The sequence below is a fragment of the Anomaloglossus baeobatrachus genome, chromosome 5 (assembly GCF_048569485.1).
Source record: "Anomaloglossus baeobatrachus isolate aAnoBae1 chromosome 5, aAnoBae1.hap1, whole genome shotgun sequence".
NCBI lineage: Eukaryota > Metazoa > Chordata > Amphibia > Anura > Aromobatidae > Anomaloglossus > Anomaloglossus baeobatrachus.
The window spans coordinates 142,825,833-142,897,921 of NC_134357.1; the positions used below are offsets into that span (position 1 = coordinate 142,825,833).

Sequence of the window (72,089 nt, forward strand, 5' to 3'; positions counted from 1 at the left end):
CCAAGCGACGGGAAAAAACTCTCCCCATCGGCAAAATCCTACACGCAAAATTCAACTTTCCCAACAGGGACTGCAAATCCCGTAAACGAATCTTCTTGGCCTCAATGGCCCCTTGAACGCAACGCCTCAAATCCGCCAGCTTGTCCTCCGGCAAGCGGCACTCCATGGCAACTGTATCCAGCTCGATACCCAGGAATTTCAAAACAGTAACCGGACCCTCCGTTTTTTCCGGCGCCAACGGGACGCCAAAGCGGCGAGCAACCTGCTCCACTGTCCGAAGCAAAAGGGAACACTGCGAGGATCCAGCAGGTCCCATGCACAAAAAGTCGTCCAAGTAATGCAACACTGAATCTAGGCCCGCCTCCTCCTTAATTACCCACTCCAAAAAACAACTAAACTTCTCAAAATAGGAACATGAAATTGAACAGCCCATAGGCAAACAACAATCTACATAAAACTTGTCCTCCCACCAACACCCCAACAGGTGAAAACTGTCCGGATGCACCGGCAACAGGCGGAAGGCAGCTTCTATATCCGTTTTCGCCAAAAGCGAACCACAACCCAACTTCCTTAACCATTCCACCGCCTTATCAAAACGAACATACGATACTGAAACCAGCTCAGGATCAATACCGTCATTCACCGACCTGCCAGTAGGATAGGACAAATGGTGGATGAGCCGAAACCTGTTAGGTTCCTTCTTTGGGACAAAACCCAACGGGGACACAACCAAGTCAGGCAATGGAGGACCAGCAAAGGGGCCTGCCATCCGTCCCAATGCCACTTCCTTCCTTAACTTCTCCGCCACTATATCACCTTGCAAGCGAGTAGACTGTAAATTTTTTAAGCGAATCTCGCCGGGCTTAACAACTGACGGTATCTTAAAACCAAAATGAAAACCTTCACTCAACAATTCCGCCGACACCCGATCCGGGTACCTACTTAGAAACGGCGCCATCCGATCTACCCTCACGGGGGTCCTCCCTTTTTGACGAAGACTCTGCGGCCTTCCCTTTTCCCTTCCGGAAGCACTTGAGATGACTGTGGGCGCCACCACAGCCTGAACACTCGTGCTTGAATCGGCAGGAAGAACCAAATCGGCATTCCTTTTCATTGAACTGCCAGCAAACACCCTTTTTGGGCCCCGGCGAGGCCCCAAATGATCCCCCGCCGGAGCCCCCTGGAAAGGACTGTGATGCCGACTTCGGCGCAGCCATCAGCCGCATCCAAAGGCTGATTTCCTTGTGGTCCCACCGTAAACTAGGTCTGACCGCTTTCCTCTGGCGAAACTGCTCGTCATATCGCAGCCAAGCGGTCCCCCCATAAGTCCTGTATGCTTCGCATATCGAATCCAGATAGCAAAAAAGTGCCGAGCAGTTGTCCGGGGCTTTCTCCCCCACAACACTGGCCAGGATCACAAACGCCTGTAACCAGTTCTGAAACGTGCGAGGAATAAGGCGATAACGCCGCCGCTCCTCCTCGTCCTTTTTGCTCTCATCCGGTTTAACCCGATCGAGGTTAAACTTCTCCAGAGGGAGCAACGAGAATATCTCAACATATTCATCCTTCCAGATTTTCTCCCTGACCTCTTGCTTTAAATGAGCCCCCAACGGCCCATCAAAGCAAACATACACCTCCCCTCTCGCTTTATCATCTAAACGCACTACATCTACCGCAGCAGCGGCTGGGGCAGCGGGAGCCACCACCACCGGCTCACTAACAACATTCCCGCTGGGCGCCGCACTGGTTGCGGCGGCCCCGGCCTCCTGAACCGGCGCGCCAGCCGCTCCCTGCCACACCATGCTAGGGCCCCCCATGGGTGCAAATAAACCCCTGACCAAACGCAGCAACTCTGCTGCCACACTGCCGTCACCCGGCACCAGATTCACGCCCGGCCCCTCACCAGGGCCACCGGGCACCACACTTATACCACCAGCACCGCCATTCAAACCCTGCACGCCACTCATACCACCAGACTCACCACCAACTGCCAAACCAGTCACGCTAGAAATAGGGAAAACCATGGTCTTACCAGGCTGACTCCGAGAGGTCCCCGAAACAGCCATCACGTGTCCTCCGCGACGCACTCTGGCCGGTCCGTTATCACCAGTGAAGTCATCCTCTGCGACGTCGTCCTCCACGATGTCGTCCTCCTCACTGGACCCTGGACCAGGGAGCCCGCTGTCCAGCAGGCTCGACCTGTAGCCCGGTCCGCCCCGAGAAACCTCTGCCTGCGATGCGGTGTTGTCCTGCGCTCCGTCAGCCGATCCTCCCCCGATAATCCTGCCGGAAGCCTGCCTGACGACAGCCCCAAGTGTAATCCCTGATCCCGCCATCATCTGTCCGCCACCATCCGTCCCGTCGTCTCTGCGCCGTCCCGATCTGGGCTGTCGACTTGGCCCCCTTTCTGCCACTGGAGTCCTATGCTCCGGCATAGGCTCCGCACCTTGGTGCACCGGAGAGTCCCTTCCCCCTCTCCGTGCTCCGTGCTCCGCTGCAGGGTCCCCTGCCGATGGGTCGCGATCATGTGACAGGGCCGCCGCCCCACGTGTCCGCGGCACCGCCCCACGTGACCGCGACGCCATCCCACGTGACCGCGCCGCCGCCCCACGTGACCACGCCGCCGCCCCACGTGACCGCGCCGGGTCAGTGGAGCAGGACGCGACCAGGGAGCAGGACGGGTCTGCAGGGAGCGCCGGGTCCGGTGAGCGCGCCGCGTCACATGATCGCGCCGGACCACGTGAGCACGCCGGGCCTGGTGACCGCGCCGGGTCACGTGACCGCGCCGGGTCAGGTGACCGCGCCGGGTCACGCGGCCGCGACGCGCGCCTCCCGGAAGCGCGCCGAGACCTGGACTCAGGAGGGGGGCCGGCCACGTCCGTCACCGCCCCGCTGCCTTGCTGCCTGCGGCCCGACTTCCGGCCCAGGCCCCGCGATGTCCCGACCTCCAGATCCACCGCCACCACCGTCGTGGGTCCTCCGCTGGGGCTCCGTCTCCGCTGCCGGCTTCTCGGGGACGTCTCCGGGCTGAAGCGCTCCGGCGGCCGCGATCTTCGCTGCCGCTTCGGAGGCAGGGGGATCCCATCTTCCACGCCGTCTCCGTCGCTGGACCACCGCTGCAGCTGCTCCGTCATCCATCGCTGGCCACGCTGCTCCGCCATCTCCTGCATGCGTGCTAAGAAGCTCTCCATCTTCAGGATCCAACGATTACAGTCACTGTCCAGGTAGGAATGACCCACCCCCCTCTGACCTGCCCTATATACGACCCCCTATAGTACCACCCCCTGACCAATCACACTGACCCCTGATCCTAGCTGACCCTTAGCACCACCCCCAGATTTCGCGCCCAAACTGACTTCCATCATTAACCCCTTATTAACCCTATGGCCTGGCATCCCTCCTAGTCATGTAGCCCTCCCTTGAGCCCCTTCGGGGCAGCAGTCCGGGCTCTTCCTTTGTCTGCTGTTTAGTGCGATTTGTGCAAAGTTCTAATAAAGTAGGCTTTCAAGGCTGATTTTGATCGTGAACATCGTCAATAATCTTCCCAGTACAAATAAGTTGGATGCTTTAGTATAATCATTTGAGGTTTTCAGCTGCTCAGAAATATCAGCATACAGTGCAAAGTACTGAAAGTGTATTTGATGTAAGGCAAAGGAAAGGTAATTAATTACCCATTCCTTCATGGAAGAAAAGAATGTCACAGCTTCTTCTAAACACCTGAGATTATCAGTTTTCTGGCACGATCTTTGTACAGTCTCATTAAGGCCCTGTGCACACTAGAAAAAGGAATTTTCTTAAGAAAATTCTGGAGGCTCAGTAAGATTTCCGCACCTGCGGGAAAATACCGCACCAAAATCCGCATCCAAATCTGCATGCGGTTTGTTGCATTGTGCTGCGGATTTGGTGCGGAAATGCCACAGCTAGCGTCGGACTGGCTACTGAAGGAATCTCCAGTATTACCAGGCATCGCCGCGGTTACCTGCACTGAACTCCGGAGCTCCCACCTGAGCTCCGGAGTGCAGCCTAGACTAAACTGCGAGCGCCAAGTGAGTGATTCCCCAGAGATTGCAGCCTAGACTGAACTGCGAGCGCCGAGTGATTGATTCCCCTGCAAATGCCATTTAGTTCAGGCCGGGCTGATCTCCGGAGCTCAGGTGACAGCTCCGGCGTGCATCCCGGCCTCTCTACAGCTGTCACCTGAGCTCCGGAGATCAGCCCAGCCTGAACTAAACTGCAATCGCCAGGGAATCAATCACTCGGCGCACTCAGTTTAGTCTATGCTGCACTCCGGAGCTCAGGTAACAGCTCCGGAGTTCAGTGCAGGTAACCACGGCCAGGCCTGGTATTACTGGAGATTCCTCCAGTAGCCAGTCTGCAGCTACCTGCGTAAAATAATTGACATGCAATTGTTTTTGCTGCGGGAATCCTGCAGCAAAACATGCAGCTGTCAAAATCCGCATAGTGCGCACAGCATTTTTTTCCCCATAGGATTTGCTGCTGAATCACTGCAGAGATGTTATAAACATTTTCAACAACGAAACATGCAGCAAATCCGTGGGTAATCCGCGGGAAATTCCGTCTAGTGCGCACAAGGCCTAAAGCCCTTATTAGATGGGGCAAAAATCGCAATATAATTTGAAAAGAGAGATATTCGTAGTGTGTAATAGCTGAAACAAATGGAACATTGTTCAATTCTCGATCTTTGAACCTGCTTCAAAATTATCACTTGTCGTCATTAAATTTCATTGTGTAATAGGTTGCTACTAACTCGTGACACATGATTTTATGAAGGACTAGCAACTTTCTATCGACCGAAACAGTGATATTTTGATTGAACATTTGCTTGTGTAATAATGAGCTTGTACCCTTGAAAAAGGGGATACCTAAGGGCCAATACCTCAGGGCACGGAGAAATTGTTCGGGGGAACGTGATTTCTTTGAGCAGTCTAGTGACCTGAGGAGGCGGTTTAGAGAAAGAGGCTATCCTCAACATATTTTACATGGGGCATTCCAGCATGCGGCTGGGCGGGATCGCAGCTCATTATTACAGACTGGTAAAAAGACAAAAGAAAAGGAGGGTTTGTTCAGAATAATTGGAACCTTTGATAACCAGTCTGAAAGAGTCTCCCAGATTTTATGCAGGCACTGGGGAATTCTGAGAGCCGACCCGGACCTAGCTGATGTATTACATTCTTACCCCATAACATACAGGAAGGGGGGTTGAATTGCTGACCAACTTGTGCATAGCCACTATAGTCGACCAGTACCGGGGGGAACATGGCTGGATAGGAGACCCCTAGGTACTTTCCAATGTGGCAATTGCAAATATTTCGATTGGATTCAACAATGCAAGTTCTGTATTAGTGCCAATACAGGTCAACGCTATTATATGAGAGACTTTGCCAACTGCAAAAGTGAGGGTCTAGTGTATTTGGCTAGTTGTAATTGTCCCCGTGATTATGTGGGAAAGACAACAAGGGAGCTGAGGAGGCGAATAAGGGAACATGTGGGGGATATTAGACATAAAAGAGACACCCCTATTGCGAGGCATGTGTGGGAATATCATCAAGGTGACCCGAAATCCATTCGCTTCTGTGTTCTCGAGACCATCAGACGAAATCCAAGGGGTGGGGACTGGGACAATAGAATCCTACGAAAGGAATGCCAATGGATCTTTCGTCTCAAGTCCCAGACCCCAAATTGCTTGAATGAAAGACTCAATTATGCACCATTTATTGATTAGAGGATTCCACTGTCTCCCTTCAGAGTATTGAATTTTGAGGATTAATGAGTTTGGACTTGGTATCGGCCCGAAACTAGAGCTGGGGTCACACATAACGACGACGACAACGACGTCGCTGCAACGTCACCATATTCTGTGACGTAGCAGCGACCATAGATGATCGTTAGTAAGCTGTCAAACATGGTATAAAAAGCAGCGACGGAGCAGCGATCATAGCGACGTCGACGGTCGTTGTGTGGTTTCAGACGTAGCGTAGCGTCCCTGCTGCGGTGTCAAACAAAAGGATTATCAGCTTATCAGCATGGCGCAGCGGGATAGCAGCGTTCAAAAAATGACCTGGAGCATTTAGGAGCGAGCAGCGATTTCGCAGCAGGGGTCTGATCGTTGTTATGTGTCACACATAGCGACGTCGCTGTTGAGGTCGCTGCAACGTCACAGAATATGGTGACGTTGCAGCGACGTCGTTGTCGTCGTCGTTATGTGTGACACCAGCCTCGTTTTTTCCATGCGATTAGCATGAGGCATCAAAATAATTTTGTCCAGGGGTCAGTGTCTCTACCCTAAATAATTGACAGTAGAGAGGGGGGACGGGTGTGCTGTGAAATCCTGAGAGTCACTAGATATGAGATTTTTACTGTTGCAGCCCAAGTTTAATTTATTGGAATAATTTTTTTTTATTTTTTCGTTCTTTATTCTGATTTTTTATTTTTACATTGTTTTTTAACTTTTTAACTCAGTTTCTATATGGCACATTACCTTACAGTTCTCTGATCGCAGCTGCAATGATCGATCATTGCTATACAGTGCATCTGTCAGAACTGCACTGTGAGAAGCTTCAGTGATCAATCTGCAGATAGGACGCCCCTGGACTATCAGGTTGTCACAGGGTACTGCACAAACTGCCGTTCCGTGCAGTATTCCAAGTCCATCATGGTTCTGGGTCCCTATCTTATGGTGTTGCCCCCAACAGCAAATCAAATCCTAGATACACACTGCACCACACCCACCAGGCATACCAGTGGACGGCTTGAGTGGAATAGAGTCGCCCACCTGGGGGGTCAGGGAGGGGAGGTGAGTAGTGTAGTCGAGAGTTGGGAAGTAGCCCTCGAGCTGTGAGGAGCTCAGAGGAGGTTGGGAGGGGTGGCTCCCAAGAGAAACTGTCTAGGTTGCAGACGGTGGTCTGGACCTAGAGGAGTCGGACCCCCGATCACAGGGCATTGTGGCTAAGTGCCTGCACCTGTTGAGGTGGATGGTCAGCAGCCTGGCACTGTCACCGGTCCGGGATCGAAGGCACGGCGGGGTACACGGACCCTAGATCGGGGAGAAGCTTCAGGCAACCCGACAATTCACCTGAAGAGAACGAAGTCTTTATGATCTGTTCCCACCCGCTTCAGAATTGGGGTACAAGCGCAACGATAGGGGATAGGGCCTTCCAACCAAAACGGTCCAGAAAATCACATGCGTGAGCCCTGAGAGCAGGCTCCCACACTTAGCCACAGTGAGGTGCGGGGAGCGGGGCCCGGCAAGTTTCAGACTACTGGGCCACCACGTTGAAGTTAAACTTAGTGCCAAGAGGCAGGTCACGGATCACCAGGCAACACTATAGGGGACGGGACCCGGACATGTTCCCCTCCAGCGGCAGCGATACCCCGAGATTTGGTTTACCCGGTTGTCAGCGTCTGCTTATTGACTGAGTGAGTACCTGAGTGACCCCTGCATCCCATGGCATCCCACCGAGTCCCGGGACCTACCCCTACCCGTGGAGGGCCACAACACCTTGTTGCCCCACTCCATCACCCCGGGTACTCCCAACAGCAGCGGCTGTACTCCCAATTACCGTACACCATGGGTGGCATCACAAACTATCTCTCCCCTGTAAATACCCCCTTCTTCATTCGAGTGTGGCCCCCAGCCCCCAGGTCCGGAGACCCTCGAGCCATGAACAATCACCCCTGGATCTGAGCGGTTCGGACCGCTGTAGGGGCGGCACACCCTCGAAAAACTTGGCGTCACGAACAAGACACGAGCAGGACCCACTAACCTGGGTGACGTGTGCCTTGAAAGTTCCAACTGCGTGTCAAGAGTCCCGTTTCTCGCCATTTCCGCCATCTTCTGCCATCTTTGGCACCAAAATGCCATCTTCTCGACCAAAAGCACGCGAAGCAGAAGCCCCGCCATTCGTCCTGAGTGTCTGCCTAGAACCGGAAGTTCCCAGAGGGCCCCAGCACAGCAGAGAGTGGTGGGTGTAAACCGAGGAGGCGTGACGGCATGTAGCAGAGGAAGAGAACCAGGGACGCCAGGACCCTGCCATAATGTTCCTGCACACCGCAGAGGAAAGATGGCGGCTGCGTGAGACTGGTGACCGGAGCGCACTGCTCCCGGGACCGCGAACTGGATTGAGCAAGAGACAGAGCAGCTCTGCAGGAGGATGCGGACGCAATTACTTTTCCTACTGGACCACTGGAGGAAAGAGATGAGGAGCCTGGCGATGGCGGTGCGAGCCCATGAGATTGAAGTCCCATGTGAGGAGCGGGTAAGCGGTTATCCAATCCTAAATGATCAGAGCGATTCAGCTTATGTGGCTGTGGGATCTGGTCTTCCCCCTCTCGCGGCAAGCACTTCACCACCGCCACCCCTGTCCTCGGCGGACGCTGAGCTGCCTATTCCAAACTCGGCAGCGGAACCTTCAGCCCCAATCTGCGAAGAGCCAGCTGCAGAGCTCTCGACCCCGTCACTCGACCAGGCCACGACAGATGTTACCCCAACAACGGTCCGACCATATGCGGCCGCATCAACAGGCCCGTACCTTGATACAGAACACCCGGACTCTGCATCCCCAGCTGCGGAGCAGTCGGTTCTTCTTAAGGGTGCTTTACACGCTGCGACATTGCTAACGATATATCGTTGGGGTCACGTCGCTAGTGATGCACATCCGGTGCCGTTAGTGACATCGCAGCGTGTGACACCAAGGAGCGACGATCAACGAGCGCAAAAACGTGAAAAATCGTTGCTCTTTGACACGTTGTTCATTTCCTTAATATTGTTGCTGCTGCAGGTACGATGTTGTTCGTCGTTCCTGCGGCAGCACATATCGCTATGTGTGACACCGCAGGAATGACGAACATCTCCTTACCTGCGTCCACCGGCAATGAGGAAGGATGGAGGTGGGCGGTATGTTCCGGCCGCTCATCTCCACCCCTCGTCTGCTATTGGATGGCTGCCGTGTGACGTCGCTGTGACGCCGCACAATCCACCCCCTTAGAAAGGAGGCGGATCGGCGGCCAGAGCGACGTCGTAGGGAAGGTAAGTCCGTGTGACGGGTGTTAACGATGTTGTGCGCAACGGTCAGCGATTTGCCCATGACGCACAACCGACGGGGACGGGTACGCTCGCTAGCGATATCGGTACCGATATCGCAGCGTGTAAAGTACCCTTTACTGTAATGGCGGAAGTGGAACCTGAAGAGCTGCACGTTCCACCGCCGCGCGGCATCCCGGTGGCTGCTGGGGCCGCAGGAGTACACCTACAGCCCATGCCAGCAAGGGAGGCAAGGCCAGACGCTGACGCCCCCTACTGGGAACGACACCAGTGTAAGCTACAGCAGGAGACAACAACCCAAGATCAGCGACGACGGGAGATTGCTGCCCATACCCAAAGAGAGAAGGAGCATTTAAGGAAAGCCACCTTCCGCATCAGAGGGCCGCGGAACCGGTGCCATGTGAGGCGTTTCGAACACGACAAGGGATGGGGGTTCATAATGGAAGCAGGCCTCCCGGATGAGGTGTTTGTCTCCCGGAGAGATGTGGAGGGGCATCTCCCGAGGGGACACCCGGGCCGTAACCTGGAGCTGGGAGAGGTGGTGTCATACATCCGGCATTGTGGTGAGCGGGGCTGGTATGCCCTAGATGTGAATAGGTTCGTCATGGTTAATGAGCAGGTCATGCCAGCCTCCGCCGTGAATTACAAGCACTAATGTTAGTGGTACCTTGCTATTTAAAGTTAAAGTGTTAAAGAATCTGTGCTTTCCTTTCTTGTTTTTCATAGTTTGTTTTTTTTCTTGAGAATGATAAGGAGTGTTTATAGACAAAAGTGATTATCACCGGGTTTAAGCAACTGAATACCTCATCTGATTGTGAAGTTACATAATGTTTGCACCAGGTGCATGGACTCCGGTTCTTTAATATATATTTTTAGTAGCAGAAATGGACAATGTCCACGGGACTGGTTGTGGCCAGCACGGACTTCTGCTCAATGTAAATAGTTGCACCTCCTGTGCCTATCAGAGTCATCTTTTCAACACCCGGGACCTTAACCTGGTCCACAAATAGAAATGCAGAGGGTCAGGTTGTTTGGGTGGCGGGTTGATGGGATCCGGGACGTTGGGACTGGACTGTTGCAGGAAGAGGCTGCAACAGAGCAGGTTGAGCCTCCGCTACTAGCATAACCGATAGTGTTCCATAGTTAAAGGATGAACTCTAAAAGTTTAAATAACGTTTAAGTGATGTGCCTCCCTAATGTTGGACGTGAATTTGTAAATAAAATGTTATTCTTTTTCTTCCCAGTTGCAAAAATAAACCTCTGGATGTCCTGTAGCTCGGGGACAAACTACGTTTAACCAAGGGGGAATGTGATGCCCCTGGACTATCAGGTTGTCACAGGGTACTGCACAAACTGTCCTTCTGTGCAGTATTCCAAGTCCCTCATGGTTCTGGGTCCCTAACTTATGATGTTGCCCCCAACAGCAAATCAAATCCTAGATAAACACTGCACCACTCCCACCAGGCACACCAGTGGATGGCTTGATTGGAATAGAGTCGCCCACCTGGGGGGTAAGGGAGGGGAGGTGAGTAGTTTAGTCAGTCGGTCAGTGATTGGAGAGTTGGGAAGTAGCCCTCGAGCTGTGAGTAGCTCAAAGGAGGTTGAGAATGGTGGCTCCTAAGAGAAGCTGTCTAGGTTGCAGACGGTGGTCTGGACCTAGAGGAGTTGGACCACCGGTCACAGGGCATTGTGGCTAAGTGCCTGCACCTGTCGATGTGGACGGTCAGCAGCCTGGCACTGTCCGGGACCGAAGGCACGGCGGGGTACACGGACCCTAGGTCGGAAAGAAGCTTCAGGCAACCCGACAATTCACCTGAGGAGAACGGAGCCTTTATGATCTGTTCCCACCTGCTCCAGAATCGGGGCACTAGCACAACGAGGGGAATAGGGCCTTCCAACCAAAACGGTCCAAATCACAAGCGTGAGCCCTGAGAGCAGGCTCCCACACTTAGCCACAGTGGGGAGCGGGGCCCGACAAGTTTCAGACTACTGGGCCACCACGTTGAAGTTAAACTTAGTGCCAGGAGGCAGGTCACGGATCACCAGGCAACACTATAGGGGACGGGACCCGGACGTGCTCCCCTCCAGCGGCAGCGATACCCCGAGATTTGGTTTACCCGGTTGTCAGTGTCTGCTTATTCACTGAGTGAGTACCTGAGTGACCCCTGCATCCCACAGCATCCCACTGAGTCCCGGGGCCTACCCCTACCCGTGGAGGGCCACGACACCTTGCTGCCCCACTCCATCACCCCGGGTACTCCCAACGGCAGCGGCTGTACTCCCAATTATCGTACACCATGGGTGGCATCACAAACTATCTCTCCCCTGTAAATACCCCCTTCTTCATTCGAGTGTGGCCCCCAGCCCCAGGGTCCGGAGACCCTCGAGCCACGAACAATCACCCCCGGATCCGAGCGGTTCGGACCAATGTAGGTGCGACACACAGACATGATCACTCAGGCCTCCCGTAGTCAGGTGACCCAGAAGTCATCATGGTGACCTTGAGTCATCTTGGTAACAATCAGGCCCTCACAATTACATTGTGGTGGCACCGATCGGAGGGAAGATGGAGTATGATCCCTCTACCAAGCCCATAAAGCCTGCTTTTACGGGACGACCGATTGTGCGATTTCACAATCGATCGTACCCGCCCCTGTTGTTTGTGCGTCACGGGCAAATCGCTGCCTGTGTCGCACAAAGTCGTGAAACCCCCATCACACGTACTTACCTGCTGAGCAACCTCGCTGTGGGCGGCGTATGTCCACTTCCTGAATGGGGAGGGACGTTCGGCGTCACAGCGATATCACACATCCGCCGGCCAATAGTTGCGGAGGGGCGGAGATAAGCGGGATGTAAACATCCCACCCACCTCCTTCCTTCCGCATAGCCAGCTGGAGCCGTGGGACGCAGGTAAGCAGAGTTCATTGCTCCCGTGGTGTCACACGGAGCGACGTGTGCTGCCACGGGAACGATGAACAACCGCACAAGTAAAAATAAACGATATTATGAAACTGAGCAACGAGTACACGACTCGCGATTTGTGAGCGATACTGCATCGCTCAGAGGTTTCACACGAGATGACGTCGTCTATGATGCCGGATGTGCGTCACGAAAACCGTGACCCCGACGATGCATCGCACGATCCGTCGTCTCGTGTAAAGCACCCTTAAGTGTGGCGAATGATATCAATCATGGCATTTAGGGGTTAAACAGCCAGGGAAAGCGGTAGCACCATCCCTGGCTGTGAGGACCAGGACTTGGGTGTCAGGGATAGTCGAGTCCCCGACCATGCCAGGCACAGCGTCAATGCCCGTGTGATGGCTAGGACGTACATAAACGTCATAGGTCGGGAACTACTCCCTTTCTAGGAAATATATTTGCATCCATGGTCATGACAGGGTTAACTGAATAGGCATTTGATGTTATGGCAAAAAAAAAAAAGTTAATCATTGATTCCTTTACAAGATATAAAAATTTTGCAGTTTTTTGTTTATAATCAGATGTTGTCAGTCACTCGACACAATCTGTATAGGATGCAATTAACTGAATAGGCACTTAAAATGAATTGGAGGTTTTAGTTTACAGTATTAGTAGAGTGCAATTATCTTAGCACAATAATCACTTTTTAAGCTAGATATTGAAAAATCTATTAGATTGCAATCTCAATTATAAAAGCAAGTTTAGCAATTTTGTTGTTAACCCTTTGCTACATTCCATTTAGAGAAATATAACAGTGACAACCTATATATCAGTCATAGGTTTTGAAAAGATTTTATATATAGCTTGAATTTTGTATATTGTTTGTATATACATTTTTGTACATTTACGTTAATTCTGGAACATGTTTTTACTTTACAAAGCCTCGACGCATTTCTCCCCATGGACCAATGATATACATCGGTGTGGAGAGATGTGTGCTGCCGAATAAGTAGCCCTCTGACAGCCTTTGGCGATTGTGCCATTTATTAATACTGTCTCCTGATGAACCCCAGTTAATTAAATGGGGAGAAACGCGTCGAGGCTTTGTCATTTTATGCAAATGGATTGAGGACCATGGAGAGCCTGGATATCTTTATACAAGAGAAGAAATACTGCTAAGGGACTTATGACCCGAATATATCTCAGATAAGTGATTGTTTCTTTGGTTCCCTCTACTATTTAATGATATGACCATATAGGTTCTACCCAACAAGAAGGGAGATCAGGGATATCACAGGAGGGAAAGCCGCCGAGGAATGGGGGCACCTTTTTACCTTTAGGGTGCGTGTAACGTAAGTCATCTATATATTATCCCTTTAGCAACATTGTCAATTTGATATTCTGAGAAAGTAACAGGTTTTGTTCCCTTGATAGGAACTATTGTGGCTGTCCCATGGTCCTGGGATTTTTTGTGTGTGTCATTTTTCACGTTCAAATAAAAGTGTTTTTATATATACTAATTGAGGTAGCTTTTTGAGGTAAAAAAAATAAATAAATTGTCATTATACTTACAGGTCCCACTATGCGTCCTGCAGACTCTGTCTCCTGGCCGATTCTGCTTCCGAGTCCGATCATTGCTGTGCCCCCGGAATACAGGACCTTGCATGACATCATAGCCATGTGACCAGTCTGATGTGAATGTTGTACAGACATTGGCTTTCAGACTGGTCATATAGCTATGACGTCATCGAAGGTCCTGTCAACTGAACTTTGACTGTCACTGTGTGAGTTTCGCATCAGCATAACCTGGTATGGTGCACACCTTTCCTGACAGGAGCGGTCGGCTGCATGTTTTTCCATGCAGCTGAGGCCCTCCTGTCCAGAGAGTGTCAATCCATACCGGATGATACGGATGCGAGATGCAAGTGGAATCATCCCCTTACTATCAGCCTGCTTCTTACTCTGTACAGAGTGATGAAGCAGAGCTGACATTGCTCTACCTGTGGACTACGTCAGACTAAGGAGTTTTTTTATAATACATTTTTTTTTCCTGTGATGTTTTTCTTTTACTGTTTATTAGAAATTCATGGTGGCCATTTCTAATTTGGTGTGACACCATGAATTTCGGGCTTAGTACCATATGAGAATACCTAGCTGGTATTAACTCCTTTATTATCCAGTGTGCCACCACCACCAGGGCCGCTGGACGAGCCGGGTAATGCACCTGGAAATTGCACAAAAAACAATGCACCAATTCCAGGGGCGGCTGCGGGCTGCCAAGAATCCCAGCTCCCAGCTGCCTGGTTTTTCATGACTGAAGATCAAAATACGGCAGGAGCCCATACATTTTTTTTAAATTATAAAGAGCTTCCCTGTATTTTTATTGCCAGCCAAAGTAAACCAGGCAGATGGGTGTGGCAGCCCATAGCCATCCACTTTATTTGCTCTGAGAATCAAAAATACCATGAAGCAAGACGTTATTTTTTTAAATTATTTATTTTTAGCTCTGGCAAAAATTAAGAGACCACTGCAAAATTTTCAGTTTTTCTGATTTTTCTCTTTGTAGCTATATTTTTGAGTACAATGTAAATTGTTATTTTTTTCTATAAACTACTGACAACATGTCTCCGAATTTCCAAGCAAACAATGTTGTATTTATTTTCTGAAAATATTAGTGTAAAGAAAAAAACAACAATTTACATTTTACTGCTGTATGTGTGTTTATGTATATGTGTATATATATATATATATATATATATATATATATCTATATATATATACATATATATCTATATCTATATATATCTACATATATATATATATATATATATATATATATATATATTTTTATATATATATATATATATATATATATATATATAGTCCAGAATATATAGTTGTATAAAAATAAATAATTTAAAAAAATTATGTAGCGCTCCACAGTATTTTTGATTTTCAAAGCAGATAAAGTGGACAGCTATGGGCTGCGACCCCCATCTGCCTGGCTTTACCTTGGGTGGCAATCAAAATACAGGTAGGCCCTTTTTTTTTTTTTTTTAAATTATTTAAAAAAATTATTAAAGAAAAAAAATGATTGGGCTCCCGCCATATTTTGATCGCCAGTCAGGTAAAGCCAGGCAACTGTGGGCTAGGATTTCCTCCTCCAGACCGGACTCTGCAAACGGGGACTGTCTTCACTCCAACTCAACTTCTTGTCGTCCTCCACCGGGGGCTCCGACCCCTGGTGGCGCCCTCTGGGGCTCCGACCGCAGCGGCGTTCAACAAGTCAGACAAGATCCTCCTTTCCTTCCACCCCGTGTGCTGGATGGCGTCTCCCGGGAAACTTGGAGATGTTCAACAAAGGTCGGGAGTATAACTGGAGCGGGTCCTTTACTTAAAACTTTGCAACTTTAAAACTTGTAAACTTGTGGTTAACTTACGGGGTTCTGTTACCATTGCAGAGAGCCTACTGTTCCATCCTCGGCCGGGACATCGGGCTCCCCATCCAGGTGCAATGCATCCTAGGACTCTGGACCTCCAACGGGAACGGTGGTGGAATCGTGGATGGCACCGCTTCCTCCAGGAGCTGCACTACACGGGACTCACTTGTCGTGGTACTGGCAGGCTCCAGCTCCCAGCTAATGAGGGACGACATGGGGGTCTGCATAGCTTTATCCTGGCGCGGCACGGCTGAGAAGACCCTCTGTTCACGGACCCACACCACGGCAACCATCCTTCGGACTTCTGATTTCCAGTTGAGCACCTGCTGCAGCATTTGGGCTCTCACCCGGACGCAGAATCTGGATAGCTCCTGCTCCAGCCAGGCAGCGGTCCCTGCTGGTAGCCGATTCGAGCTTCGCTCCTCCGCATCAAAGGCCACTCCGCCTCTACCACTTCGGAGCCCTGCCACTCCGCCGTCGGGGCCAGGCACGGACATCTTCCCGCTTTTCCCCCTTGGTCTTTTCGTGGCACTCCACTAGCCGGCCGGTAAGTTTCGTTTTTCGACTTCCGGCTTCGCTTTCCGGCCGTGTTCCCAGGGGGCGGGGATTCAGTTTTCGCGCTCTCGCGGGGAAGAAGACTCTGGCAGGAACCTTCGCTCCAAATGATGGCGGTAAGATGGCGGATTCTCAAATTTTTTTGCAACGGGTCACCGCTGACTTTACTAAAAGGCGCACTTCCACAAGGTAAGTGGATGGGTAAGTATCCTGTTCGTGACGCCAGAAGTTGAGGTGTACCACCCTGTGCTCGGCAGCCGAGCCGCTTGGATCCGGACCTTCAGTGGGTGGCTCAAGGGTCTCCGGACCCAGGGGTCTCGCGGTCACTTTAACCAAAAGTGGGGTTGTGGTTTGGGGACGTAGTTGTACGGCCGGAGCTGTGTTAAGTTCGTGACGCCACCCACGGGATGTGGTGATAGTGGACACCACCGCTGCAGTTACGGAGTACTCGGGGGAGATGTTCTGCAGCAAGTTGTTAACCCCTCCATGGGCAGGGATGGTGGCCCCGGGAACCGTTGGGGGGGAGAGGTGTTTGGCGGTGCAGGGAGATGGGCGACCAGAAGGTGGTGTTGTACTCACTATTAGTAAACACACGAGTCTCTGGTAAACCAAGGTGATGGTGGTCAGTGCCCGCAGCCGGCTGCAGTCTGGTCCCCCACCCGGCTGGTGGTCTCTGTCTTTCTCCCACACCTGTGTTGGATGGTGGACTGCCTATGCTTGAAACTTCAGGCGTCCGCTCCTGGCTTGTGGTTGCCTGAGGAGCCCTTGGCCCGTGGGATCTCTGAGCCTTGGCGGTGGCCGTTTATCCCCCTCGTTGCGCTGTTGCCTTCAGTTGGGACTTTGGGTGGGATAGGACCTCTAGTCCTGGCCGCAATCAGTTAATTAGCTAGCCCCCAGTAGTTTCTGGACCTAGCTTCAGGGTCTGAGTACCCCCCTTTGTGCTCCGGTTTCCGAGTCGGTTCCCCGGGTCGGTACCGGCAAGCCACTACCCTGTCCCGGTCCACCTCGGTTCCACCGAACCATCTTCCCGGCTCCTGCAGACGGAGACCGCCGTCTGCCTCCTAGCCCAAGGTACCAGGGCTCCTACCCGGCACCTGTTCAAATTGGTTTCTCTCCTCTGCTGGAGCTGCACACAGCTCCAGCCCACACACCTCTCCAACTTGAAGTCTCAAACTTCTCTGTCTGAACTGAACTGGCTTTTCCCCGCCCCTGGCTGTCTGAACTCCTCGGTGGGCGTCCTCCAACTGCCTGGTTTCGCCCCCTGGTGTGTCCATCAAGCCCCGAGGGGGGTGACTAGGGTTTAAATGTTTGGCTGTATGTTACCTTTGAGGAACAGGTATAATGCAGAGCCTTATCTGGGACTACCTGGCCCGGCCAGGGTGTCACACTTCTCGTATTCTGAAAAAATGACAGACGCATGTGCAGAGAGCCAGCTCTCAACCGTAGACATCGCCGCAGGAGGACTGAAACTCGTCCTAATGAAGTGTCACTGGATTGTGGGCACATAGCCTAAAAGTGAGAAATTTGCTACAGCAACATTTTTGTGAAGTACTTATGGGTTCAAAATGCTCACTGTACCTTAGGGGCCATGCAAATGCGACATGGTGCCTGCAATTTATTTCAGCTTTTCCAAAATTCAAATGGTGCTCCTTCCTTTCCAAGCCCTCCCGTTTGTCCAAACAGAGATTTTTGCCACATGTGGGGTGTCCCTGCTCTTATAAGAAAGTGGATAAGAAACTGTGGGGTCCACTTTTTGGTGTGGCCTCTGGAAGTGAGAAATTTGGTGCTAAAGCAACATTCTTGTGAAAACAAAAAAAATGAAAATTTTCAATATGACAATCTAAGTTTACTGTATCATAGTCTGTGATGTATCTGTGGGTTCAAAATGCTAACTATGCCCCTGTATAAAATCGTTGAGGGGTATTGTTTTCAGAATGGGGACTCTTTTGGGGGAGCGTCACTGTTTAGGCATATTAGGGGCTCTCCAAACGCAATATGGCGTTCGGTAATGATTCCAGCCAATTTTGCAGTCAAATGGCGCTTCTTCCATTCCGAGCCCTCCCATTTGTCAAAACAGAGGTTTTTGTCCACATGTGAGGTATCCATACGATTATGAGAAATTGGGTTACAAATCAAACGGTAGACTTTTTTGTGTTGTCTCCTGAAAAAGTAATAAATTTGGTGCTAAAGCAAGAAATTCGTGAAAAAAAATATTCAATTATGACAACCTAATGTTATCAAATTCTGTGAAGTACCTTTGGTTTCAAAATGCCTACTATACCTCTGAATAAAATCTTTGAGAGGTCTAGATTCCAGAATGAGGTTACTTGGGGGGAGTTTCTGCTGTTTAGGTACCTTAGGGGCCCTGCAAATGCAACATGGTGCCAGCAATTTCAGCCAAATTTGTGTTCCAAAATTTAAATATTGCACCTTCTGTTCCTCCAGTTTGTTCAAACAGAGGTTTCTGACCACATGTGGGGTATCAGCACACTCAAAAGAAAGGGAGTAACAAACCTTGAGGTCCATTCTCTCATGCTATTGTGACGCCTCTGGACTAGTCAGGGCGTCACAGGGTACTGCACTTCCTACTCTCTGGTGCAGGACTCAACCCCTCATGGTTCTGGGTTCCCAACCTATGGTACTGCCTCCATCAGCATCCAAATCCCAACCACATCTTACACCACACCCTGTCAGGCACACCAGTGGGCTGCCTAGCTGGAATAGGGCCACCCACCTAGGGGTCAGGCAGACTGGTGGGAGGGAAGTAGACAGAGCAGTGTTAGCCCTCAAGAAGTGAGGACCAGGGGGAGTAGCAGCTCCCTGAAGGTTACAGACGGTGGTCCGTGCCCGGAGGAGTCAGAGACCCGGTCGCAGGGTATTGAGGCTGTGTGCCTAGACCGGGTCTTGGAGGACGGTCAGCAGGTCGAGCCTAATAACCAGTCCAGGACCGAAAGCACGGAGGGGTACAGGACCCTAAGTCGGGGAGTAGCTTCAGGCAACCCGGCAATTAACCTGCGGAGGATAGTGACTTTATGGACTGTCCCCATGAAGCTCAGAGATCAGGGACACTAGTGCAACGAGGGGGATAGGGCTTTCCAACCCACGCAGCCCACAGAAATCCCAAGCGTGAGCCCTAGAGAGCTCAGCTCCACTACCCAGAAGTAGGGAGTGGGGCCCGGACAGCTTTAAACCAATGGGCCACCAGAAAACTTCTAATTTGTGCACGGAGGCAGGCTCCAGATCACCCGGCAGTACCAGAGGGGACGGATACCCGGACGGGCTCCCCCAAGAGGGCAGCAGCACCCAGAGACTTGGTTTACCTTTTTGTCAGAGTCTGCTTTGCGGTCGCATCATCACCAACACTGCCTCAGTGAGAACGTGCTCCTCCACTGCTCCGAACCAGCGCTGCACTCCCTATACCTCCACTATCCAGAGTCTCGGAGCCTACCCTACCCGTGGAGAGAACGTCATCTGGCTGCCCCGCTCCATCTTTCCCGGGTACTCCCATCGGCAGCAGCGGTACTCCCCTTACCGCGAACCACGTATGGCGTCACAAACTCTTATCCCCTGTAAATATACTCCCCTTTACATGAGTGGCCGCAAGCCCCCGGGTCCGGAGACCCTCGAGCCACAGCAGCCACCCGGGATCAGAGCGGTTCAACTGCTGCAGGGGCAGCACACTATCCTTTATAAGGGCTCATGCACAGGTTGCGTTTGCGTTTCTGCAGTGTTTTAAGCTTCAGCGTCACATTGTCAAAATGCATGCGTTCTGCTTTCCCAGCAAAGTCTATGAGAATCATGCAAAATCCGTGCACACGATGCTTTTTTAAACGCAGCATTTTGATTGTCAAAAATTTGACAAAAATCTCTGCCTTTAAGAAAGCAGCATGTCAATTCTTTTGAGCGTTTTGGCAGCATTCTACACCCATTGAAATCAATGAGTTGTTGAAAAACGCTACCAAAATGCTAAGCAGTGAGTTTGCACTGCATTTTTGTTGCGATTCGCATGTTTATTAGACATAACAAATGCAGGTCTTTCGGTCTCTCTCTCTCTGTCGATGTGTGTCTCTCCCTTCCACCCCCTCCCTCATACTCACCGATCCCCAGCGCGGCGCTGCACGGCATTCACACTGTGGTGGCTTCTCCTCTTTGGAAAATACCGGCCACTCATTATTTAATCTCGTATGCCCTGCTTCCCCCGCCCACCTGCGCCAATGATTGGTTGAAGTCAGACACGCCCACACGCTGAGTGACAGCTGTCTCACTGCAACCAATCACAGCCGCCGGTGGGCATGTGTATACAGTGCCTACAAGTAGTATTCAACCCCCTGCAGATTTAGCAGGTTTGATAAGATGCAAATAAGTTAGAGCCTGCAAACTTCAAACAAGAGCAGGATTTATTAACAGATGCATAAATCTTACAAACCAACAAGTTATGTTGCTCAGTTAAATTTTAATAAATTTTCAACATAAAAGTGTGGGTCAATTATTATTCAACCCCTAGGTTTAATATTTTGTGGAATAACCCTTGTTTGCAATTACAGCTAATAATCGTCTTTTATAAGACCTGATCAGGCCGGCACAGGTCTCTGGAGTTATCTTGGCCCACTCCTCCATGCAGATCTTCTCCAAGTTATCTAGGTTCTTTGGGTGTCTCATGTGGACTTTAATCTTGAGCTCCTTCCACAAGTTTTCAATTGGGTTAAGGTCAGGAGACTGACTAGGCCACTGCAACACCTTGATTTTTTCCCTCTTGAACCAGGCCTTGGTTTTCTTGGCTGTGTGCTTTGGGTTGGGTCATTGTCTTGTTGGAAGATGAAATGACGACCCATCTTAAAATCCTTGATGGAGGAGCGGAGGTTCTTGGCCAAAATCTCCAGGTAGGCCGTGCTATCCATCTTCCCATGGATGCGGACCAGATGGCCAGGCCCCTTGGCTGAGAAACAGCCCCACAGCATGATGCTGCCACCACCATGCTTGACTGTAGGGATGGTATTCTTGGGGTCGTATGCAGTGCCATCCAGTCTCCAAACGTCACGTGTGTGGTTGGCACCAAAGATCTCGATCTTGGTCTCATCAGACCAGAGAACCTTGACCCAGTCTGTCTCAGAGTCCTCCAAGTGATCATGAGCAAACTGTAGACGAGCCTTGACATGACGCTTTGAAAGTAAAGGTACCTTACGGGATCGTCCGGAATGGAGACCATTGCGGTGGAGTACGTTACTTATGGTATTGACTGAAACCAATGTCCCCACTGCCATGAGATCTTCCCGGAGCTCCTTCCTTGTTGTCCTTGGGTTAGCCTTGACTCTTTGGACAAGCCTGGCCTCGGCACGGGTGGAAACTTTCAAAGACTGTCCAGGCCGTGGAAGGCTTCCACTTCCGGATGATGCTCCCAACAGTGGAGACAGGTAGGCCCAACTCCTTGGAAAGGGTTTTGTACCCCTTGCCAGCCTTGTGACCCTCCACGATCTTGTCTCTGATGGCCTTGGAATGCTCCTTTGTCTTTCCCATGTTGACCAAGTATGAGTGCTGTTCACAAGTTTGGGGAGGGTCTTAATTAGTCAGAAAAGGCTGGAAAAAGAGATAATTAATCCAAACATGTGAAGCTCATTGTTCTTTGTGCCTGAAATACTTCTTAATACTTTAGGGGAACCAAACAGAATTCTTGTGGTTTGAGGGGTTGAATAATAAATGACCCTCTGAATAAACTTTTCACAATTTAAAAAAAAAAAAATAAAAAAAGAAATAACATTCTTTTTTGCTGCAGTGCATTTCACACTTCCAGGCTGATCTACAGTCCAAATGTCACAATGCCAAGTTAATTCCGAATGTGTAAACCTGCTAAATCTGCAGGGGGTTGAATACTACTTGTAGGCACTGTATTGTGCAGTAAAATAAATAATTAACAAAAAAAAAAAACCCAATTGAGGTCCCCCAATTTTGATACCAGCCAGGGTAAAGCCACATGGCTGAAGGCTGGTATTCTCAGGATGGGGAGCCCCACGTTATGAGGAGCCCTCCAGCCTAACAATATCAGCCAGCAGCCGCCCGGAATTGCCGCATCCATTAGATGCGACAGTCCCGGGACTCTACCTGGCTCATCCCGAATTGCCCTGGTGCGGTGTCAATCGGGGTAATAAGGAGTTAATGACAGCAGCCCATAGCTGCCACTAAGTCCTGGGTTAATCTTGGCAGGCGTCTCCCCGAGATACCTTCCATGATTAACCTGTAAGTTAACGAAAATAAACACACACATCAAAAAAATCCTTTATTTGGAACAAAAGACAAACCCCCCCCCCCTCTTTTACCACTTTATTAATTCCCAAATACCTCTCCAGGTCCGACATAATCCTAATGAGGTCCCACGACGCTTTCAGCTCTGCTACATGAAGCTGACAGCGAGCAGCCACAGACCACGACCACTCTCTGTCAGCTTCACGCAGCAACTGAAGTGAGCCACGCAATCAGCAGTGACGTCACTCAGGTGACCCGCGGCCACAGCTCTCAGGTGGAGGACTCCAGCTGGCCACGGGTCACCTGAGTGATGGCACCGCTGATCGCATGGCTCACTTCAGTCACTCAGGGGATTTGCGGTCACAGGTAAGTCTTTCAAGTGTGACCGCAAATCAGACTGCAACACAGAGAGAGCCGCGCGATGTCAGTAAAATCGGGTGAAGCTCTGACGTCACTGCTGCGGTCTCCTGTGTCCTGGCACTGACCTCGGAGGTTCATCTGAGTTCATGACAGCACACAGAGACAGAGCCGCAGGATGACAATGAAGTCGGGTGCAGTTCATCTGAGTTCATTCTCATCGCCCGGCTCTGTCTGTGTCTGCTGTCAGTGGGCATGTAGCAGAGCTGAATTGCCGGGGGACCGCACTGAAGAAAAAAAATGCATCCAAAACGCATGTAAAATGCATCCAAAATACATGCGTTTTGGATGCATTCTTTTTGCACTGGTCACTGGCATTTCTGCACTGGTCAGGATGCAGTGTGCGCATGAGCCCTAAAACTGAACAATTTGAGGCTAAATCAACATTTTTTTTTGTAAAATGTAAATTTATTTCTTCATTCTATTTTACATTAATTTCTATGATGCATCTGAAGGGTTAATAAACTTCTTGCATATGGTTTTGAGCAGATTGAGGGGTGCAGTTTTTAGAATGGTGTCAGTTTTGGGTATCTTCTGTCACCTAGGCTTCTCAAAGTCACTTTAAAATGTAATGAAGTTAATTAGAAAAAAAAAATAAATAAATTGCTGATGAACTTTGAACCCTTCTAGCTTCCTGACCCCCCCTCCCAAAAAAAAAAAAAAAAAAAAAAAAAGGTCAGAAATTGTGATGTGTAATAGACATGTGGGAAATGTTATTTATTAAATATTTTATGTGGCATAACCCTATGGATTAAGGGCATAATAACATTCAAATTTTGCAAAATGCCATATTTTTGCCAAACTTTTAATTTTTTTCACAAATAAATGCAAAAAAAAAAAAAGATATGGAGTCGGACCTAAAATTATCACTACCATGAAATCTAATATGTCATGGAGAAAAAAACCCCCCACAACAAACAAGGTTGTGGAATATGGAGACATTGTTTAGAGGGTTTTTTTTAAATCATAATGTGATTGCACTTCTCTTTTCAAATAAAATGTAGAACGAAAGAGAGTTAGATTTTAATTTATTTTTTATTCATCATGAATCATCTTTTGCATGCTAAGGATTTATTACACAAGTTTAGTACATTATATGCAAAGATTGGAAAAACTGGTAGAGTGCACATCAAAGAAGGAAATGAAGGTGATGAGAAAACATGTGGAAAGAATGTTTCTTTCTCCCTCTTCACTTTGCTATATCTGCAAAATATGACTATTCTATGAAAGTCTTAATGTTGTGCCATGATTTAATAAAGTGTGACAATGAAGTTGAAATTATGATTTATGTAAATAAACCCTTATGCTGGATTTGGGGATTATTGTCAGACATGTTAGCCGATCATTTCAATGATCTCACATTCTTCAGATGGATTATCTTTTCTGGTCACCGTGTAACTACAGGATTCCTCGTGAAAAGTAGACTCACATTCTTCCTTATTAAACTGAGGAGTGTGTTTCCTGTAAAACAAACAAAAACAAACATATGTAAATACAAAAACGTGTCAATATAAGGGTAAGAATCCATAAAAGAACCCCCCCAAAAAAAAAAACAAAAAAAAACAAAAACACACACACACACACACACACACAAATTCAAAGCATATGCTGCAGAGTATGCGGGTGCTTTATAAGCAACAATAAACGTTTGTATCGTGAAATGACATATACTAGAGTTGCAGGAAGCTTTGCGTGTAGTGATGAGCGAGTACTAAAAAGCTCGGGTGCTCGAGGCTCGGGCCGAGCATCCCAAGATACTCGTGTACTCGGCCCGAGCACCGAGCCCAATGTTATCCTATGGGAGACCCGAGTATTTTTGTGAAATGACCCCCGGCAGCATGTAGAAACCCTAAAAATGTCACAAAAGTCTCAGAAGAGTGCTCAAATGACATGGCAACAGCATGGGGAAGATCCCTTGAAGCATTTATCACTCAAAAGTCACAGCTGTGAACAATTTTGTCTGCGTTTTACGCCATTTTTACGGACTCACCAGAAAACCTTCAAAAATGACACCAAAATGAATTTTCATGGCGGAAATGTTAAGGGCACATACCCAATAGTGAGATAGAGCTAAGGTATGTTACTTTTTGAGATTAATACATGAAAGATTTTACGTAAAACATTGTGTGGCACTCCGATGTCCCTGAGAAGAGACGTACATGAAGGCCTCTGAGTCTAATGTGCCCATTTTGAGGAAGTGAGTCTTTGTAGTATTTTCCTTTGCCAGGGCAGTCCAAAATTGTGAGGTTCACCAATGCCCCTGCATACAGACGTGCATGAGGGCCTGTAAACCTGAAGTGCCCATTGTAAGGAAGTGGGTCTATTGTAGTATAGCCCTTAGGCAGGGCAGCCAAAAATTGGGAGGCTCCACGTTGTCCCTGGATAGAGACGTGCATGATGGCCTGTAAACCTGAAGTGCCCATTGTAAGGAAGTGGGTCTATTGTAGTATAGCCCTTTGGCAGGGCAGCCAAAAATTGGGAGGCTCCACATTGTCCCTGGATAGAGATGTGCATGAGGGCCTGTAAACCTGAAGTGCCCATTGTAAGGAAGTGGGTCTATTGTAGTATAGCCCTTTGGCAGGGCAGCCAAAAATTGGGAGGCTCCACGTTGTCCCTGGATAGAGACGTGCATGATGGCCTGTAAACCTGAAGTGCCCATTGTAAGGAAGTGGGTCTATTGTAGTATAGCCCTTTGGCAGGGCAACCAAAAATTGGGAGGCTCCACATTGTCCCTGGATAGAGATGTGCATGAGGGCCTGTAAACCTGAAGTGCCCATTGTAAGGAAGTGGATCTATTGTAGTATAGCCCTTAGGCAGGGCAGCCAAAAATTGTGAGGCTCCACGTTGTCCCTGGATAGAGACCTGTTAGGTTCTTAGTGCCTCCGTGCTTGCATTTAAAAACCGCACGTGTGTGCCTGTTGGTGGCAGCTTTCCGCTGCACTTGTGTGCGTTTTGCAAAAACTTGGATATAACGCACAAGTCTAGTGAATACACATCAGCACAGCATTGCAAAATGCGCAAGGGCGTTGTCAACGAACAAGGAAGTGGACGTGATGGTGGTGCAGGCAGAGACCGAGGTCGTGTGCAAGCTCTAATTTCGCCACAACAAAGGGCCACATCTACTCGCTCGCACGTCCTGTCCCAAATTCTTGGGGACCGCAGCAGTATACCGCTCTTGAACCAAGACCAGTGTCAACAGGTTGTTAGTTGGATAGCGGATAATGCTTCCAGTCAGATTGGCACCACCACAAACACTCTGTCTTCCACACGGTCAAGTGTCAGTAGCCGTGATACTGCACCGCAAATTTCAGAACCTGATCCTCCTTCCTACCACCAGGCCGAGTACACGTCCACGGACATTACTGATCCCACACTTGGACACTCGGAAGAGCTGTTCGTTCACGTTTCCATTCACACATTCTGGCCTCTCGCCAGCTCCTGTTGAAGTGGGCCATGACGAGATTGTATGTACAGATGCCCAAATATTTGAGCAGCCACGTTCTCACGAAGTTGGCAACGTGTCTCAACAAGGGGTGGACGATGATGAGACACAATTGTCAGGAAGTCAGGAGGAGCAGGGTGCGGAAGAGGAAGACGACGTGGTGGATGATCCAGTAACTGACCCAACCTGGCAGGAGGATATGCAGAGCGAGGACAGCAGTGCACAGGGGGAGGGAGGCGTAGCATCCCAACAGGCAGTAAGAAGCAGGGTGGTGGCCCCAGGCAAACGTCAGGCAACTGTTCCCAGGAACAACACGACACAAGGTGCCTGTACAAATGTTAGGTCTTCCCGAGTCTGGCAGTTTTTTAAGTTGGCTCCAGATGATTCTAAAAAGGCCATTTGCAACACCTGCCGTGCCAGCATCAGCAGGGGTACCAAAACTAGCAGCCTGACCACCACCAGCATGATCAGGCACATGTCAGCCAAGCACCCGACTTTGTGGGATGTACAACAGAGTCGAGGAGCAGTGCTTGCTGATGTCACTGCTACGTCTTCGCTTGTTGTGCATGCGAGCCAATCCCCTGTCCATGCTGCCCGCGAACAAGCCTCCTCCGTCCCTGCACCTGCAGTTGCCCACGCATAAATAACACCATCATCAAGCACGTCCTTGTCCCAGCGCAGCGTTCAGTTATCCATTCAGCAAACCTTTGAACGCAGGCGCAAATACACTGCCAACGCCCCACATGCCACACTTCTAAATGCTAACATTTCGCGACTGCTTGCGCTGGAAATGTTGCCTTTTAGGCTGGTTGAGACAGAAGCATTCCGCGACCTGATGGTGGCAGCTGTCCCACGTTACTCGGTCCCCAGCCGCCACTATTTCTCCCGGTGTGACGTCCCCGCATTGCATAACCACATGTCACAAAACATCACACGTGCCCTGAACAACGCTGTTTCAGCCAAAGTCCACCTAACCACAGACACGTGGACAAGTGCATGTGGGCAAGGCCGCTACATCTCGTTGACGTCACACTGGGTTAATATTGTGGAAGCTGGGACCCAGTCTGAGCGAGGGACGGAACACGTCCTTCACACACCAAGTTTTGCAGGCCCTACCTCAGTCAGGGTTTCACCCACACTCTACAGCTCCGGAATGTCATGCTCCTCAGCCTCCTCCTCCTCCTGCGCATCCTCATCCACTTTACCCTCCACACCAGTCCAAAGCTGGAAGTGTCGCGGGCGGAGGAGGGGACGCTGCGCTCTCCCACTGCTCGGGTCCGGCTGCCGCTGCTCTACGGTTGCTGCTGCTCGGTGGCTCGAGCGATGGCCGGATCCCGGGGACTCGAGCGGCGCTCATCGCCCGTGAGTGAAAAGGGGTCGTTTGGGTTTTGGGGATATTGTCCGTGACGCCACCAACGGTTGTGGTGATTGTGTGGACACCACCGCTGCTCTGGATGGGGATCCCGGGAGCCTGTGACAGGGAGCAGCTTTGTTGTTATTTCTCCCCTCCGTGGGTAGAGTGGTTGGTTGTCCCGGGGCCCGGTGATGGGGTAGAGATGGATGACAGGCGGGTTGCGGGGCCTGATGAGGTGCAGGGTCGCAGGGGCAGCGCTGTGCCGCACGGCACGGAGGTACTCACTCAGCCCAATGATGATGACACAATTCACGGTAAAACAAGTGGCTGGATGGACGGGTCCCTCGGACGGCTGCGGTTGTTCCTCCCTGCAGGTTAGTGATTACTGTCTCTCCCTGCACCTAAGTTCAGTGTTGGTAGTGATGGTTTCCCACCGGTAACCCGCTCCCCGACCTGGATATGGGCCGGAGGAGCCCCTTTTGCCCACAGGCGCTGGCCCTGGGAGACGGTTGCCCTTGGCGGTGGCGGTGTCTCCCCTTCACGGTTGGACGGTTGCCTTCTATCGGGACTTGGCTGTTTGGAAACCCTGAGGTCCCCTTCACTAATGGATTTGGCAAATTCACGGCGACACCAAGCCTTGCCGGGATCCGAAAGGTCCCTGCCAATGGTGCTGCCTTCTCTTTGTATACCGGTCCGGTACGGCCGGGTCACCACCCGTCCACGGTCCTTACGGCAGACTCCAATCGGCCTCCACTGCAGACGGTCACCATATCCTGCCAACCTTGCTGTCCTGTCCGGGCCACACACCCGGACCAACTTCAGGCTCTTTGCTGTCACTTTTCTCCTCTCTACTACTTTCCTCCTTCCACTTCCTTAGCTTAACTCTCACTGCCTGTGTTTTCCCTCCTCCTTGGTGGGTGGAGACCAACCGTCTGGCTCCACCCCCTGGTGTGGACAACAGCCCCTGGGGAAGGCAACAAGGATTTTGTGTTTTGACTATGATATGCCTGCAGGGAGTGTGGGGTGTGTAAGTGTTGTGCTCTGTGGCCCCTGGCTTGTCCAGGGCGACACAGAAGCACTGCAGCACTGCCTCGGCGAAGCGGCAACAGGCTGTGCTGAAGCTAATCTGCATAGGTGACAAACCCCACAATGCAGAAGAGGTGTGGACAGCTCTGAAACAGCAGGCAGATCACTGGCTCACACCTCTGAACCTAAAGCCAGGAAAGGTTGTGTGTGACAATGGCCGGAACCTGGTGGCGGCTTTGAGGCGAGGCCAGCTGACACATGTTCCATGCGTGGCCCATGTGCTCAACTTCGTGGTTCAGCGGTTTCTAAAGTCATACCCAGAGCTGTCTGATCTGCTGGTAAACGTTCGCCGCCTGTCTGCACATTTTCGAAAGTCACCTACTGCTTCAGCCGGCCTTGCCGGCTTTCAGCGCCGTTTGCATCTTCCCGCTCACAGACTGGTGTGTGATGTCCCCACGCGTTGGAATTCAACTCTGCACATGTTGGTCAGGATATGAGAGCAGAAGAGGGCAGTTGTTGAGTACCTGCATCACCTAAGCCGTCGGGAAATGGGTCAAACTCCACACATAACACCTGAGGAGTGGAGATGGATGTCCGACCTATGTACCATCCGCCAAAACTTTGAGGACTCCACCAAGATGGTGAGCGGCGATGACGACATTATTAGCGCCACCATACCGCTTCTCTGCCTTCTAAAATGGTCTCTGCTCAAAAAACAACCATGATGCATTGCAGGCGGAGCGCGATGAGTTTGAGCAAGAAACAGTAGTGGGTGTGGGTGATAACACACAGCCCAGCCTCTTCTCATCACAACGTGCAGTGGAGGACTATGACGAGGAGGAGGATGAAGACATGGAGCAACTCTCTGGCCAAATTGAGGATATGACATGCAGTCATATCCTCGGTTCAGCGTGGCTAGCCAGAGGACAGGGTAGATGATGATGAGGAGGAGGAGGAGAGGGAGGACAGCATGTTCAGTCATCGTGTTGGTCAGGATACTGAAGTGATGGCTGTTAAGAGTCTGGCACACATGGCTGACTTTATGGTAAGCTGCCTGTCTCGTGACCCTCGCGTTAAGAACATCTTGGCCGACAATCATTACTGGTTGGTAACACTGTTAGACCCACGCTAAAAGGAGAACTTTATGTCTCTTATTCCCGAGGCGGAGAGGTCAGGCAAAATGCAGCAGTTCCAGAAGGCCATAGTCACGGAAGTAGGCAAAGCATTCCCTTCACAAAACGCTAGCGGCATAGGTCAGGAATCAGTGGACAACCAAGGCGTACAGCCGAGAGGGGCACAAGTCCAATCCGCCAGAGGTAGGGGAACAGTCTTTAAGATGTGGGACAGTTTTCTCAGCCCCTCACATACCACAGCCCCTGAGGTGCGGGGTAGTGCCACAAGAAATCCTAAGTTTGCCCAGATGCTCAAGGAGTACCTTGCAGATCAAACAACTGTACTCCGACATTCCTCTGTGCCTTACAATTAATGGGTATCCAAGCTGGACACGTGGCATGAATTGGCTCTCTACGCCTTGGAAGTCCTGGCCTGCCCTGCCGCTAGCGTTTTGTCAGAGCGTGTTTTTAGTGCCGCAGGTGGAATCATTACAGATAAACGCACCCGCCTGTCAACTGTAAATGCTGACAGGCTGACTCTGATCAAGATGAACAAGGGTTGGATTGGGCCAGACTTCACCACACCACCAGCAAATGACAGCGGAATTTAAAGTTTGTAACGGGAATTTGCCATGTACCTCCACTCACCCATGGTAACACACTTCTGGACTTTGGCTAATCGCTGGACTGCTCCTCCTTCTCCTCATGCGCCATCATGATGACTGTTACAATAGTTAGGCCGTTGTTTCAGGTATACCCCCAGTGGTAAATTTTTTCGCCCATTCTTTCAGAATGGGCATTACAACGACAGGAGACCCGCTCCTTTGCTATGGGAACAATGTTTTGAGGCCCTCATGCACATCTCTATCCAGGGACAATATGGAGCCGTACGCTGCCACCGACAGGCACACACGTGCGTTTTTTAAATGCAAGCACGGACGCAATAAGAACCTAACAGGTTTTTAGGAGCGACAATTACTGAGAAGTCTGACACTATCAGACACTGCTGACTGACGTGTATTATACACTACACTTGTGCGTTATATAATAGTTTGTGCAAAACGTGCACCTGTACGCTGCCACCGACAGGCACACACGTGCGGTTTTTAAATGCAAGCACAGACGCAATAAGAACCTAACAGGTTTTTAGGAGCGACAATTACTGAGAAGTCTGACACTATCAGCCACTGCTGACTGACGTGTATTATACACTACACTTGTGCGTTATATAATAGTTTGTGAAAAACGCACACAAGTGCACCTGTACGTTGCCACCGACAGGCACACACGTGCGGTTTTTAAATGCAAGCACGGACGCAATAAGAACCTAACAGGTTTTTAGGAGCGACAATTACTGAGAAGTCTGACACTATCAGCCACTGCTGACTGACGTGTATTATTCACTAGACTTGTGCGTTATATAATAGTTTGTGAAAAACGCACACAAGTGCACCTGTACGCTGCCACCGACAGGCACACACGTGCGTTTTTTAAATGCAAGCACGGACGCGATAAGAACCTAACAGGTTTTTAGGAGCGACAATTACTGAGAAGTCTGACACTATCAGACACTGCTGACTGACGTGTATTATTCACTAGACTTGTGCGTTATATAATAGTTTGTGCAAAACGTGCACCTGTACGCTGCCACCGACAGGCACTCACGTGCGTTTTTTAAATGCAAGCACGGACGCAATAAGAACCTAACAGGTTTTTAGGAGCGACAATTACTGAGAAGTCTGACACTATCAGACACTGCTGACTGACGTGTATTATACACTACACTTGTGTGTTATATAATAGTTTGTGAAAAACGCACACAAGTGCACCTGTACGCTGCCACCGACAGGCACACACGTGCGGTTTTTAAATACAAGCACGGACGCAATAAGAACCTAACAGGTTTTTAGGAGCGACAATTACTGAGAAGTCTGACACTATCTGGACTGTTTTAGACTGTGTACACCAGCCCCAGATATGATGAAGGCTGGTATACGGTCACCACTAGGAATGGCTATATACCCTGCCTGCCTGCCTGCCTGTATACTGCTACAATAGTCCTGACAAGGACTCTTCTGGTCACTAGCCTGTATTCCGACCTGGCTATACCCTGCCTGTATATAGCAACAATAGTCCTGAGAAGGACTCTGCTACTGTACTCCGACCTGGCTATTCCCTGCCTGCCTGTATACAACTTATTGTATGTCCTGAGAAGGACTTCTGGTCACACTGTTTGCAGCCCTGCTCCGGAACTAACTATAAAGGGCCGCAAACCTTTCCCCGAAGCAGCGACACTCTCCCTGCACTGACTGTCTGGATGGCTGTGAGCAGAGCACAGCGCGCCCGCCGGTATAAAGGCTCGGTCACGCTGTGCGGGCCGGCCAATCACTGCAATTCCACAACTAACAGGGCTGTGGCATTGCAGTGGTCTGCCAGCCAATCCCTGCATGAGGGCTGGCTCTCAAAAGAGCGCCAACATGCAGGGATGAAGACCACGAGTACAGCACGAGTATCGCGAGATTACTCGGTCCCCGCCGAGTAGCCCGAGTACAGTGATACTCGTGCGAGTACCGAGTAGTAACAAGCATACTCGCTCATCACTATTTGCGTGCTGAAATAGAAAGCATTGCCAAGCTAACTGGTTCTAGTTAATGAGATTTGCAATGCTTTCTAAATGGTTCCAGAAGTGAAAATTTGATTTACACTCCTTTGAGATTAAAGGGAACCTGTCACCAGATTTGGGCCTATAAGCTGCGACCACCACCACCGGACTCTTATATACAGTATTCTAACATGCTGTATATAAGAGCCCAGATCACTGTGTGGAACGTGAAAAGCATTTTATAATACTTACCTAAAACGGTCACTGCGGTGGAGTTGGGCCATATGGGCGTCTCCGTTTTCCGGTGCCGCATCCTTCTTCTGAAGCCTGGGTGCATGACGCGTTCTACAACATACACACTCGCTGGTTCTGCGCCTGCGCAGGACCTCAATGCCGGCGAGTGTGGATGATGTAGGAAGCGTCATGCACCCCGGCTTAAGAAGAAGGACGACAAAGATGGCCAAAAGAGGCGGCGCCGGCACCGGAGAACGGGCACACCCATCTGACCAGTCTTCACCACACCAACCGTTTAGGTGAGTATTATAAAGTGATTTTTTTTGCTCTACACAGCGGCCTGGGCTCTTATATACAGCATTCTAACGTGCTGTATATAAGAGTCCACTGGTGGTGGCCGCAGTCTATAGGCCCCAAAACTGGTGACAGGTTCCCTTTAAGCATGTGTTATAATTATATGACATTATCAGCAGTAAAACTGCCAATAAAGTGGCATCTATGTCACACCACAATATTTCCAGGCAGTTTCTGCTTGGAAGCTTCTTGAAAAGCAAAAACCGCACACTATAATGTATAGCAATGTCAAAATAACATTTCTGTGCACTGGTTCAATGGTTTGATACCATCACCCAGCTCAGAAATCCCTGAATTGGTTAAAAGAAGTAATGTTCATTCTTTGGGTGACTTTTTGGAAGCCATCGGCTATGTACTATGAAAGATATAACACACTGATTAGATGATTGAGTTAGGCTATGTGCGCACGTGTGCGCTCTGCACCGCACCGAAAATGTGCGCTTCAGAGCGCAGCTGAAAAGCTCCGTTCTGAAGCGCATGGTACCGGCAGATTCGTGCGCTCTGCATGCTGCCTCTCCCTGTAGACAGCATGCAGAACGCACGAAAGAAGTGACATGTCACTTCTTAGAACGCAGCGATTCGGCAAGCAGCCGAATCGCTGCGTTCTAACATGCCACATGCGCACGGCTCCTGCACAATCTCCATAGACTGTGCAGGGGACGCAGGACACATGCAGTTACGCTGCGGTGCAGAACGCAGCGTAACTGCATGTAATACGCACACGTGTGCACATACCCTAAAGGGGTTGTATGAAACTGCAGACAGCCCCACCTTATCCATGCACTTACAAGTAAAGCTATATAACTTACAGTGAGCAGCACTGCATGTATTTTTTGCCGCAAGAGCAGTCCTCACAGTCTGCAATCCACGACTCCCCCATTTTGTGAATGGTTTCGCGATGTTCACATTCTGAAAAAGATAGATCACAAAATGAGAAGGAAAGTGTAATCAAAGTTCAGGAGGGAGAGTTAAGAAAACAAACAAACACAGATGTAAATGCAAAAACACGTCAATATAAGGGTAAGAATTAGGGATGATCGAATACTTCGATTATTTGGCTTTGCGAATATTTTCCGAATACCTCGCCGCTATTCGACTGTTCGCGAATATTCAATGTGCAATGTAAGTCTATGGGAAACCCGAATAACAAATATCTGGAACTATTCGGTGTTCCCATAGACTCACATTGCGCATTGAATAGTGGCGAGATATTCGGAAAATATTCGCAAAGCCGAATAATGGAAGAATTCGATCATGGATATATCAGCAAGGTATTGATGATAAAATATAACTTTTAATTATTCCATTAAAAACAGGGGAAAGAAACAAACAACATATACATTTGGTGATAAGCCGATACTGAATGTGATTGTCAGAAGCCGCAAGGTCAATCTGACCTGTACCAGTAAAGGCAAAAAGGCCCACTAAATCATAAAACAGTGCAGGGCCTCATGGAAGGGTGCCAATGATAACCCTAATAAATATGACATAAAATAGATAGATCTCACCGGTATAGCTTTATACTCTATTTTCAGGTGAAAGCAGGATCTCAGAGGGGGAGCCACTTATACATAGCTACCAAATAACCTCTCAAATGACGATCCAATGGTGGCGTACGCCAGTCTCCCTACGCGTTTCGTCACAAGGCACTCATCAGGGGAGCTTTTCTGGACATAAATGAAAAGTAACACACCTCTTGTGCAGAGGTAGACGCCAGACCAGAATGCAGCAATTCAAGGTTATAAATAGAGGCGGGAATTAACCATCATTATCTCATTGGCTGTTCGGAGTCATGTTATCTTCGACACATAAGTCTCTACTGCGCATGCGCCCGCCGCGTGCATATAAAACATAACATGCAGAACATACAGTTCAAGGAGTGTATCAAATCAGGCGTGCAGATAACCGTAATGCACGCCTGATTTAAAAACTGTATGTGCCCAAATAATGCAACGTAGAAACGGGATCTCACGCATGCGCACCCGACTCAAAAAGCGGGATATACAGCGCATGCGCGCCCGACTTGTAAACCTCCGCACAAGATGTTTCATAGGCGGAGGGGACCATGCAAAAACATCACGTGAGGTGGTCACGTGGGTAAACAAACATCCCAGCAAAACGTCATATAGGGATGATAAAGATGCACACATTAATAACGCAGGCAATGTAAGTACAAAGGTCACGTGACATATAATGTTAATTAACCCCCAATGAAAAAAAAAGGGCAACAAAAAAAATTAGGTCAATTTAAAACGGATAGCAGTAGTGTCCGCTGAAGACAAAACATTTTTGGCCTATATAGACCAAAAACAAAATTGTATCAAATTGGTGCTCATGGGTATTTATGACAAATAAACCAGAGACAGGGGAGGACAAAGATTAATCTATATTAACATTATATGTCACGTGACCTTTGTACTTACATTGCCTGCGTTATTAATGTGTGCATCTTCATCATCCCTATATGACGTTTTGCTGGGATGTTTGTTTACCCACGTGACCACCTCACGTGATGTTTTTGCATGGTCCCCTCCGCCTATGAAACATCTTGTGCGCAGGTTTACAAGTCGGGCGCGCATGCGTGAGATCCCGTTTCTACGTTGCATTATTTGGGCACATACAGTTTTTAAATCAGGCGTGCATTACATTTATCTGCACGCGTGATTTGATACACACCTTGAACTGTATTTTCTGCATGTTATGTTTTATATGCACGCGGCAGGCGCATGCGCAGTAGAGACTTATGTGTCGAAGATCACGTGACTCCGAAAAGCCAATGAGATAATGATGGTTAATTCCCACCTCTATTTATAACCTTGAATTTCTGCATTCTGGTCTGGCGCCTACCTCTGCACAAGAGGTGTGTTACTTTTCATTTATGTCCAGAAAAGCTCCCCTGATGAGTGCCTTGTGACAAAACGCGTAGGGAGACTGGAGTACGCCACTATTGAATCGTCATTTGAGGGGTTATTTGGTAGTTATGTATAAGTGGCTCCCCCTCTGAGATCCTGCTTTCACCTGAAAATAGAGTATGAAGCTATACCGGTGAGATCTATCCATTTTATGTCATATTTATTAGGGTTATCATTGGCACCCTTTCATGAGCCCCTGCACTGTTTTATGATTTAGTGGGCCTTTTTGCCTTAACTGGTACAGGTCAGATTGACCTTGCGGCTTCTGACAATCACATTCAGTATCAGCTTATCACCAAATTTATATGTTGTTTGTTTCTTTCCCCTGTTTTTAATGGAATAATTAAAAGTTATATTTTATCATTATTACCTTGCTGATATATCCATTTCCCTGGTTTGGGTAATTGCTCCTGCTATTGATAAGTATTCGATCAACACTAGTAAGAATATATTAAAAAAAGAAAAGCTGGAGTAGTGCTTTAAACATGCTGCTATATCATGGAGACAGAGGAGGAGCTGTACCATCATCACCTGCAAGTGCTTGCTGTAATCTATAGTAATCATCTCACTGTCCAATATTCGTTTTATCTCTTTAGATTCTGGTGTCAATAACACTAGAGCACACAGACAAAAAAGGGACCATTTGCAAGAATATTTGGGCTATTCCAGTCCGATAGCTGATTATAATGAAAAGTTCCACTTGGTTTGGAGGAAGAAGTGGGCCCATCTCTGGTCAATAGTGATCATGGTTTTTAAAGCAGTTTGACAAACGCCATGGAATGTACTTAGATGAAGTAGCAAAAATCTGCTGACAGATTCCTTTGAGAGCAGCATAATGTAAGCAAAGAGGCTCTGAATCCAACGACTCATTTCTTACTTTACTGGGTGCAGTGACTCTGACAGTTTAGATTTAGAAATGCAACAGAGCGGAGATAGCTTCTACAGCCCACATCAGACACTTTAGCAGCTCTCTATCTGTAAACATTGTGTATAAATCACAGCAGGAGGCGTGCTGGACCAGCTGACCTAGTACTGCAATAATAATCACCTGAAGCTAAAACAAACATTCCAGGTAAACAGTGTTATATTTTTGGCTCCAAAGAATATGCTAGAGCTTATTTTTCAGGAGATAATTTATATTTTGTTTTGGCATCAGTCATTGGGTTGCCAGTTAACGGAAATATATATTCACCCCTTCCCACCCCTTTGCGTTGGTGTCAGTAATTGGAATGTGTGTAATGGAAATTAATATTCATCCCCTTATCTCGCATCAGTGATTCAGTCAGACTCCATATTACTATCTGAGGATCACATTGCAATTCTCGGACTGGCCGGCGACTCTTCTGACTCAGTGTTAAAATATTTTTATTAAAGGGTTTAACAATTAAAGGGGGAAAAGTAATATCATAGAAATTATTTAAATAATGCACATAAATTACAGATTAACAACAAACTTAATATAATCTATACCTAGATCATAAGGAAGGGAGGAGAGTGAAAGGAAATAGGAAGTTGGAGATCAAATAGTTTTATTGGTTGGGTTAAGTGGAAGGGGGAAGGAGAGAAAAAGAAAAGAGGGACATAGGAGACCTATATTAAAAAAAAAACAACTAACAATACAATAGTGCACAAACTAACCTTTATATAACCTTAAATAACTACATTGAGTTACAAAAACCCATAAAGTAAATGACCACAATATATAATTAAGTCATTGGAATAGTAGGCAAGAAGGTATTTCATATAATGAACACGTATTTAAAAACCGAAAATAAGCTAATTATCCATAGCGATAAGACAAATAAGTTACGTAATACTCTGGAGGTACTCATTCCAGAGGTTCCACTGCTTATGATATTTAGGAAAGCAATTATTTAAAGTGGCGTGTCTTCTCTCAAATTCATTATGCTGTTTTATTGAGTTTGTTACTAGGGTTATATCAGGGGGCAGAGGGTTTTTCCAATGAGAGGCAATTAATGATTTTGTAGTTAGGAAAATGTGGATGATTAAAGATTTATAGGAAGGGCTTAATGAATCTAGATCAAGAGAAAGGAGAGCTAACTGGGGTGTCAAAACAATATCTAAATGAGTAACTCTATTCATTAGATTTGATATTTTTTCCCAGAGAGGCTTCAACACTGGGCATTCCCAGAAGATATGTAACAGACTCCCAATGCCTTTACAATTTCTCCAACATAATGGGGAAATGGAAGGATTAAATTTATGCAACGTAGTTGGAGTGTAGTACCAGCGAGAAGTTATCTTGAAATGAGTTTCCAGAAGAGAAGCACACAAGGAAGAAGAGTTAGTTGCTTTAAGAGAGTGAAACCAATCTTCCTCTGAAAATGCCATCCCAAGCTCTTTTTCCCACTCCACCATGTATTTCAGCTTATTAAAGCTCAAATCGTTTAAAAGGTGATGATAAATATATTTTGTGCTCCAAGTCAGGGCATTATCCAATTTGCAAAAGAGAGAATCAACCAATTCATGAAGCGAGTTCTTGTTAGCCAAAAGTTTCCTAAGAGTATCTCTTAAAGACATTAGGGTTTTGAAGTCTATATCGGGAATTTTATGCTTGATTTTGATATCAAGAAAGGAAATGAAATCATTGCCGTCATGTATATGAGAAACCATTTTTAAGTTCAGGGAATGCCAAGCTTTGGGAAGTTCTATATTAGCCAATAGTGCTAAAAAATTGAGAGAAAATTTTTTTATTTGAGAGTATTTACTAATTTTGGGAGATTGTTTCAACAAATATTTCCATGCACTAATTGTGGCCCAGAGTGTAGGAGTGTTCGGACGAGGAAGGGAAGGATTAATTATGTGGGAAAGAAGCAGGGTCTTGAGAGGTCTATAGTTGTTAGCTGATAGCTCTAAAGGTCCAGTCACACTAAGCAACTTACCAGCGATCCCAACAACGATAGGGATCGCTGGTAAGTTGCTAGGAGGTTGCTGGTGAGATGTCACACTGCGACGCTCCCGCGATCCCACCAGCAACCTGACCTGGCAGGGATCGCTGGAGCGTCGCAACGAGCTCACCAGCAACCAGTGACCAGCCACACGTGCAGAGAGCAGGGAGCCGCGCACAATGCTTAGCGCTGGCTCCCTGCTCTCCTAGTTACAGCACACACGGGTTAATTACCCGATGTGTGCTGCAGCTACATGTGCACAGAGCAGGGAGCAGCGCACAATGCTTAGCGCTGGCTCCCTGCTCTCCTGGCTACAGCACACATCGGGTTAATTAACCCGATGTGTCCTGCAGCTACACGTGCACAGAGCAGGAGCCGGCACTGACAGTGAGAGCGTCTGAGGCTGGTATCAAAGGTAAATATCGGGTAACCAAGGACAGGGCTTCTTGGTTACCCAATGTTTACTGTGGTTACCAGCCTCCGCAGAAGCCGGCTCCTGCTGCCTGCACATTTAGTTGTTGCTGTCTCGCTGTCACACACAGCGATCTGTGCTTCACAGCGGGACAGCAACAACTAAAAAATGGCCCAGGACATTCAGCAACAACCAACGACCTCACAGCAGGGGCCAGGTTGTTGCTGGATGTCACACACAGCAACATCGCTAGCAACGTCACAAAAGTTGTTCGTTAGCAGCGATGTTGCTAGCGATGTTGCTTAGTGTGACGGGGCCTTAAGTCTAGCCATGGAAAGGGATGTGAATTTTTTAACCATTGTTGGCTTTGTTGAATAAGGAAAGTCATGTAATAATTGGTAAGGTCCGGCACGCCCATACCTCCTTTTTTCCTATGTTTAGTTAAGGTTAATCTAGAAATTCTGGGGCGCTTAGAATCCCATATAAAGTCATTCATTAATTTTGTTAATTTTAAAATATGGTGCAAGGGAACATATAGAGGGATGGATCTAAATTGATAAATGATTTTGGGAAGAACCATCATTTTAAAAATTGTTATCCTCCCCAGCCAAGACATTTCAGTTTTCGAGTAATGTAATGTATCTTTTTTAAGATTGTTAACTAAGAGATTTATATTGGTTTCCAGCATATCGTGAAGAGTTTTCGTAATAGTAATGCCTAGATAAGGAATAGAATTTGTCTCTTGTGAAAAGGAAGTAATATTTTTAATACAGCCTATCGAAACATCATCTAAGTGGAAATGTAAAAATTTGGATTTTTGGGGATTTAGTTTGTAATAAGATATATGTGAAAATTTTTCTAGGGATGTAATCAATTCAGGGACAGAAGACATGGGGTCAGAAAGGGAGAGTAAAATATCATCAGCATATAAGCCAAATTTGTGTTCTTTTGTTTTGGTGAAAATCCCTTTAATATCTACATTCGATCTAATGTATTCAGCTAGGGGTTCTATAGAAAGATTGAAAAGGATAGGAGAAAGAGGGCAACCCTGTCTTGTACCATTAGTTATGCTGAAGGGAGATGACAACTGATTATTCGCATATACCCTAGCAGTTGGTGCAGAGTATAATGCCATAATCATATTAATAAAACTGTCATTGAAGCCAAATTTCGACAGAGTCGCCCTCAGATATTGCTAGTTAACACGGTCAAAAGCCTTTTCAGCATCAAGTGCCAGCAATACGGATGGTATATTATTTTTACTCATCTGATGGACAAGGTTGATTGTTCTCCTCGTACCATCAGATGTTTGTCTCCCTTCAACAAAACCAAGTTGATCTACATTAATGATGTTTGGGATGATCTTTGACAACCTATTTGCTATTAATTTAGAGTATATTTTTGTGTCTGTATTGATTAGGGATATGGGTCTATAATTACCAACTAATGCACTATCTCCACCTGGCTTAGGGATTAATGAGATTGTCGCTTGCAGCATTTCTTGAGGGATATGGCCTGATGAAGAAATTTTATTAAATGACTCTTCTGTCTCAGGTAAGGAGTGCCAGCATTGGGATTTAATGTTTGGGCAGTAATACGGAGGGCTGACTCGACCACTGATGCTGGGACAGAGGTGGGCAGGAATACGGGCAGTGGAAAATATTACTTTACAATTCATAAGTTCTAATCACTGATGCCAGCACGGAGGGGTGAATATTCATTTTCCATTACCTAGCCGGCATGTGACTACAATAAATTATATATCTTTAATCTCCTGCTTGGGCTTATTTTCTGGCAAACAGTACATACATGAGGTCATAGTTTATTACCTGTGGTTTTTGTTTTCCAATCAAATGTCGATTTACCAAGGTAACAGTAAGCAGAAGACAGTGCAACAGAGACTGCAAGCACAACACCGAGAGCCAAAAGAACTTTCTGAAACAAAGAATATAGAGATGATATGCAATGATTAGATATCACAAATCAAGGGGACAACCCCCTCCCCCAAAAAAAACAAACAAACAAACAAACTTCCCCCCTTATTGTAGCTTTAAGTCCTTATCCAGTTACTGTGACAATCTAAAAGCATTCCAGCCACAAAATTTGCAACATATTGCCATGACTTGAACCCAATTTAAAACCTTCTTCTTATGCAAGATGTATTGCTGGAACTAGCTGATTAAGCATTAAAATGTTGCAGTTTACCCACCCTGTGTACTAACTGGGAGATCAACCTTCCTATTCCGTAAGAAGTTCACTATAAGGTCTGTTTCACACGTCAGTAAAAAAACACAGACGCTATTTACTGACGTGTAAAAAACGCCTATGTCCCTCTGTGTGCTGTGATTCGCGGCACACGGTGGTTGTCCATGTGCAATCTGTGATTGCACATGGACTTTATTTTGCAGCATCCGCCCACCGCTCTCTGCAGCTACTTCCGGGTCGGCTCTGGCTGCGTCGCTGGAGCCAGGGGAGTTGAAAATGTTTAATATTGGGACATCAGTGATGCCAGAAAAAAAAAAAAATGGACTTGTCTCCGTGCGGCAATCACAGACACGCGTGAAAAAAAGAAAAAAAAAAAGAAAAGATATACGTCCCAGAATCACTGACGTCTGAAACAGGCCTAAGGCTGGAGTAACTAGCGTATGGCATCCAATGCGATATGCTAATGACCCTTGGCTCAGACTCTCCTGCGAGTGTTGTGAGCCTAGTGTCATACGACTGAATCGATCACTGCTGTGGAGGAGAGGGAAGGATTAATCTCCTCCATTGTCAGCCTGTGCTTATATCACATTGCACTAGGAGGTCATCTGAGCACAGTCTGATGATTCACTCTCAACCATAGACTTGTACGGCTGTGAGTGATCGGAGACTCAGACAATTGGAACATGCTGCAATTTTTTTTCCTCAGTCCGATTGGGGCTGAGGAAGAACTCACAGATCTGAGCTGCAGCATTGTCTTACGTGGGGCCCAGTGCAATGCGAGATTTTCTCACTGCACTCGTGCAAGTCAGACGCCAGTGTGACTTTAGCCTAAGGCTGTATGCGCACGTTGTGTCGTGTCCCTGCAGAAATTTCTGCAGGGATTTGACAGCACATGTGAGCGTCAAATTGCTGCAGAAACACTGCATAATGAATGCAAAAAAAATCTGATTTCAAGAACTCTGGATGCTACCTCTCCCATAGACAGAGCAGGAGCTGCATCCAAAGCGCATGAAAAAAGTGACATGTTACTTCTTAAAAAGCAGCGATTTGGAACAAAATTTTGGCATCCAAATCGCTGCGCTCTCAAACGCAACGTGCGCACGTCTCATGCACAATCTACATAGATTGTGAAGGTCGCATGCATTTACGCTGCGGTGCACTACGCAGCGTAAATGCATGAAATTCGGCAACATGCGCATGAGCTCTAAGTCAGGCAGCAGAGGTTGTGACTTTACTAATATCCATCAGTGAGCTTGATCAAATTTTCAGCATTGTTTGGTCCATTTTTAGCACTATTGCATGCTAAAAGAAATTCAGAACTTGCAACTCACTACACAGTTAAAACCAGCACAAAAAAAGGAAATATGATTATGTCCATAGTGTGAAGATTACAACATAAAGTGTATGGAGGTAGTTCATTTAGGAACTGCCAGAGCCAAATGCAGGCTATTCAGCTGGAAGAGTCCTGATTCACTTAAAAGTCCTAAGAGAATCCCCTTTTCCTGTAGAAGTATACACTCTTCACAGGCGAACAGCCCCACCTGTACTGGAGGGGCATACATTGGGGGCCAAAGCCTTTTTTTTTTTTTTTTTTTTAAACCAAGAGGGGTGTCTGACGATTTGCCCCAGTTGACGGGCTCATTCAGATGACTGTTTGGTTTATCCTGGTCAGTTCCTTTTTTTGCGGACCTACTGACAAGACCCAAGACAATCTTTTTAATGTGCAGGACCAGATGGCACATGGAAATGCTTCTGTGTGCCATCCATGCCCGTATGTCCATTTCGTTATTATGGAACATGTCCTATCCTGTTCCGCAAAATGCGGACCATGACACTATACAAATCACTGTACCGCAAAATCCCTGGAAGCCACACGGAAGCACGTCTGTCTATCGGTACCCCTGCAGTCTATGTCCACTGCCCTCGCCAGCCCCATAGTGACTCACACAGCAGTCTCAGCAGCTGCGGGATGATGAGCGCTGCCGTCAGGAGGTTAGCAAAATAAATTACCTGCAATGATGAAGTCCGCTGAACTCGTGACATCAGCGCTCATCACGGAGTTCCATGCCCACCGCAATCTGACCTCAAGTCTCGTGGGCGGCCCGAGACTATCAAAGGCTCCCGCGATACTTTATGGGAGAACGTGGCAGCCATTGAACTCAGTGAACTTCATCACCGCAGGTAATGAACTGAGCTAACTACATGACATCAACACTCATCATCCCCTGCGGTGACCTGGCTTGACCTAATGATGTTAGCTGAGGTCACTGCACTGCTCTTCCAGCCAATGGGGAATATTCTGTTCTTCATTGACTGGGACAGTGAGTATAGATCATCGTGGGACCCCCATATTGGATTATGCTGGACCCGGATTTGTTTTGTTTTTTTTCAATAAATTGGTGAAAGAGGAAATGTGTTGGGGATTTTTTTTTTTTTTTTAAATTACTGACTGGGTTAGTGATGTTGGGTATGTGATAGATTTTGTGACAAAAAATGCCAGGGCTTGATGCCAGGTGACATTACACTGCTAGTATCAACCCCATATATGCAATGGGATGAGCCAGGGCAAAGCACCAGGATTGGCGCATCTAATGGATGAGCCACTTTTGGGGCAGCTGTAGCCTTCTATTATTAGGTTGGGGAGGTTCCAATAACCGTGGCCATCCCTAATCTAAGAATACCAGATCACAGCTGTCTGTTTTTCCTTGGCTGGTGATCCAACTTGGGGGGGGGGGGCACGCCATGTTTTCTGTTTTAAATTACTTATTTAATTTAAAATAACAGCGTGGTGTGCCTTCTGTTTTGGATTACCACCCAAGGTAGAACTGCCAGCCGCGGTCTGCAGCCATCTGCTTCACCTTAGTTGGCTACTAAAAATTACGGGGAACCCCACGTTGTTTTTTTGGGGAACAGAATGAATTTGTGGCTTATATGCTTTAGTGTCACAGGAAATGTGTTACGCCCCCGTGCCAGCAGCCGGGCTGCTCAGAAATGGTTCCGCGGTGGCTCAAGGGGTCTCCGGACCCGGGGGTCATGCGGCCACTCAAATGAAGGGGGTATTTACAGGGGATTGTGTTAAAGTTTGTGACGCCACCTGTGGTATGTGGTAATTTGGAGTACCACCACTGCAGTTGGGAGTACCCGGGGTGATGGAATGGGGCAGCTAGGTGTTAGAACCCTCCACGGGTAGGGGACAATGCCCTGGGACTCGGTGATGGTGTTTAGGGAGTGCCATGGGGAGCAAAAGGGTCACTTGCGTACTCACTCAGTCCATTAAGTTGACACCAACAACTGGATAAACCAAAGTTCTGGATACCGCTACCGCTGAGGGGAGCTAGTTCAGGTTCTGTCCCCAATGGTGCTGCCTGGTGATCCGTGACCTGCCTCCTGGCACTAAGTTTACTTCTCTGTTGGTCCCACTAGTATGGAACTTGCCAGGTCCCGCTCCCCACTATGGCTAAGTGTGGGAGCTTGCTCTCAGGGTTCACGCTTGGGATTTTCTGGGCCATTTGTGTGTAAGGTCCTATCCCTCTCGTTGCGCTAGTACCCCGATTTTGGAGTGGGTGGAGAGCGGATCTTGAAGGCTCCGTCCTCGTCGGGTAAATTGTCAGGTTGCCTGAAGCTACTCCCTGACCTAGGGTCCATGTACCCCGTTGTGTCCTGGTCCCAACCTGGTGATGGTGCAAGGCTGCCAGCTGTCCTCATCGACAGTTCCGTGCCCCTTGCCACGATCCCCTGCGACTGGGGGTCAAGCTCCTCTAGGCCCAGACCACCGTCTGCTACCTAGATGGCTTCCTAGGAGCCCGGCTTCTGACCTCCTCTCTCCTTCACTTCCAACACAACTCTCCTCACTACTACTGACACTCCTGACCTCCCCTAACCAAGCCCCCAAGTGGGCGACCCTATTCACTCAGGCTGTCCACTGGTGTGTCTGGTGGGTGTGGTGCAGTGTACCTAGGACTTTAATTAGCTGATGTACGCAACACCATGTAGTTGGAGACCCACAACCAAGAAGGAGGTAGATATTGCACGGGAGGGCAGATTGTACAATACCCTGTGATGACCTGATAGTCCAGCGGCATCACAAATGCACTAAAGGGTTCAAAATTACAAAATGCAGGGGAGTGGGACATTATACAGCTCTGGAAAAAAATTATGAGACCACTGCAAAATGTTTAGTTTCATATTTTTCTCTTTATAGGTATATTTTTGAGTGAAATGTAAATTGTTCTTTTATTCTATAAACTACTGACAACGTCTCTGAATTTCCAAGCAATACATTTTGTATTTATTTTCTGAAAATGAAAAATGGTCAAGATAAATAAAAAAAAACAAAAAACGCATTGCTTTCAGACCTCAAATAATGCAAAGTAAACAAGTTTATAATCATTTATAAACAACAATACTAATAATGTTTTAACTCAGGAAGAGTTCAGAAATCAATGTTTTGTGGAATAACCATGATTGTTAATCACAGCTTTCATGAGTCTTGGCATGCTTTCCACCAGTCTTTCACACTGGTTTTGAGTGACCTTATGCTACTCTCGGCCAATAGAATGAGGTGTACTTTGGTTGGAATTCAACTGACACTGGAATCGACATGTGGAGAAGCTGATTTTTATAGAACTGTGCAGTGGTCTCTTAATTTTTGCCAGAGCTGTATATGCCTGTCTTAACCGTTTATCTGGTTTCCCCGAAAATAAGACAGTGTCGTATATTAATTTTTGTCCCCAAAGATGCTTTAGGTCTTATTTTCAGGGGATGTCTTTATATTTCCATGACGAAGAATTCACATTTATTGTTGAAGAAAAAAAAAAAAAAAAAAGAAAAAGCCAACACAAAAAAAGAGCATTTACTATATACTGTACAGTAGTGATCATCACAAACCAGCATAAGCAGAGATAAACTGTGAATCCTAGCAAGAATTTCTTGTAGGTCTTCCTTACGGGGAGACCTTATATTTAGCAATTCAGCAAAACCTCTACTAGATCTTATTTTCAGGGAATCTATCCAGCTATCTTTCTAGCTTTTGACTGTATGTAACCTTCCTTCTGTTTTTGTTTTGCTGTCCGCAAAAAAAAAACAAAAAACCACTGGAAAGTTCCATCACTGATTGACAGCATCTAATCAGTGGTGGGGTTAGACAGAGCAGGAGGACTACATGGCAAGAGGCAACTAGTCCCCTAGCAATCTCCTGCTGCTCCTTAATGATAACTAATATGTGATTATTCAGTAACTATGTGGTAGGAATATATGATGGAATGTATCCCTTATATGTGGTATTAGTTTTGGTGCGAGGTTCTGTTCAGTAACAGGATGATTGTCATTCTAGACAATAGTGAGGCAATATATGGTAACAGTGAGGTGGCATGATTTTTTCTTTGTATAGGGGAATTATTCAGTCACCACTGAGTAGGCTGGTAATCTGTGGTCCTGGTGTGGTGTACTGGTATAGTGCAATTATTGATCTTGATATAATGGGCTTTGTTCAGTAACAGTAAGGGAATATTTGACTGTATATCTGTATTTATAATTACTCAGAAAATTCTTATTGCTGCTAATAGACCTATTCTTTAGCTTTTCAATTTCACAACAGAGCACTGCAGAACTGATGTAAACAGAGCTGTATGCTTAATACCTTTTGCTGATAGATCAGTGATGTGAAACTGAAAAGGCTGTGTTGTTGATGCATATGGCAGAAGATAATTCTCTGCCATATACATCAACATAATGGCATTTGCAGTTTAACATCACTGATCTGTCAGCATGAGATATTAAACACGGATCAGTTTTTCTTAATTATTTCAAGCTCTGCTGTGGAGACAGAGCAGAAATGTAGGACAGCTAATAAATCAAAGCTTTTAAAACACAGGCGTCTATGCTGATGGCAGAAGAAAAAAAAATATAATGCATTTATGGAATTTTAAAGACTATAGTTTTTTTTTGCTGTGCCAACATAAAAGGGACTTTTAGTACCACTCATGTATAAGAAATGACATATGTATTTTACATGAGCGCCCATAGATAAGGGCCCACACTATACCTCTCTGTTATTATAGATCGATACAAAAAAAATGGAGGAATGGTTGCATATTCCATCACAGAAAATAAAGTATTTTTAAATATCTTTATTTTCCTTTTGTATCTACACACAGAACTATTCTCTTGAAAACTTAGTAGTATAATTATAGTAGATCAGGCACTTACCATTGTCGCTGTGGCTGAACAATTGCTGAAGGTGTAAATCCCAGATCGTTCAGCTGACAGTATTTATACCATGTGAGTGATGGTAATTTATTAACTGACATATTACGTATTTGCATAGGAGATTAGGAAATTCTTAAACATGTTATTCCGCTAAACAATTTCTACAGCCAGTCTGTGTGCAGAGGGTGTGTTATTATAGGTAATAAATTAATAATATATAGTGTGTCTGGGAAGTTATTTGAAAATTGGAGACGGTTGAAGTCCTAAAAAAAGTAAATAAGAACACATTCACTTTCTCATACAGGTGTGCCTCTCGCCCACACCGGTACCAAGGTTTAATTCAGAACATAAGTGTGGTTTCTTGCCTGACTGCCGAGAAACTCGAGCAATGTTTTTTCTTCACACACTAATTCATAATCCACTAATGTCTCTAAATATTTGAATGAACATCCATTTCATCCTCTTAATCCATGAAGGTGAAAACCTGTTTTGCCAAAGACGCTGTAAATAATTGATTATAAACACAGTGAAGATTAATTTCTATAGTCCTTGCATTACCATATGAGCCTCAATCCCCCTGATGACGCCTGTAAGGGTGAAACATGTTGGGAAGGCTGAACTTCTAGCTTTTTAGAATGCTAGTGCCGGGACTATAGATATTAATCCTCATTGTGTTTATAAGGTTTGACACACAGCTGGTGTCTTATCCATAGGACCCAATGACAATATAGGAATATAATATATATTTGTTAATCTTAATAGTCCCACACTATGTCCTTTTAATCTCTCTAGTGCACCTCTGTATATATTAAATATGAATTAAAAGTTGAGTTTTATTAATAGTCTTTAATATATGGGTTTAGTTGCCTTTGGCAAATTGAAAATATTTATACCCCTACGCTGACTTATGAACTACTATCATTACGTTGAGTATTTGTAGCAGATTTTTTGTGGCAAAATTCAGAGTGTTGGCAGGAAAAACCCTGCGCAAAATAATTGCATTTTTATGTGAGTTTCTGAGGTGTTTTTTACTTGTGTGTGTTTTTTTGCCATTCATTTGAATAGGTGGGAAACACTGCAAAAATGCTGAAAGAATTGACATACAGCAAATCGGGAAAAAAAAAGACTTTGAGGTTAAGTTCCCACTTTGAAACTTCAGTTTTTGATATTACCTTATACATTTACAGCAAAGTGGATGGGATTTATAGAAATGGCATAATCTGCCCTTCGGTGCTTGTTTTTAATCCACAACATGGTATATATGTCCCCTATCCTGGTATATATATCTCATCCTAAGCCCCTAACTTATAAATATGTCCTCCATCCTGATTTTTATGTCCACCATTCTGGGCCCCTTCCTGGTAAATATCTCCCCATCCTGGGCACCTTCTTGGTATATGTCCCCATCCTGGTATATATGTCCGCAAACTAGGCCCCATTCTGATATTAATGTATGCCATTTTGGTATATATCCTCATTCTGGGCCCCTTCCTGGTATAAATGTCCCCGTCCTGAGCCCCATCCTTGTACAGTGTCTTGAAAAAGTATTTACCCCTTTTTACCTATTGTATTACATACATACATACATTTTATAACCTGTGTTTTAAATATTTGTGCATGATGCATCAGCACTAAATAGTCTAAGCTGGGAAAGTGAAGTGAGAAAAATATAGGTAAAAATTAAATTAACGGGATAACATAAATAAGAATTGCCATGCGTATATGTATTCACCCCTTTTGCTGTAACGCCCTTAAAAATTTCTGGTGCAAGCAATTACCTTCATAAGTCACATGCTTACTGAAAGGAAGCCCACCTGTGAGCAATCTAAGTATCACATGGCCTGTCAGTATATACACACCTTCTCTGAAAGGCCACAGAGGGGCAACACCAATAAACAAAAGGCACCACTAAGCAAAAACACTATGAAGGTCAAGTAAATCTCTAAACAAGCCAGAGCAAAGTTGAGAAGTACAAGTCAGGTTTGGGTTCTAAAAATATCCCAATCTCTGATTATCCCCAGAGTACCATAAAATCCATTATCATCAAATGAAAAGAACATGGTACCACAACAAACCTGACAAGAGAGGGCCACCCACCAAAACTCTCAGCTCGGGCAAGGAGGGCATTAATCAGAGAGGCAGAACAAAGACCAAAGATGACCCTGAAGGAGTCGCAGACTGGAGTGATTATATGACCACAATATGTTGTACACTCCATAGCGCTAGCCTTTATGGAAGAGTGCCAAAAATTGGAAGGGTCATTTTGATTTTGACAAAAGCCATGTGGGAGACTCCCCAAATATATGGAGGAAGCTGCTGTGGTCAGATGAGACTAAAATTAAATTGTTTGGTCACCAAGTTAAACACTATGTCTGGCACCAAACCAACACAGCTCATTAACTCAAAAACACCGTCCCCACAGTGAAACATGATGGTGGCAGAATCATGCTGTGGTGATATTTTCCAGCAGCAGAGACAGGAAAAATTATCCAAGTTGAGGGGAAGATGGATGGTGCATAATTCAGGGATATTCTTCAGCCAAACCTATTACAGTCTGCTAGTGATTAGAGACTGTGATAGGGGTTCACCTTCCAACAAGCCAATAACCCCAAACATACTGCTAAAGCAACACTCAAGTGGTTTAAGGGGTACGTGTAAATATATTTAAATGGGCTAGTCAAATCCCACATCTTAATCCATTTGAGAATCTGTGGTCAGACTTGAAGACTGCTGTTCACCAGAGGAAAACATCTAACTGGAAAGAGCTGGAGCAGTTTTGCCTTTAGGAATGGATAAAAATCCCAGTGGCAAGATGTGGAAAGACTAATGGAGACTTAAAGTGGCTTTACACTCTACGAGATCGCTAAAGCGATCTCATTGGGGTCACGGAATTTGTGACGAACATCCGGCCACTTTAGTGATGTCGTTGTGTGTGACACTTATGAGCGATTTGAATTGTCGCAAAAACGTTCAAAATCGCTCATCGGTGATATGCCCCCCTCTTCCCAATTATCGTTGCTGCTGCAGTAACGATGTTGTTTGTTGTTCCTGTGGCAGCACACATCGCTATGTGTGACGCCGCTGGAACGACAAACATCTCCTTACCTGCGTCCCGCCAGCAATGAGGAAGGAAGGAGGTGGGCGGCATGTTCCGGCCGCTGATCTCCTCCCCTCCTTTTCTATTGGGCGGCGGTTCAGTGACGCTGCTGTGACGTCACTGTGACGCTGAATGAACCGCCCACTTAGAAAGGAGGCGGTTCGCCTGTCACAGCGACGTCGCTGCACAGGTATGTGCGTGTGACGCTGCCGTAGCGATAATGTTCGCTATGGCAGCGATCACCACATATCGTGCCACCGACGGGGGCGGGTGCTATCGCACGCGACGTCGCTAGCCAATGCTAGCGATGTCGCAGCGTGTAAAGCGGCCTTTATCCAAAGCAACTTGCAGCTGTAATTGCCAGAAAAGGAGGCTCTACAAAGTACTGCCTTTAGAGGGGTGAAAAGTTATGAACACTGACGTCTTCAGTTATTTTGTCCTATTTCATGTTTGCTTCACAATAAAAAGAAAACTAAATGTTCACAGTTATTGGAATGTGCTTTACATGAACTGATGCAAACACTCAAAAGAAAAATTAGGGACATTTCAGGTTGTGAGGTAGTAAAACACAAAAAATGCCAAGGATGGTGAATACTTTTGCAAGAGACTGTAAATCTGTTCTCCCATCCTGGTATATATGTCCTTATCCTGGGCCTTTTCCTGGTATATATGTCCGTATATATGTCCTTCTCCTGGGCCTCTTCCTAGGATATATAGTCCCCATTCTGTCTGTTACGCAAAAAAAAAACAAACAAAAAAACACTTTACTCACCTTCATCTGCTTCCACACTGCTTGGCGTCCTCCTCTATAGCAGCTAACATCAGTGTACAAGCTGTGGCGATGCATTTCATCACTGAGATGCACCCACAGTCACGGGAAAGCCATTCTCAGCTGCCCGGACTCTGTTTGGCTGACAGCATGCATTGTAATATGTACAGGGACCTGACGGGTGTCTGCATAGCAATGCATTTCAGCTGGATGTGAGTTCAAGGACACACTTCCAGCTGAAGTAGGTGCTGGGGTCAGCAGGGCCCCACCATCCCTGGGCACGGTCATGGTTACGACCTCTGCAACCTCGATCATTACACCCCAGGCTAACACAAACATAGATTCTCTCATCCAAGAGAATCAGTTGATAATGCTAATGACACTTCCATTAAATTCTGACCCGAGTTTGATCAGAGGGTCAGCTTAGTGTGATGAAAAAATTGGCGCACACTGTGAGGAGAAGATGGAGAACTAAATTTCTTTATATTCTCCATTGTGTCAGTACATGGAAATTGGACTGCACTCAGATGTCATCCAAGCGCAGTCCAATAATTTCCACGCACCCATAAAACTAGGTAAATGGCATCTGATTTACGCTTCAAATCACAGCATTCTGCAAGTTTTATTTTTTTCTCATGCTGAATTAGTATGAGGAAATACAAAGCTGATCGACACTGCCCTATAGACTAACATTGGTCCAAGTGCTGTTAGATAAAAAAAAATCAAATAACACTGGTCTAATAAATACAGTGATGTGAGAGCGCTCTTAGAGAAAACATCTGAGTGCATTCTAATGCCACCAGCCATGTGCTATTCAATCTTCATTGACTTATTGGAGAAGGTGCGAAACGTTTTATTCTCATCAGTGAATAAAAGTAATGAAACTCTAATGACACTCTGTTGAAAATCACTGATGAAACTCAGCTCATTTTGTTCGTCAGTAAAGAAAAAAAATGAAGAATTAGTAAGTACTAGTGATGGGAAAACAATAAAATACTTGGGTGCTCATTACTTGAGTAGAGCAATTTCCAATGCTCGAGTGCTCGTCTAAAGTAAAGAGCATAAAGGAAGTCAGTGGGAAACTCGAGCATTTTTGCAGCAGACTACCCCCGGGAGATCTGAGGGGGCCAGAGAATCACTGAAAGGGATGAAAATACCGCTGAAATGGAATAGGAACAGTATCAGGAAAATGCCTGGACACATCTCGACTCCCAGATTAGAGCAGAAAGGAATTTTTTCAGAGTATTATGCCACTTTTATGGACTCACAGTGAAACATACAAAACTGACGATAAAATTGATTTTAATGGGAAACATTCTTTCCTCTATAATGACATTTCTAAAGCAAGTTTAACTAAAAGAGAACAATGGCCTCCTCCACCCCTTTGGCTATGTTCACACTTAGTGGTCCTGCAAAAATGCAGCAGTTTCCCATTTTAATCTGGAAAAATAAACAATCATTAGCTTTTTGAAATCTCATAGCTTTTGCTAGGACTGTAAAAATCAGCTTTTAATTTACATTAAATTAATTACAAATGCTACCAAAAATGCTGCAAAAATGCAGCAGGCGAACATAGCCTTAATAGCCGGACTATTGCGCACTGTATTTCCCCATCGCCTTAGGCTGGGTTCACACATAGCGACAGCGACGCAGCAGCGATCATAACGACGCTACATGTGCAGAGAGCAGGGAGCCGCGCACACTGCTTAGCGCTGGCTCCCTGCTCTCCTAGCTACAGTACACATCGGGTTAATTACCCACTGTGTACTGCAGCTACACGTGCACAGAGCAGGAGCCAGCACTGGCAGCGTGAGAGCGGCTGGTAACGAAGGTAAATATCGGGTAACCACCTTGGTTACCCGATGTTTACCCTGGTTACAGCTTACCGCAGCTGCCAGAAAGCCGGCTCCTGCTCCCTGCTCGCTTCATTTCGTCGCTCTCTCGCTGTCACACACAGCGATCTGTGCGTCACAGCGGGAGAGCAACAATAAAAAAACGAACCAGGGCTGTGTGTAACGAGCAGGGATCTCACAGCAGGGGCCAGATCGCTGCTCAGTGTCACACACAGCGAGATCGCTAATGAGGTCACTGCTGCGTCACAAAACCCGTGACTCAGCAGCGATCTCGCTGTGTGTGAAGCACCCCTAAGACTACAGTAGATAACATAGTAAAAAAGGGTAAATAAAACGACACCCACTGCTAGTCACCAGTAAATGTAATTTTAACATTTTAAGACTTTATCTGGCCATGTGGTGTGTGTGACATGGTCAAACATCCTGTTTAATTTATGAAGGAGGGACTCTGAAACTCATAAAGTTTATGCAGACAATGCAAGAACTGGCAACAATTGGAAAGATGGCCTCATACACATTTTGTTAAAATTGTTAGGTAGTGGGACTGCTACACTCATAAAGGCTATTCACTAGGTGCAAGGGCTGCCAAAACCTAGCAGGAGGAACTGCAGTGCTCCTGGAAGACATGTAGAGGAGTACCTTAGAGAAAACATTTTGACCATTTTTAAGGAGTGAGACTCCTAGACTGGTAAAGGCTATGCGCTAAGAGAAAGCCATGGAACCCCTTGGGGAGGAGGGGCGACATGACCAAGGGGGAGGTTAGGGAGTGATGGGGTTAATAGGGACAGTTTTAAAGGTATGCCTAATATGGCATTAGGGGATGGTTTAGCCTGGGAGGAAGAGGAGGAGTAGGGAAAGGGTTAGTCTGGGAGAGTGAGGCGTTACCTCCTCTTCTGCTTCCGGACGCCGAGTGAACACCATGCGGACCTCCATGGCGGACCTTCAGGAGCTTCAGCGTCTGATCCAGGCAGCAGTAGCAGCGCACGGGCCCCTGGCAGTGCAGACCCACATTAGGGCTGCCGGGATGTCGACAAAGGATGTCGTTCTTTCAGATGAGTCGGATGGACGGCAGACGGAGGACAGCGAGGCGGCGGTCTCAGGGGATGCCGAGCCGCGGTCGGGTGAGATGGCCGCAGAGTCGGCAGGGGCTGCGCTGGCGGGGTGTTTCGGGGGAGGGAGGGTGGCTGCGGTTACGGCAGCGCCCGGCGGATTAGCAATGTTGAGCCAATTGTTGGGGCTGTTGCAGGGGCTGGCGGCAGTTACCGGGGCAGAGGGGGAGGGGGCGCAGGCGCCAGCGGCGGCGTGGGCGGGGACGGCAGGACGGGGGGCCGCGTCGGTGGGGGGGCTGGAGCGGGCGCGCTGGAGGGGGGCGCAAGGGGGGGAGTGCGGCGGGGGGGCAAAGGAGAAAGAAAAGGAGAAGGAGGACGAAGTGGTGCGCTTGTGTAAGACCTGTTAACATTTATATATATATATATATATATATATATATATATATATATATATATATATGTTAAAAGACTGTTTGGTGGACTTCCTTGTGTTATGCTGCCACCTGCTGTCAAAACAGAGAACAGCGGGAAAAAGTCCTGCTGCTCAAGTGACTTGATTGAGTCTGGAACAGGAGGAGGAGGAGTCTACATGTGGCTGTTTTGCAGAGAGGAGTGTGCTGGAGTGGGCTGTAAGATAGAAGGCCTCAGTCTGCCCTGTTTTTCCGAGGTCCAAGTACCTTAGAGTGTTGCGTGGTGTCCCCCCCAAGACACAGATCCAAAGAGGCTGGATGTGGAGCGAGGAGCCAGGCAGCACGTGCAAATTACAAAATTACAGATCCAAAGAGGCTGGATGTGGAGCGAGGAGCCAGGCAGCACGTGCAAGTTACAGACCCGGGACAAAAACTGAACTTTAGAGGTGTCTGCCAGCGGAATACGGGCCCCAACGGTGACGAGGTACCCCACGCTGAAACCTGCAGTTAAGTGTGCACACTACTTTTAGTTAGGGACAGATAGGAAAAGACTCTGCACTGTGTTATACGAGTAAGGTAACAAGGACTCTGCGTTTTTTTTGCTTAATAAGCATTTTTGTGTTTTGCTTTTGGGAGTACAATCTGAGGCTTCCTACCCTTGACAAGTTATTCAAAGTAGTTGTATGTATATTGCATTATCTCTACTGCTGTGCACATTCCCGCTTTTCTCCCCTTCCCACACTTTTCCTCTACCTGTGTTGTGCAATACATTATTAAATTTGCATTGATTAACCCCCGTGGTTCCGTGCAGTCCTTGCGTATCCCGTTACCTGCAGGTTATTACATTTGGCGTAGTCGGCAGGATATGCAGGCTGGTACGGAACAATGGACGGACAGGGTGGTGTCGCTGATGGAGGTGTTCTAATACAACCTGATGGGGGAATACCAGCAAGGCAGCTGTCCCTGGGGGCTATGCTGACCCATATACCAAAATTTACTGGCAGCAATGTACCTCTCCATGACTGGGCGCAGAGAGTGAGGGGCATGTTGAGAGTAGCAGGAGTGACTGCAGAAAATCAAGGGGAGATATTGCTGATTGCCCTTGAAGGCCATGCTCAAGAGACTATTTTATTGCGCCCTGAGAGTGAACGAAAGACGTTAGAGCAGGTGGTGAAGATTCTTGAGAGAGTGTATGGCGGGAAACCAGAAGCAGGAGATTTACAGGCGCAATTGTTCTACAGGCTGCAGGGTGAAGAAGAAGGTCTGCCACAGTATGCAAATGCACTCCAGAGAATAATGAGACAAATGCTTACAGCAGAGCCAGAGCTAGCACAAACCCCCGGTTATGCTGACCGTACCCTGCGAGATCAATTCCTCCGCGGATTACATAACCCCAAGATCAAAGGTGCCCTCCGTGAACGGCTCAGGGTAGAAAAAAAACTAACTTTCCAGGAGATATTGGAAGAAGCAGTCTCCCGCACACAAACTGAAAATTGCGACCCGCAGAACGCCTGGGGAGAAGTTTGTATGCATAAGATAGTCCCGGGTGAGAAAAACCGAGAACCGAGCCAACTTGAGGCTAAAGTGGATCAGTTACAAGAGACTGTTACTGCTCTACAAGAGTTGCTGAAGAATATGCAAGCCCCGGCGTCAGAAGTAAGAACGACAGCACCGCGATCAAATACCCGCACGCATACCTATCAAGAAGAGAGGGGACAGATCGAGCAGAGATGACCGAGACCCGCTGGAGACTACCAGTGTTGGAACTGTGGAAATTGGAGCCATTTATTCCGACACTGTCCGGAGAGGAAGACGTCGCAAGAAAGACCGCCGTTAAACTAGTGCCTCCCTCCATGGATGGGCACATGGTGGGGAGACCAACTGAGCTTAGAGAAAACCAACGCCCTGAAGATATAGTAGCCTGCACGCCGACGATCACGGCCGAATTTGAAGGGAAAGAAGTAAAATGCCTGATGGATACTGGGTCCCAAGTGACCACCATGCCAGAACAGTTCTTCTACCAACATTTTGGACAAACTGTATCCATTGACAAAGGGGCACATATCAAACTGAGGGCTGCAAACAATCTTCCCATTCCGGTTGTAGGGGTCGTGTGGATGAACATACGTGCCTGTGGCCAGAACTTAGGCAAAAAAGGGATTGTGTTAACGGAGGGCCGGTACGACAGAGAGGTGCCGGCTATCGTGGGCATGAACGTCCTGAAAGAATTAGACCAGTTGCTCTTCAACAAGGGGGGCTGTGATTACTGGAAGACGACAGTTGCTAACAGGCCTGCCCAAAAGGTCTTCCAACACCTTATCCGTGCCCGAGGACTGTGGAAGAATGGTGGGAGCCGCTACCCGGTGGGGAGGGTTCGAGTCCCAAGACAGACAACAATTACTCTACCTCCAAATCGTGAGACAGTCCTCACCTTGCCAGTCGGGGCCCACCGTACACTCGAGGGGATGGAGGTGCTGGTGGAGCCTTACCGTGGTGAAGAGAACGGAGATGAACCGTTGGTGGCTCGCACTTTAGCAACAGTAAGAAATGGAAGGGTCCCTTTCCGTTGCGTGAACACCGGTGAACAGGCCTACACCTTGACCTCGGGAGTTGTTCTGGCCCATGTCTACCTGGCGCCTGAAGAGGTGGCGGCTGCAGAATCGATTGAATTGCAGCCCATGGCAGGGGAAGCCTGGACTTGGGCTCTTTCTATGGAAAGAAAAGAGAAACCCACTGATCAATGGAACAGTCGCGTCATCTTAGGGCAGATGGGAGTGGACCTGAGCCCCTTCGATTCGGAGCAAGCCCAAGCCATAGAGGACTTTATTTGGGAGAATCAAGCCACGTTCTCCTGTCACGCAGAAGATTTCGGCTGTACTGACAAGATTCAGCATGAAATACCCACAGGAGATGCCCCACCGATCAGGGAAAGGTACAGGCAAATACCCCCACTACCAAGAGGTAAAAGAGCTTTTGGCGCAGATGCTGAAGAGCGGGGTGGTAAGAGAAAGTCAGAGTCCATGGGCTGCCCCAATCGTGCTGGTCAAGAAAAAGGATGGGTCTACCCGCTTCTGTGTTGACTACCGCAAGCTTAATGGATGCACGGTTCGTGATTCCTACCCTCTGCCCCGGATAGAGGAGTCCCGGATAGAGGCATTGGGAAAGGCACGTTACTTCTCCTCCCTCGATCTGGCCAGCGGATATTGGCAGGTCCCTGTGGCAGAGAAAGACAAGGCCAAGACCGCATTTATTGTACCCATGGGACTCTTCGAGTTCAATCGCATGCCGTTTGGACTAAATAATGCCCCAGGAACTTTTCAGCGCCTCATGGAAAGTTGCCTTGGAGACATGAACTTCGAGGCCACATTGATTTACCTGGACGACATAGTAGTGTATTCTGCAACCTTTGAGAAACATCTAGAAAACCTGGGCCAAGTGTTTCAGCGGTTACGGGCCCATGGGCTTAAACTAAAACCAAAAAAAATGTCGGATCTTTCAGGAAGAGATTGAATATCTCGGACACAAGGTGTCGGAAGCCGGCGTACAGCCCTCCGATGGGAAAGTGAGAGCAGTGCTACAATGGCCCACACCCAGCACAGTGCGGGAGGTTCGAGCTTTCCTGGGGCTAGCCGGTTATTACCGTCGCTTTATCAAAGATTTCGCGAAGGAGGCAGAACCTTTGCACGAATTGCTCCGAGGCACTGCGAAAGGACCAAAAGCACAGAAAATTTGCTGGGGACCAAGACAAGCAGAAGCCTTACACCAATTGAAAGAGGCCTTGGTTAGCGCCCCTGTGCTTGCCTATGCAGACTATAACCTCCCCTTTCGGTTGTATACAGACGCGAGCCTCTACGGCCTGGGTGCAGTACTGGCCCAGGTACAGAATGGTACTGAACGGGTGATTGCATATGGAAGTCGGGCGTTGCGAGAAGCCGAGCGCAACCCCGAGAATTACAGTTCCTTTCGGTTGGAGTTACTGGCACTAGTATGGGCAATAACCGAAAGGTTCTCGGAATATCTCACGGGAGCTCAAATTGAAGTCTATACGGATAATAACCCCCTGGCTCACATCTCCACCGCCAAACTGGGAGCAATGGAACAGAGGTGGCTGGCACGACTCTCCAGATACAATTATCATGTGCAGTACCGCTCTAAGCATGAAAATCAGAATGCGGATGCCCTTTCTCGTGTTACCACCGAAGCCCCAGTGGGGGAGAGAGATGAACAGTTGGAGGAAGACGAAATTCCGGACTTTAGTAAATTCACCACTTAAGTGGTAGAGGCTCGTATGCTGGAAATTACGTCGGGCACGACATCACGCCTGCTTGGCCAAACCAGAGAGGAATGGGTGAAAATCCAGTCATCTGACCCAGAACTGCTTCAAGTGAAAGAGTGGGTGATCCAGCAGCGCAAGCCTAGAAAGGAAATACGGGCCACGCTGTCGCACGTGGCCCTCCAGATTCTCAGCCAGTGGGATAAGCTGTCGGTGCAAGAAGGGATGCTGTATCGGAAGGTGCACCTAGCTACAGAGTTGGAAGTACGGTGGCAAGTAGTGATACCCCAGAAGATGGCAGTACCATTGGCCCGAGAGGCGCATGAGAAGGGAGCCCATTTCGGACCGGACAAGACTTACCAGTGGTTGCAAAGAATAGTATACTCTCCTCAGATGCTTCGGGCAGTAGAGAAGGACTGTAAACTGTGCCGTTCCTGCGAGTTAAGTAAGGCTCCTCCACAGCAAGCACCAGTACAGACTATTGTAACCAAAGAGCCGTTGGAAGTACTCATGATCGATTATCTCAAGATTGGCCACTCCCACCAGGGCTATCAGTTCTGCCTTGTGATGACAGATCACTTCTCCAAATTTGCGGTGCTGACGCCCACCAGAGATCAGACGGCTGAATCAGCTGCTCGAGCCATCAGTGATGACTTTATCCGGGTGTACGGCTGCCCCAAAAGAATACATTCTGACCAAGGAGCTTGCTTTCAGGGCAGTGTCATGAGAGAGCTGCAAAGGATTTACGGAATGCAGAAGTCAAGGACTACGCCTTATCATCCACAGGGCAACGGAGCCTGCGAGAGAATTAACCGGACCCTCCTACAAATGCTACGCACATTGGAGGATGATCGTAAGAATCACTGGCCCGGCTATCTCGCAGAACTCGTGTGGGCGTACAATAATCGTGTCCACTCCACCACTGGGTACACCCCATACGTGCTACTGTTTGGAAGAGCCAGAAGAGGCATTGAAGAGCTGAACCTAGCTCCCCCCGAGATCAGTGAAGGTCAGAGCGTAGGTTCCTGGGTTGATTGTCACCGTCGACGGCTGGAGACTATCCATCGAATTGTCACCAAGCGGTTGCAAGAAAAGACACACCCGCAACGGAAACCTGTGTGTGAAGCCCCGTTCTTGCCAGGAGACCGAGTATTAGTTGCAGAGAAACACCCGAGACACAAGTTGAGCGAGCGCTGGAAAACAGAGCCGTACATTGTGATCAGAAGAATCTCGTCCCATGGATCAGTATACGAAGTGAGAGGCGAGCAAAGAGGCGGCACCCTCATCCTGCATCGTAATATGCTGAGGCCCTGCTATTCAGAAGACAGGACCAGACAAAGTACCTCGGAGACGGTGCCCATGCCTGTCCCTGTTACCTTCGAAGAGGGCTCTGACGATGAAGAATGGTGGCGGGCCCCGACCAACCCAGCAGACTGGGAGAGATCCACACCCCCATCCGTTCAAGACACAGGTGCCACCCCTGCAGAGCAGGAGTCACTAATCTCCAGAGATGGGGACGGGAATACTGTACTCCCTGATACGGCGCCGACGTCTGGCGAGTTAGCTGTGGTGCCACGCCGGACTGAGCGGGCTAATGCTGGTATGCCCCCTGATCGGTACTTGGCAGATGAATTTGTGTGTTCTGTCACTGAATCCTGTTTTACGACATTGGCTCCCAAGCAACAGGTTGTGAAGCAGGGCAGGAGTTGCCACCGTGTGCCCCTTTGCAGAGTGCCTCAGGAGTGTATCGGCCGGGACGGCCGAGGTTAAAGAGGGGGGGAAATGTAAGACCTGTTAACATTTATATATATATATATATACATATATATATATATATATATATATATATATATATAGGTTAAAAGACTGTTTGGTGGACTTCCTTCTGTTATGCTGCCACCTGCTGTCAAAACAGAAAACAGCGGGAAAAAGTCCTGCTGCTCAAGTGACTTGATTGAGTCTGGAACAGGAGGAGGAGGAGTCTACATGTGGCTGTTTTGCAGAGAGGAGTGTGCTGGAGTGGGCTGTAAGATAGAAGGCCTCAGTCTGCCCTGTTTTTCCGAGGTCCAAGTACCTTAGAGTGTTGCGTGGTGTCCCCCCCAAGACACAGATCCAAAGAGGCTGGATGTGGAGCGAGGAGCCAGGCAGCACGTGCAAATTACAAAATTACAGATCCAAAGAGGCTGGATGTGGAGCGAGGAGCCAGGCAGCACGTGCAAGTTACAGACCCGGGACAAAAACTGAACTTTAGAGGTGTCTGCCAGCGGAATACGGGCCCCAACGGTGACGAGGTACCCCACGCTGAAACCTGCAGTTAAGTGTGCACACTACTTTTAGTTAGGGACAGATAGGAAAAGACTCTGCACTGTGTTATACGAGTAAGGTAACAAGAACTCTGCGTTTTTTGCTTAATAAGCATTTTTGTGTTTTGCTTTTGGGAGTACAATCTGAGGCTTCCTACCCTTGACAAGTTATTCAAAGTAGTTGTATGTATATTGCATTATCTCTACTGCTGTGCACATTCCCGCTTTTCTCCCCTTCCCACACTTTTCCTCTACCTGTGTTGTGCAATACATTATTAAATTTGCATTGATTAACCCCCCTGGTTCCGTGCAGTCCTTGCGTATCCCGTTACCTGCAGGTTATTACACTTGGATGATAGGGCTAAAAGCGAAGTTTATGTTTCTTTTGACGGCCTGCTGGGGTCTCATTTAAAGAAGGAGGTGCGGGAAAAAATTTGGAAAGGGGAATATGTGGAGATATTTTCTCTGCTTTCCCTGGAGAAATTTAATCTGGATAGGGTTAAGCCGAGCGACACCAAAAAGGAGAAGGACGAGGAGGAAAAGCGCCGTTATAGGCTTATTCCTCGGACTTTTGCAAACTGGTTGCAAGCGTTTGCGATTTTGGAAAGCGTGGTCGGGGAAAAGGAGCCGGAGCATTGTTCTGCCTTGTTCGGTTACATGGATGCAATAGGGGAGGCTTATCGGGTTTACGGCGGGCTGGCGTGGCTGCGTTACGACGAGCAATTCAGGCAGCGGAAGGCGATGCGGCCGGGTATGCGATGGGACCATAAGGATATCTCCTTATGGATGCAACTGATGTCGGCACCGACTCAGCCCTTTCGGGGGGGTGCCGGGGGATCGGGGGCCGGGTTCCCGGCAAGTCAGAAGAAAGGTTTCTGTTGGCAATATAATGAAGGGCAGTGCAAGTTTGGAGTGGCATGCCGCTTTAAGCATGAATGCTCAGGATGTGGGGGAGGACATAGCCTGTCCAAGTGTTTTAAAAAGGGGAAAGGAAAGGCGGGTGACGGGGTTGGTAAGAGGGACGACGCTAGTCAAGGTAGAAGTGATGGTCCCCTTTTTAAATAGGTATCTGGACAGTGAGTCAGCGGCGTTGTTATGGTTTGGTTTTGATGACGGTTTTCATATCCCGTCGGTTGTTAGTTCATCGGTCCCTCCGTACCGTAATTTGCGTTCTGCTAGGGATCATCCAGAAGTGGTGGATGAGAAGCTGAAAAATGAGGTAGCTTTGATCAGGATGGGCGGTCCTTATGATGCCCATTATGTGTTGTTTGATAAGGCGTTGGACCTGGTCAGGGCAGCGGGTCAGGGTGCATTGATGGCAAAGGCGGATGTAGAAGCGGCGTTTCGGTTGTTACCGGTTCATCCAGATAGTCAGCATTTGTTAGATTGCTGGTGGGATTGCAGTTATTATGTTGATCGTTGTTTGCCAATGTGCTGTTCAATTTTGTGTTCATATTTTGAGGCGTTTAGTTCGTTCGTAGAGTGGGTGGTTAGGGATGTGTCCGGGCTTACGTCCATTATTAATTATTTGGACAATTTCCTTTGTGTCGGGCCGGGGGGTTCGATGGTTTGTGCGGGGTTGCTATTTTCGTTGCAAAAAGTCGCGGCCAGCTTCGGAATTCCTTTGGCACCTGACAAGACGGAAGGCCCGGCGCCGGTGATGCGTTTTCTGAGGATTGAGATTGATTCCATTGCTATGGAATGCAGGTTGCCGGAGGAGAAGGTTCGTGATTTGAGAGCCGCGGTGGCGGGGGTGAAAGCGGCAAAGAAGGTGCGGCTTAAGGTGGTGCAGTCCTTGCTTGGGAAATTGAATTTCGCTTGCAGGATCGTGTCGATGGGGAGAGTATTTGCCAGGCGCTTGGCAACGGCGACGGCAGGTGTGAGGTCGCCGGTGCATTTTGTGCGGATCATGAAGGCGATCAAGGACGATATGTTGGTGTGGGATCAATTTTTGCAGCGTTTTAATGGCCAGGCACTGGTGATGGAGAAGGTGGCGTCTAACGGGGCATTACAGCTGTTCACAGATGCGGCTGGGTCGGCCGGGTTTGGGGCCGTGTTTCGAGGTCACTGGTGTGTGGGGCAGTGGCCACAGGCGTGGCGGGAGAGCAGATTGGTTAGGAATTTGGCTCTGTTGGAGCTATTCCCCATTGTAGTGGCAGTGGAGCTATGGGGGTCGCACTTTGCCAGGAGGAAGGTGTGCTTTCATTGCGATAACCAGGTGGTGGTGTACGCTATCAACAACTTTTCTGCTAAGTCGGAGCTGGTAGTGGTGTATTTGCGGCATTTAGTGTTGAGATGTCTGCAGTTGAATATGCAGGTAGTGGCAAAGCACGTACCGGGAGTTGACAATGAGGTGGCTGACGCTTTGTCTCGTTTTCAGTTCGGCAGGTTTCGGGCGCTGCTGCCATGGGCGGACGAGGTCGGAGTGGAGTGTCCCGAGGATTTGTGGAATCTGGTGAGGCGGGGATCTCAGACTTGATTCGGAATTCGGTGACCGAGGTGACTTGGTGCCAATATGCTAAGGTGTGGGGTGAATGGGAGGAGTTGTTGGGTCTGATGTTTGAAGGGGTGAGCGTGGATTACTTGGTCGCTTTACTGTCGTTGGTGAGTACGGATTTCTCGGCCGGGCGATCGGCGTCGGCTGTGGCGCATCGGGTGGCGGCGGTGGCGTTTTGGTTAAAAATGAGGGGAGTGCGATGTTTTGCAGGATTTTCGGGTTCGACAGGCTTTGCGTGGTTTTCGCCGCGGTGTACAGGTGAGGGACAAGAGGCGTCCTATATTGTTCGGTTTGTTGAGACGGATGGTGGGTGGCCTGAGTGGCATTTGTGAGTCGGCATACGAGACTGTTTTGTTTACAACAGCTTTCGGTCTTGCTTTTTATGGGGCTTTCTGGATTGGTTTGATGCTTGAGGATGTGCGAGTGGGCGGTAGTCAGGTGGAGTGCCGGATTCCTCGGTCGAAGACGGATCAGGTGGGCCGTGGTAGGTTGGTTGTGTTATACGCGGTTCCAGGGGAGGAATTGTGCCCAGTGCGTTTAGTCGAGAGATTTGTGGCCATGAGGGGGGGATTACCGGGCCCATTGTTGCGGCACATGGATGGGTCTTTCTTATTGAGGTTTCAGTTTGTGGCGGTTCTGCAGCAAAGTTTACGGAACGCGGGGAAGCGCCCGGAGGAGTTCGGGTCGCATTCCTTCCGGATTGGTGCAGCTACAGAGGCCACTCGTTGGGGGCTTGGAGATGAGGTGGTAAAGCGTATTGGTAGATGGGAATCTTCTTGTTTTCGACGGTATGTGAGACCGCAGTTGTTGTAGCATCATAGGAATTTGGTTTAAGTGCAGGTGGTTTGATGGCTTGGAATTGGTATATATAAAAAAACAAACAAACACAAATGTACAGGATTAGAGGACGGAGGCAGAAGGGGTGTTTCTAGATGTGTTGATGGCTGTGATGTTATTGGTTTTGATTTTTGTTTTGTTTCACTTTGTTGTGGGGATGTGCCTGATCTGGATCTTGGGGCATTCCTTCGTATTTTGGGGTGCCCGTCAGGCTGAGGTTCGCCCAAATGGTCGGCAACTGGGTTTGGATCGCGCAGGCGACTGTTCGGTGGATCGGTGTTCGGGGCATGGTGTGGTGCAGGGTGGTCTCGGAATTTCGTTTTCATTGTAAGGTCGAGCGGCCTCCGGATGTGCTGGTGTTACATGTGGGGGGTAACGATCTGGGTGTCCAGGCGTCACGGGATCTGATCTGGGATATAAAGATTGACTTACTACGTTTGTGGAAGCAGTACCCTGGTTTGATTGTCGTGTGGTCCTACATAGTGACCAGGTTGGCATGGAGGGGGGCTCGGTCGGTAGACAAGGTCAATAAGGCAGGGCCCAGGTGAATCGGGTGGTTGCTCGGTTTGTGACCAGGAACAATTGTGGTAAGGCACAGAGATTTGGAGCCGGCAAATTGGCAGTTTCGGAGGGGTGATGGTGTGCACCTCAACGACATCGGTGCGGATTTATGGGCGTTGGGCCTGCAGGATGGTGTGGAGCGTGCTTTTGGTGTGTGGCGGGTCCAGGCCACGTAAGGTGTCACGTGGTCTGTCCTGTGGCGGGGGGTAGGTCTGGTCCAGAGGTTTGGAAGTGATTGGCGGCTGGACCGGGAGTCATTGTCTTGGTATGGTGGCTTTCGGTTCCGGGATGTGGCAGGTACGGGGTTCTGCTAAAGTGTGGGGGTGTCAATTCGTGGGTGATTGGCTCCTCTTCCCTGGGTCGGTGTGTTGCGGCCAGGGACAAGGGGAGTAGTAGTTATGGATTGGGCCTGCCCCAGGGGGTCATGTAAATGGTATTGTCTATTGTTACCTTTATGTTGTTGTTTTGGGTCGCCCGTTGGACAGCGTCCCTAAGGTGTTAGTTTGTAAACAATAGGCAATAAAGGCTGCTGTGGCCATTTTGAACTAAGTTGTATGCAGTCCGTGTGTTCATTTATATAGGATAAGAGGTTTTGGTAACACAGACATCACGACCGGAGAATCCTCCCTCAGCTGGTCATGTAAGGGCTGCAAAACTTTAGAAGGAGGGACTGGAAAATAGTCAGCAAGAGACATAGAGAAGAGACTCTGATTTAACCATGGTATAATATTGTAGCACCCAGGGGGGCAGGGGGTGTCAGGCACAGGGTGTCTCGTACCTGCGTTACTCGTCACCGGGCTGATGTGGTGATCTGGGATGTCGTAGTGGCCTGCCCGGCTTCGTGCCCCGAAGTGTACCCCAGTAAGGCGGGAAGATGATGGAGGTAGTAGTAGGATGAATGTCGTGATGCCACCTGTGGCATGCGGCCAGGGATTTAGCCGCCGCTGCCCTCCGGGGTGGATGGTAGTAGCAGCCAGAGATGGTATCGCTCCCCAAGGATGGATTGTAAGACATGCAGAAAGAGATGGAGAGGAGGGCCTGTGACTACATTTTGTCAGTTCTAAAAAGATTCAAACTCTTACCCTGGTACAGCCTATGCACTCATTGCAATGATTATCTAGAATTCCAAGAAATGATTGTACATACAGCAAGAGACAAGAGAAGGAGGGCCTCTGACCATATTTAGTGTCAATTCTAAAAAGATTCAGCCTCCTCCCTTGTTACAGCCTATGCACTCATTGCAAGTACTATCTAGAATTCCAAGGAAGGATTGTACATGCAGCAAGACACAGAATATTCTAGAGTGTGACTATATTTTGTGTCATTTCAAAAAAGATTCAGACTTCTAGCCTGGTACAGCCTATGTTCTCATTGCAAGGACTATCTAGAATTCAAAGCAAGGATTGTACATGCAGCACATGATGGAGAGGAGAGACTCTGATTAAATTCTGGGATAATTTTCAAAACATTATCTGCCATCCAACCAACAACCTGTTGGCACTATTTGGCCTTCAGGAGTGTTGTCTCACGCCCCCTACCAGTGAGACAGTAAGGTAAGTGTGGCGCCCCAGGAACTGGTCACCACAACAGCATTGCCCTTCCAAAGGGTTAATGCTGAGCCTGGAGGTAATGGGGAGGTCCATTGGCCAGCAAGTTTAACATCCACCGCAGTTCTCCCTCCGGCCAGCAGGGGGAGCTCTGAACCTGGAATTCCAGGGAGCCTTCCTCAAGTCTGACCTGAGGGAGGAAGTAGAGTACAGTCTGTAGGGAGAAGTGATAGTGAGCAGATGCAGAGTGTGCTGTCCTGTGGATCTGGGGCCTAGAGCTAGAGCAGCTTGGCCCAGGGAAGCAGGAGTAGCAGAGAGGCAGCGAAGAGACTCGGACATCGGAGTCTGTGGCCACCAGGGCTTAAAATACTCCCTGGTAGTCGAATCCGAAGGGCAGGAGAGCTGCAAGCACCTGGCCCATAAACAGCCCGAAGGTACAGCTGCAGCATCAGGGCCCGGTGTGGACTCCAGCAGAGAAGCACCAGAGAGGGCCTGCGCAGCCTACTACAGAGGGAAAGGGACGTACCATCGGTCCCAGCAGCAAAGAGGGCCATTGCTGGATTCAGAGAAGCAGGGTCCTATCATAACAAAGAAAAGCACAGGAGTAGGCCTCATACTCAGCTGGCCAGAAAGATCACCCAAAGTACTTCCAGGTCGACCGGATCCCCATCACCACCTGTGACGGTCTCCCAGGACTGGACTGTTCCTAAAGTAAAAGAGGAAAAGGTAAAGAGACTGTTGTTTGTGCCTGGTTCTTTCATTGCCTGTCGGCCCTGCACCGTGTTAGCCACACAACACCATAGACTTTCACAAGCACTAACAGTGTTCCCGGGGTTCCGCTCCACCTGTGGGGAGCAGTACCACCATTGCTGCCATAACATCACCCTGGAGGCCTCACACAGCAGCGGCGGCTTAATAGCCGCAGACCACAAGTGGCGTCACGAAACATATACTTTAATTGCTCCCAAGTCACCAGCCCTATTACAACTGACACCCACCAGGGCCACGGAGTCGGGCCCCGCCACCACTGACGTCCCCCGGACTAGTCCGGCCCGGCACCGGGTGTCCCATAGCCCTGGGGTGGGCGAGTCAACTTTGGCGTCACGAACAGGATTTCGTGCCCGGTCCCACCGGGTACTGTGTGCCTGCAGAAACTGTGGTTAAAAGACTGTGTTACTGTTTGCAAACTGCCTCCGCCATTAGCCTCGCCGAGCGCAGGAAAAAGGGGGGCGTGCCTGACAAAGAACGCGAAGGGAGAGCGCCATCAGAGCAGAGCGCCGTTAACCCCGCGCTACCCGGAAGAGATTGTAACAAGACAGCGGAGCCTGGTAGGGTTCACTAAGGGGGAGGAAGATGTCAGACACCGAGGGAGAGCCGGTGGCTGTAGTGGTTCAAGACGTAGCAGCGCCGGCCGATGTAATCCCAGTCGCCGTCGCACCAGCCCCCGCGGTCGCGCCGGTAATGCCGATCACAATGCCGTACATCCCGGGAGCAGAATGGCTGCCACAGTACTCCGGGGAGTCCCATACCCTGAGCGACTTCAAAGAAAGTCTGCACGGCTTGTTCACAGTGTATCCGCTGACTGAAAGCCAGAAGGTGGGCATATTAATGGGGCAGCTAGCTGGCGCGGCCCAGCGTGAAGTGAAGTCCTGGCCTGATACAGATAAAGGGACAGCAACCCAGATACTGGCCAAGTTAAAAAGTACTTTTGACACCCGCACCGCAGCAGAAATAAAGATGAGATTCTTTGGGTGCAAACAACGGGCCACAGACAGCATAAGGACTATGCCTTAAACTTGCAGGAGGCCCTGAAAGCAGTTAAACAGGTGGACCCAGAGAGTGTACGTGAAGAAGACAAACTCCTAACTGAGCAGTTCATAGAGGGGCTCCTGTCAGACGCCCACAGGACCCAGCTGCGTATCATGGTCCTGCAGAACCCTGCTCTGGACTTTGCAAAGTTTAAGGACCAGGCCATCCGGGTACTGAGGGAATCTACACCGAGTGACCCAGTACCCCTCCGGCCTCTTGCTATCACGTACCCAGGGGTGGTGCCTGCAACACGAGCCGCTGCAGGGGCTGAGGCGCAGTCCCTGGATAAGGATCCCACTGGAGAGCTCAGACAGCAGGTCCAGGAGCTGACCAAGACTGTAGCTGCCCTTGCTAGGACCGTGCAGTCTCTACAAGTGACCCCATCGCCTGCAAGAATCGAGTTGGCCTCCAGCCCAGTAGACGTCCCATGGATGCGACAGAGGAGGATTCCGCCGACCCGAGGAAAAGATACAGACCGGTATGATTCAACGGGACAACCGATCTGCCGCCGCTGCAGTCAGGCAGGCCATATTGCAAGACACTGTCCTTTAAATGGGCCGAGCCTGGGGCCAGGAGCCAACCCCCAGGTGTAAGGAAGCCCGGCTCAACCCCCAGTCGCAGCAAGTATGTGGGAGGACGCCCGGTCCTTCCTATTGTGCTGGATGGGATCCCGTTGAATGCCCTCCTGGATACGGGGTCCCAGGTAACAACCATCCCTTATAAACTGTACAAAAGATATTGACCTGATTCAGACATTGACCATGGCCCCGATGATGATTTAACAATTGTGGCCAGTAATGGTCAGCCCTTACCTCAAATTGGGTATAAAGAAGTAACCATTAAAGTGGGGCGGGTAGAATTGCCATGTCAGGGAATGATAATTGTAGATATTGATCGCAAAGAATCTGACCCACTGCTAACCATTGGTACAAATGTGATAGAAAATTGTATTGCCGAGGTGATAATTTTGTTGCAACAGGCGTCTGAAACTGCCAGCTCCGGGCAGCAGCGTGCCCTACAGAGGGAGATCAGAGCCCTGATGAGGAGGCAGCAGGTAGAGCTGGCCGGAGGAGAAATTGGCAGTGTGAGGGTAAGTGACCCCCTCCCCATTGCAATACCCCCAAGAAGTGAAATGTTGATATGGTGTCGGGCAGCAATAGGCCTCAAGGGTCAGGATTACCATGCCTTGGTAGAACCGGTGTATTCAGACAGTAGGCCTGGAGTCCTGATAGCCAGAGGGGTAGCAGACGTTCGCAAGGGGAGAGTGCCCGTCCGTGTCCTGAATTGTGGGGAGGAGGAAGCCAAAGTGCCCCGGTACGCCACCGTAGCAAAACTGTACACTGTCAGCAACAATACCATCAAAGCAGTGGAACCCTTGATCCCGTCCGACCAGGCGGAAGACAATGGCTCCAAGGGGCAGCTGGAAGACTGGTGCCAAAAATTACATGTGGGCACCGACTCCACCCCCTCACACCAAAAGCATGGGGTTTACCGGGTGGTACAGGAGTACGAGCGGGTCTTCAGCAAACACCCCCTAGATTTTGGGCAGGTAAAAGGGGTTAAACATCAAATCCCCACGGGTGATCATCATCCCATTAAAGAGAGATACCGCCCTGTACCCCCAGCACAGTATCAGCGTGCCAAAGAAATGCTACGGGAAATGAAGGAGGCTGGGGTTATCAGAGATAGTTGTAGCCCCTGGGCAGCTCCACTAGAGCTCGTAAAGAAAAAAGATGGTACAACGAGAATGTACGTAGATTACAGGCAAATTAACCGCATTACACATAAAGATGCTTATCCACTACCCAGAATAGAGGAGTCACTAACAGCCTTAAAGTCAGCTAACTATTTCTCCACCTTGGATCTCACCAGTGGGTATTGGCAGGTTCCCGTGGCAGAGGCGGACAAGGAGAAGACTGCATTCACGACACCAATGGGCCTCTGCGAGTTCAACTGTATGCCATTCGGGCTCTGCAACGCCCCAGGGACATTCCAAAGGTTGATGGAGTGCTGCTTGGGCCACCATAACTTTGAAACCGTGCTGTTGTACCTGGATGACGTCATAGTCTACTCCAAGACTTATGAAGACCACCTGAGGCACTTAGCAGAAGTGTTTGAGTCCTTGTCGAAATATGGCCTGAAGATAAAGCCGTCCAAATGTCACCTCTTGAAGCCAAAGGTACAGTACCTGGGTCATGTGGTCAGCGCAGAAGGTGTGGCACCTGATCCAGAGAAAGTCACCGTAATCAAGGACTGGCCAAGACCCACCACGGTAAAGGAGGTGCGCTAGTTCCTTGGGCTGGTGGGCTACTACCGAAGGTTCATTGATGGTTTCACAAAGATAGCAGCGCCCCTTCAAGATCTCCTGGTGGGCCAGCCAAAGCAGGCTAAGAAGCAGAGCCCTCCATTTGAATGGAGCAGCCAATTGGAAACATCCTTTGTCCGGCTGAAAGGGGCTCTCACGGGAGAAGAAATTCTGGCCTACCCTGACTACAGCCAGCCGTTTGTACTGTATACAGACGCCAGCAACGTGGGACTGGGAGCAGTTCTGTCCCAGGTGCAGGGAGGCAGAGAGAAGGTGATAGCTTACGCCAGTAGGAAGCTTCGGCCCACAGAAAGGAATCCAGAAAACTACAGTTCCTTCAAGCTGGAGTTCCTCGCTATTGTTTGGGCAGTGACTGAACGCTTCAAGCACTATCTGGCATCGGCCAAGTTCACCATCTTCACGGATGACAATCCGTTGACACATCTGGCAACAGCCAAGTTAGGTGCGTTGGAACAGCGATGGATGGCCCGGCTGTCTAACTTTGACTTTACCATCAAGTACCGGGCTGGCAAGAAGAATAACAATGCCGATGTGCTGTCCAGAATACCTCACTTACCCGAGTCTGGAGAAGACCTGGATGAACTCGAAGAGATAGAGTTACCGGCTTTCCATCACCAAGGTGTTTCCCAGTGTGAGCATGCTGTAGGAGTGAAGCGCTCGAGCCAGCACTAGGTCTCGGTCAACCCGTTACTCCACCATAATTGGGAAGAGACACAGAACGGTGACCCGGCCGTGCGATTGGTCAAAGAAAAGCTAGCACAAGCTGAGACCCACCTTGGCCCAGATGCTCCAGAAGAAGCCCAGCAGCTGTGGAAGGAGCGGGGACGACTGTTCACGTACCAAGGCAAGCTCTGCAAGAGATATGTCAACTGGCGAACGAATGAACTCGTCTGGCAGATAGTGGTCCCACAGAGGGATGCTCCAATGGTCCTAGCCGCTTACCATGATAACGCAGGACACTTCGGGTGGAAGAAGTTGGAGACCCTACTCCGCGATCGGTTCTACTGGGTGCACATGAGAAAGACAGTCGAGAAATGGTGCCGAGACTGTGGTCCGTGTAACCTGAGGCGGAAAGATGATGCCAGCCAGAGGTCTCCCCTACAGCCAATTGTCACGAAGCAGCCCCTGGAGTTGGTGGCCCTGGACCACGTGAAGTTAACACCAAGCCGGTCAGGCTATGTGTACGCCCTCACCATTGTGGACAATTACTCTCGTTTCCTGGTAGTAGTGCCTGTGAAGGACCAGACAGCCAGAACAGCAGCTAGAGCATTTCAGGCATTCTTTTGTCGACCTCACGGTTACCCTGAGAGGGTACTGACTGATCAAGGTCCTGCATTCGAGGCAGAAGTGTTCCAAGAGT

The 72,089-nt window shown here is 48.3% G+C and overlaps 1 protein-coding gene across 1 annotated transcript; it reads right to left on the reverse strand.

Moving 5' to 3' along the window:
- Positions 1 to 23,645: 23,645 nt before the first annotated feature.
- LOC142309792 (beta-microseminoprotein-like) lies at positions 23,646 to 47,444 on the reverse strand. The gene is made up of 4 exons (XM_075347246.1): positions 47,399 to 47,444; positions 40,816 to 40,921; positions 33,563 to 33,662; positions 23,646 to 24,090 (listed from the first exon to the last, which is right to left on the reverse strand). The coding sequence occupies exons 1-4, from the start codon at positions 47,399 to 47,401 to the stop codon at positions 23,964 to 23,966; spliced, it is 336 nt and encodes a 111-aa protein (XP_075203361.1). The 5' UTR covers positions 47,402 to 47,444; the 3' UTR covers positions 23,646 to 23,963.
- Positions 47,445 to 72,089: the final 24,645 nt, after the last annotated feature.

Bases quoted from the DNA above. Each gene is read 5' to 3' on its own strand.
- LOC142309792 (XM_075347246.1), bottom strand. The intron at 33,663-40,815 runs GTAATAAACTAT...TATCTTTTTCAG, and splicing joins TTGGAAAACAAAAACCACAG to AATGTGAACATCGCGAAACC. The intron at 24,091-33,562 runs GTAAGTTATATA...TTTGTTTTACAG, and splicing joins TACATGCAGTGCTGCTCACT to GAAACACACTCCTCAGTTTA.